The following is a 72,089-nucleotide window of genomic DNA, read 5'->3' as shown; positions in this document are numbered from 1 at the left end:
TCAACAGAGTGGAAGTGGTCTGGAGGGTGGAACTCAACGTTCAGGTCTTGGAGTAAAGTCCAGCTAAACCAAACTGTTGTCAACCAGGACTGTGTCAGTGTGAAGCAGGGTGAGATGGCTGCTGGGCTGTGCAATCAAATAAACGTTTTCGCGTGCTTTGATCTGAACGTGGTCCTGGTGCAGGAGAACAAGACATGGGAGGAGGCTCTGGAGCACTGCAGGGAGAACTACACTGACCTCACCAGCCTGCTGTCTGAGAATGAGCAGCTCCAGGTCCAGAGAATGATGAATTCAAAGGGGGCCCAGACGGACCATGTGTGGACCGGTCTACGCTTTTTCAGTGGCTTCTGGCTGTGGGTGAACGGGGATCCCCTGGAGTACCAGGCCTGGTCCGGGGGGAGGCTGCCCCACTGCCCCGCCCAACGCCTCCGCTGTGGGACCCTGGGCAGAGAGGGAGAGCTTTGGGGAACCAGGGACTGTGAGGAGAGGAGGAACTTCCTCTGTTACGAGTGATTCGGTAATTCACTATCATTGATAAGTAAAATTATTTTCGATGGAATAGGATGGAAAGCTTTACTGCTAATTAAATAATGTATTGTTTTAAATAAATTGTCAAATTTTTAATAACATTTAAAATGTCATTTTTATTTCCAATTTCAATAATAAAGTTGAAAGTGTTTGTTTGTTAGGATCTCTTTTAACACATCATAACACAATCTTCCAAGAGTCAGTTAAAGACTAAACATACCAAGAAGGATTGGGGTCAATTCAAATTGAAGTCACTCAATTCAGGAAGTGATTTGAGTAAAAAAAGATCTAATGGAAAAACTTTTGAAATTAATATATTTTCTTTTTCAGTTTATTGAGAAATCTTTGAAAATAGCTATTGAATTCGAATTTCAGTTTATTTAATGAATGAACAGACTTCAATTCGAATTGACCCAACCCTGATACCAAGCATACAAACACTGTCAGTGGAGGATATAAAATGCTTGAGAGGAAGGGAATGTTGATTGTTATTATAGCATGGATTTATTGGTGAGAGAGGAGGAGTGGTGTGATATTCATATTCATATTTTAACAACCTCTACACATTTTGAGGTCTCATTTTAAGTGTGATGTGATGTTATAGTCTATATAATCAAATCTTTAACTAATGTATTTGCAGTTCATAATCTGTGTGTTTTTGTAGTTTCCACAATATTATCTTACATTTACATTTACATTTACGTCATTTAGCAGACGCTCTTATCCAGAGCGACTTACACATTGGTGCATTCACCTTATAGCCAGTGGGATAACCACTTTACAATGTTTTTATTATTTTTTATTTTTTTATTTTTTATTTTTTTTGCTTTGGAAGCTACAGTATGTCTGTATTTACTGGTATGATAATAAAACAGAAAGGTAACAACCAAAGTACTTATTCTCATGGGTTTCTGTGACAAAAAAAAAGTGTTGTTTTTACTGTTGCTGACTGAACTAATAATTCTTCACAGTCTTACAGGCACAAGGAGGGTAAATGGTACCGTAGGTCTGTCATCAGGCTGTGGGACGTAGGTCTGTCATCTATGGAGGACTAAAAGTGCCACAATTAAATAAATAAATACACCATTAAATAATTACTTAAATGTGTCATTAATTAATTAAAATTAGAATTAAATACATAAATGTGTAATTAAATGTATCATTAATTAATTCAAATACCGATTCATTTTATGTAAAATACATATATAATTATTTCACTATTTACATTTACATTTCATGATCCTGCATTGCAGTGATTCATGAATTACTTAAAACTGTCAAACTGACCCATCAAAGTCAGTGGGCGGGGCTAACGCGAATCTAGTCTGATCCATTGCTTTGGTCTGAAGTAGAGTAGGCCAACCTGGATAGAGACAATGGAGGATCTCCGTGAACTTTCCAGGGAGTTGGTTAGAGACATTTTAAACTTAGCAGAGGATGTAGAAGCAGGACCTGCTGACATTATCCGGAATTGATTTGTCTTGGCTTGATGCAGAGGGTAACCAATCAGGCGTTAGGTTCCGCCTACCAACTTTTGATGGGTCAGTTTGACAGTTTTAAGTAATTCAGGAAGCACTCCAACGCAGGACCATGAAATGTAAATGTAAATAGTGAAATTATTATATATGTATTTTACATAAAATGAATCGGTATTTGAATTAATTAATGACACATTTAATAACACATTTATGTATTTAATTCTAATTTTAATTAATTAATGACACATTTAAGTAATTATTTAATGGTGTATTTATTTATTTAATTGTGGCACTTTTAGTCCTCCATAGTCATCAGGCTGTGGGACGTGTGCGATAATCAGCAGCATTAGTTCCAGTGTTTTGGTTTTCCTCACTGGTTATTTGGACGAATCAGGATTGGGCAAAGGCGGTGCTTAAACTGGGGGCGGGGATTTCCAGCCCATGTGTGATAAACACATGTAAAATTATCGGAAGTGGGGGGGCTTTGCCTGAGCGTTTCCTTTTGCGGAAATCTCAATTTCTAACACGTTTGTTACCAGAACTTAATCGAGCATCCGACCAAATTATGTACGATTTTAGTTCTTGGTGAACCGAAATTAAGGTTAAGGTAAAGTAATGGTGGGTTGTAATGCTCTCCTCCCACCCCTAGATGTCTCTGGTGGTGATGGCGCCATACTGTATGGCTGCTGTCGTGCGTGCTCCAACCCAACTACCATAAGTATTTATATATTCCTGTTATCAGTCACTTTTCAGCCCTTTTCCGTTTATCATGCCTACACTGACACTTGCACACACACACACACACACACACAAACACACACACACGCACGCACGCACGCACACACACATACACACACACACACACACACACACACACACACACATACATACATACATACATACACACACACACACACACAAACACACAGACACATACACATTCATACACACACTCACCACCACACACCCACCACTTATGCTGCTGCCATACTGTCTACTATTATTATTATTATTATTATTATTATTATTATTATTTATTCTGCTACCGGTCACTTTCTCCTAATCCCTGCCTACATGTCCTCATCTAGCTCAATCCTCCCTGCACATTGGAAATGTGGTACTGGCCCTGACTATGACTAGCCCTGACTAGCGTCCTCTCTTATTTCTCCTGTTTTTATTGGACTATTTTGATATTGAATACTGCTGTTGGGTAGGGCTGGCAAGTTAAGCATTTCACTGTAGGCCCTACTGGTGAATGTGACAAACACTTGAACCTGGTATAAAGGGTAAGGTTTAGGGCCAGATCCAGGGTTAGGCTTAGGGTTAGGTTTAGGGTTAGGGTCAGGGTCAGGGTCAGGGTCAGAGCCAGGGGTTGGGGCCAGAGCCAGAGCCAGAGCCAGGGTCAGGGTTAGGGCCAGAGCCAGAGCCAGGGTTAGGGCCTGAGCCAGGGTTAGGGCCAGAGCCAGAGCCAGGGTTAGGGCCAGAGCCAGGGTTAGGGTTAGTGTCAGGGTTAGGGTTAGGGCCAGAGCCAGGGTTAGGGTTAGTGTCAGGGTTAGGGTTAGGGCCAGAGCCAGGGTTAGGGTTAGTGTCAGGTTTAGGTTTAGGGTTAGGGTTAGGTTAATCTTGTTTCCAGACACTTCCTCCCAAATGCGCCAAGAGTCTGATGTACCAACGGGTCAGACTTGGCCTTCGTTAGCCAATACCGAAATCAATCTACCAACCAATCATCTCCCACAACACCTTCCCCTTAACCTAACATAGCAAGCATAAAAGAAACGCCTGAGCGGAGTTCCCACATCCGGTTTTCAGAGGTAGAGGAAGCTAGGTTGAAGATAGCTGTAAACCTGAAAACCAGATGCATCCGGTTGTTAGCTGTATCCCTGAAAACCGGATGCATCCGGTTGTTGGTAAGTCTGCTAAGGGTGCCTCCCCACTAAAGGCACCACATACAGTACCACAGTATGAGTCATAATACCTATTAAACCTAGCGGTCAAACAGGGAAACGGTTCAAATCGTTTTCCCACCATTCATTTTTCACATAGGGGATTTTAGAAACACTTAAAATAAGGGCTGTGTTTCGTGTAGGTTTACCCTGACGTGACGATTTGATAACCATGGATAACCTCTCTAGGAAAAGGGGACTTTTATCAATGAAAATGAAATGCTAATTACTGCTGATGTGGGTATCGTAAAGAACTACCAATGCCATGATGATGTGGATGAGACTGCTGAATCAAGGCAAAGGTAAGAATCTCTGGATGAACTATCTAATGTTAGCTAAATGTAGTAATGAATCAATAGGCTACATTTACTTAAATGGACAATTCTGTGAACTGTCTTGTGTTTTAAATTAACACAACCTGTTAGCAATTGTATCAACTAGAGATGACGATCAGCTAGATCTGTGATTTGTAGTTTTGCATGATGTCTACTTTGACGCTAATCGAATCTGAGAGTAAATAGAGCCAAATATATTGATAAAAGTCACCTTGTCTGAGAGAGATTTACATGGTTATCAAAACGCCAACCCAGGGTAAGCCTACACGAAACACAGCCCTTATTTTAAGTGTTTCTAAAAACCCTATGAGAAAAATGAATTGTGGAAAAAACGATTGGAACCATTTACCTGTTTGACCGATAGGTTTTATGGGTATTATGACACCTCCGCTGGGTTCAGTTTGCTCCTATCAGAACTTGGCTAGGCAAAGCAAACCTCTGTGCCTCACATACTCCCTTAAAAGACCTTTGCATGAAAAACAAGAAAAAAGTGTCAATATTACTGTTTGCCCTTCTTGAGATGCCATAGCAACAACATAGCCAGTATAAACTTCTGCAAAATAGTCGTAAATGAATAAACAAAGATAAGATAAATAAACAAATCAGCAGTTAATTTAGAAATGTTTGCCGTGGTCTTAGTCGCACAATTTTACATCTAACTAAGATGTTTGATGCAGTATTTCTCAAGTGAAAAAATGTGCATGAAAACTAGTCGTCTCTTATTGAATGACAACAAACACTTCACTGAAGAATCTCGGCCATAGTTCCCACTCCTACTAGGAGTGGTACTGTTGACCAATCACCGATGAAGGGGCAGAGACTTCGGCTACCGAACTTCAATTTGCCTCAAGAAAAAATGTTGTGTGCAATAACAGCTGAACCCAACACCAAAACGATCAAAAACGTCACAAAATTCAGTCATAATATATGCGCAAAAGTTTATTTATTTATTTGTATTTATATTGTCTGCATAATTTCTAAACCCCCCATATTTTTTGGTAAATATATACACTACCAGTCAAAAGTTTGGACACACCTACTCATTCAAGGGTTTTTCTTTATTTGTAAAAAAAAAAATTTACATTGTAGAATAATAGTGAAGACATCAAAACTATGAAATAACACATATGGAATCGTGTAGTAACCAATTTTTTTTTAAACAAATCAAAATATATGTTATATTTGAGATTCTTCAAATAGCCACCCTTTGCCTTGATGAGAGCTTTGCACTCACACAGTGCATTCGGAAAGTACTTTACTTTTTCCACATGTTGTTAAGTTACAGCCTGATTCTAAAATGGATTCAATTGTTGTTGTTTTCCTCACCAATCTACACACAATACCCCATAATGACAAAGCAAAAACAGGTTTTTAGAAATGTTTGCAAACCCCCCCCCCCCCCCCCAAAAAAAACTGCAATATCACATTTACTGTACATAAGTATTCAGACCCTCTACTCAGTACTTTGTTGAAGCACCTTAGGCAGCGATTACAGCCTCCAGTCTTCCGCTGTTTATGCTGCAGGCTTTAGGGTTATGAAGAGTGACGCTGTGTTGTAATGCTCTCCTTCCACCACTAGATGTCTCTGGTGGACCTGGGATAAAGGGTCAGGTTTTGGGCCAGAGCCAGCGCCAGAGCCAGGGTTAGGGTTAGGCAGTGATGATGACGTGTGCTGTGCAGTGTGTTGTAATGCTCTCCCCCCACCACTAGATGTCTCTGGTGGATCTGTGGAGGAAGCTAGTGGAAGCAGCCAGGTCTGGACCGGACGAGGTCGGGATCCTCATGGCAAACGGAGCTCCCTTCACCAGGGCCCCTATTCATAAAGGCTGCCTCCCAAATGTCACCCTATTCCCTATTTAGTGCACTACTTTTGACCAGGGCCATTTGGTGCGCAGCAAAGCATCTCAGATTAAAAGTGCTGATCTTGGATCAGTTGGACCTTTTAGATCATTAGTATTGAGATTACATGGGCAGGCGGGCTGGGTTAGTATTGAGATTACGTGGGCAGGCGGGCTGGGTTAGTATTGAGATTACATGGGCAGGCGGGCTGGGTTAGTATTGAGATTACATGGGCAGGCGGGCTGGGTTAGTATTGAGATTACATGGGCAGGCGGGCTGGGTTACTGGACAAACTTTTACATTTGATTGATTAACTGATTGATTGATTGCCTGACTGAATGACTGATTATTTGACTGACTGACTGACTGATCGATTGACTGAGTGAATGACTGATTATTTGACTGACTGACTGACTGATTGATTGATCGATTGACTGATTGAATGACTGATTATTTGACTGACTGACTGACTGACTGACTGACTGACTGACTGATTGATCGATTGACTGAGTGAATGACTGATTATTTGACTGACTGACTGACTGATTGATTGATCGATTGACTGATTGAATGACTGATTATTTGACTGACTGACTGACTGACTGACTGACTGACTGACTGACTGACTGATTGATCGATTGACTGACTGACTGACTGATTGATTGATTTATTGCCTGACTGAATGACTGATTATTTGACTGACTGACTGACTGACTGATTGATCGATTGACTGAGTGTCTGACTGAGATCTCTCTACTCTACCTGTGTGTGTAGCTGGGGATGTCCCCCTCCACCTGTCTGCCCAGTACGGTCAGTACTCCACCACGGAGGCCAGGAGTCAGCCATGACGACACATGCATCGTAGAGGTCCTGATCAAGGTACTCCCTCCGCAGGGTTAACTATCTCTTTAACCAGGTGAGTCCCATTTAGATTTGAATCTATTTTTTCCAAGGGAGCAAACAATTACACAGTAGTTTATAATGCTCTTAATTAATATGTTCAACTTTACACATGAAATGTCACAAATGACAAAGTTGTTTCATTCATTCATAAAACAACAAGACATTCAAAATAAATTGATGATGTTATGAATGAAAGAAAGGACCGTGAGATGTGACGATTCAGATCCACCTGGACGACTTTGATGTCTGTCCAAAACTCACGGCTCTGTTCAGACCTCCATTAGAGAAGATCAGTAGTCCTTCTTCTACCATCACAGCCCCAAGCCTTCCCCTGTGATCTCCTGCCATCAGCAACACTCATCCACTGTCATAGGGCCACCGGGATAACGCCGTTATTAACTACACACTCATCCACTGTCATAGGGGATGCGTTCGTAATGCCACCCTTCCCCCTATATAGTGCACTACTTTTTAACCAAGGGTAGAATACTAGAATGACTACTCTCTAATAGGGCCCCTGGGCAAAAGTAGTGCACTAAATAGGGAATAGGGTGCCATTTGGGACAGACCCAGGGACTGTAGGGCCCCTGTAGGGAACAGAGAACAGGGAACACAGGACAATGGCCCCATTGATCTCCCTGCTCTGCTGTAGCATGTAGCATGGGACCCACTGACGTCATTGACCAGGCCTGCTGTACAGGGGAAATTCCTTATTGCATAATGAATGTCCCAACTGTCTGAGACAGTAATGCTAGATGTTGATGTTGTTTAATAGATTGGTTAATTGTTTATATTGATAAATTAATGAGTGGGTGATTGATAAGACGTCTGCTCCTTCGATCGAACAATTGATTGGTTGATCGAAATCAATTGATCAAGTTCGATTCGATTGATCGAGATCAATTCGATAGATCGATAGATTGACTGACAAACCCCCGCCCTGATATTGAAACTTGCTCAATTACGATAATAATTTTTTTGATGAGAGCGCAGGACGGTGTAAAGTTTTTTACAGGGGCAGCACTTTGACCTGAAATTGTACTTACAGAATGCACCTTTAATCCATAACCTTCTGAAATATGTCTTCCTGCCTTTAAATAGTGATCTGTGATTTGTGGTCCCTAGGGAAATGATTGGTTTCTGTCCAATCAATCGCCTCCTGAGAGAAATGATTGGTTTCTGTCCCATCAATAACCTCCCTAGAGAAATGATTGGTTTCTGTCCCATCAATGACCTCCCTAGAGAAATGATTGGTTGCTGTCCAATCAATGACCTCCCGAGAGAAATGATTGGTTTCTGTCCAATCAATGACCTCCCTAGAGAAATGATTGGTTTCTGTCCCTTCAATGACCTCCCTAGAGAAATGATTGGTTGCTGTCCAATCAATGACCTCCCTAGATAAATGATTGGTTTCTAACCAATCAATAACCTCCTGAGAGAAATGATTGGATTCTGTCCCATCAATGACCTCCCTAGAGAAATGATGGGTTTCTGTCCAATCCACGAGCTCCCAAGAGAAATGATTGGTTTCTGTCTAATCAATGACCTCCATAGAGAAATTATTGGATTCTGTCCAATCAATGACCTCCCTAGAGAAATGATTGGTTTCTGTCCAATCAATGACCTCCCTAGAGGAATGATTGGTTTCTGTCCAATCAATGACCTCCCTAGAGAAATAATTGGTTTCTGTCCCATCAATGACCTCCCTAGAGAAATGATTGGTTTCTGTCCAATCAATGACCTCCCTAGAGAAAAGATTGGTTTCTGTCCCTTCAATGACCTCCCTAGAGAAATGATTGGTTGCTGTCCAATCAATGACCTCCCTAGAGAAATGATTGGTTTCTGTCCAATCAATAACCTCCTGAGAGAAATGATTGGATTCTGTCCCATCAATGACCTCCCTATAGAAATTATTGTTTTCTGTCCAATCAATGTCGTCCCTAGGGAAATGATTGGTTTCTGTCCAATCAATCGCCTCCTGAGAGAAATGATTGGTTTCTGTCCCATCAATAACCTCCCTAGAGAAATGATTGGTTTCTGTCCCATCAATGACCTCCCTAGAGAAATGATTGGTTGCTGTCCAATCAATGACCTCCCGAGAGAAATGATTGGTTTCTGTCCAATCAATGACCTCCCTAGAGAAATGATTGGTTTCTGTCCCTTCAATGACCTCCCTAGAGAAATGATTGGTTGCTGTCCAATCAATGACCTCCCTAGATAAATGATTGGTTTCTAACCAATCAATAACCTCCTGAGAGAAATGATTGGATTCTGTCCTATCAATGACCTCCCTAGAGAAATGATGGGTTTCTGTCCAATCCACGACCTCCCAAGAGAAATGATTGGTTTCTGTCTAATCAATGACCTCCATAGAGAAATGATTGGATTCTGTCCAATCAATGACCTCCCTAGAGAAATGATTGGTTTCTGTCCAATCAATCACCTCCTGAGAGAAATGATTGGTTTCTGTCCCATCAATGACCTCCAGAGATAAATTATTGGTTTCTGTCCCATCACTGACCTCCCTAGAGAAATGATTGGTTTCTGTCCAATCAATGTCCTCCCTAGGGAAATGATTGGTTTCTGTCCCAATCAATCGCCTCCCTAGAGAAATGATTGGTTTCTGTCCCATCAATGAACTCACTAGAGAAATGATTGGTTTCTGTCCCTTCAATGACCTCCCTAGAGAAATCATTGGTTTCTGTCCAATCTGTGACCTCCTGAGAGAAATGATTGGTTTCTGTCCAATCCACGACCTCCCAAGAGAAATGAGTGGTTTCTGTCCAATCTATGACCTCCTGAGAGAAATGATTGGATTCTGTCCAATCAATGACCTCCCTATAGAAATGATTGGTTTCTGTCCAATCAATCGCCTCCTGAGAGAAATGATTGGTTTCTGTCCTATCAATAACCTCCCTAGAGAAATGATTGGTTTCTGTCCCGTCAATGACCTCCCTAGAGAAATGATTGGTTTCTGTCCCATCAATGAACTCCCTAGAGAAATGATTGGTTTCTGTCCCTTCAATGACCTCCCTAGAGAAATCATTGGTTTCTGTCCAATCTGTGACCTCCTGAGAGAAATGATTGGTTTCTGTCCAATCCACGACCTCCCAAGAGAAATGAGGGGTTTCTGTCCAATCTATGACCTCCTGAGAGAAATGATTGGTTTCTGTCCAATCAATGACCTCCCTAGGGAAATGATTGGTTTCTGTCCAATCAGTGACCTCCCTAGAGAAATGATTGGTTTCTGTCCCATCAATGACCTCCCTAGAGAAATGATTGGTTTCTGTCCAATCAATGACCTCCCTTGTGAAATGATTGGTTTCTGTCCAATCAATCACCTCCTGAGAGAAATGATTGGTTACTGTCTAATCAATAACCTCCCTAGAGAAATGGTTGGTTTCTGTCCAATCAGTGACCTCCCTAGAGAAATTATTGGTTTCTGTCCCATCAATGACCTCCCTTGTGAAATGATTGGTTTCTGTCCAATCAATCACCTCCTGAGAGAAATGATTGGTTACTGTCCCATCAATGACCTCCCTAGAGAAATGATTGGTTTCTGTCCAATCAATGACCTCCATAGAGAAATGATTGGTTTCTGTCCCATCAATGACCTCCCTAGAGAAATGGTTGGTTTCTGTCCAATCAATGACCTCCCTAGAGAAATTATTGGTTTCTGTCCCATCAATGATCTCCCTAGAGAAATGGTTGGTTTCTGTCCCATCAATGACCTCCCTTGTGAAATGATTGGTTTCTGTCCCTTCAATGACCTCCCTAGAGAAATGATTGGTTTCTGTCCAATCAGTGACCTCCCTAGAGAAATTATTGGTTTCTGTCCCTTCAATGACCTCCTTAGAGAAATGATTGGTTTCTGTCCAATCAGTGACCTCCCAAGATAAATGATTGGTTTCTGTCCCACCAATGACCTCCCTAGAGAAATGATTGGTTTCTGTCCAAGCAATGACCTCCCTAGAGAAATGGTTGGTTTCTGTCCAATCAGTGACCTCCCTAGAGAAATGAATGAGCGGGGGTGTTTTTTTCACAGTGTTTAAATGTCAGGGGATGGGAATGGTGGGAACAGTGCAGCTGGTGCCTGGGCTTGTGGCAGTGTTATACGTATGGACGGTGTCCCAAATGGCACCCTATTCCCTATATAGTGCACTACTTTAGACCAGGGCCCATAGTGAATAGGGTTCCATTTGGAATTGGTCCATGGTATCTTCAGCCAGTGACATAGACAGGTATGACAAAGACCTTTGATTCACTGTTTGGTCTCCATTCTGTTATATTTCACCTTGTTTGTTTTGAAACCCTCATACAACTCAAACATCACAGAAATGATTGGTTTCTGTCTAATCAATGACCTCCCGAGAGAAATGATTGGTTTCTGTCCAATCAATCGCCTCCTGAGAGAAATTATTGGTTTCTGTCCCATCAATGACCTCCCTAGAGAAATGATTGGTTTCTTTCCCATCAATGACCTCCCTAGAGAAATGATTGGTTTCTGTCCCATCAATGACCTCCCTAGAGAAATGATTGGTTTCTGTAAAATCAATGACCTCCCTAGAGAAATGGTTGGTTTCTGTCCAATCAATGACCACCCTAGAGAAATGATTGGTTTCTGTCCAATCTATGACCTCCTGAGAGAAATGATTGGTTTCTGTCCAATCCACGACCTCCCAAGATAAATTATTGATTACTGTCTAATCAATGACCTCCTGAGAGAAATGATTGGTTTCTGTAAAATCAATTACCTCCCTAGGGAAATGGTTGGTTTCTGTCCAATCGATGACCTCCCTAGAGAAATGATTGGTTTCTGTAAAATCAATGACCTCCCTAGAGAAATGGTTGGTTTCTGTCCAATCAATGACCTCCCTAGAGAAATGATTGGTTTCTGTAAAATTAATGACCTCCCTATAGAAATGGTTGGTTTCCGTCCAATCAATGACCTCCCTAGAGAAATGATTGGTTTCTGTCCAATCTTTGACCTCCTGAGAGAAATTATTGGTTTCTGTCCAATCCACGACCTCCCAAGAGAAATGATTGGTTTCTGTCTAATAAATGACCTCCCTAGAGAAATGATTGGATTCTGTCCAATCAATGACCTCCCTATAGCAATGATTGGTTTCTGTCCAATCAATAACCTTTTTAGGGAAATGATTGGATTCTGTCCAATCAGTGATCTCCCTAGAGAAATGATTGGTTTCGGTCCCATCAATAACCTCCCTAGAGAAATGATTGGTTTCTGTCCCATCAATGACCTCCCTAGGGAAATGATTGGTTTCTGTCCCTTCAATGATCTCCCTAGAGAAATGATTGGTTTCTGTAAAATCAATGACCTCCCTAGAGAATTGGTTGGTTTCTGTCCAATCAATGACCTCCCTAGAGAAATGATCGGTTTCTGTCCAATCTATGACCTCCTGAGAGAAATCATTGGTTTCTGTCCAATCAATGACCTCCTTAGAGAAATGATTGGTTTCTGTAAAATCAATGACCTCCCTAGGGAAATGGTTGGTTTCTGTCCAATCAATGACCTCCCTAGAGAAATGATTGGTTTCTGTCCCATCAATGACCTCCCTAGAGAAATGGTTGGTTTCTGTCCAATCAATTACCTCCCAAGATAAATGGTTGGTTTCTGTCCAATCAATGACCTCCCTAGAGAAATGATTGGTTTCTGTCCAATCAATGACCTCCCAAGAGAAATGGTTGGTTTCTGTCCAATCAATGACCTCCCAAGAGAAATGGTTGGTTTCTGTCCAATCCACCACCTCCCAAGAGAAATGATTGGTTACTGTCTAATCAATGACCTCCCTAGAGAAATGATTGGTTTCTGTCCCATCAATGACCTCCTTAAAGAAATGATTATTTTCCTGTCCCATCAATGACCTCCCTAGAGAAATGGTTGGTTTCTGTCCAATCAATGACCTCCCTAGAGAAATGAATGAGCGGGGGTGTTTGTCATGAGCCTCTCACTCCACCGGGTTACCACCTTAAATTTCTTCCACTCTGCTCACCACTCTCTCTACTCAGCCTAACTAGCTCCACCTGTCCCTGCTCTGCTCTGCTCTAATTACTCTGCCAGCTGCGCTGCATTAACCACTACCTCTCCCAGTATTTAAGGCCCTGTCTTTCAGCTCTCCGGTGTCAGATCGTCTGCAAAGCTCACACCCGGAACCTGTTTGCTCGCGCTTCTGGCTCTCCCTGGTTTTGTGACCCCGGACCTGCCTGATTTTTGGATACTCTTCTGCCCCAGGAGATCCAGACCTGCTTCTGCCATTACGACTCCTGACTACTCTTCAATCCCGGTAACTCTGACCAGCCTTCTGCCTTGCTACTACGTATTTTGGATTTCCCTTGAACTGTACTGCTGCCTTGTTTCATTCCGCCCTGTTGTGTCTGTGTCTCCCCCCCCCAGGACTTCTGGACCACCCACCACCGGCTTCATAGGACGCATCGCTGCCACTGGGGGGGGCACAGACCCAGCACATTGGACGGGATCCCTGTTACCCCTGGAGCCTTCATTCACTCCCTACTTCCCTTTTCCCTTAAGTTTTAATAAACTTTCTGGTGTGACGCAATTGTGGTCCTCTGGTCGTCTGTCTGAACCGTGACAGTACGATCTGACCATTATGGACTCAGCGCACACTTTCCCCGACATGGAAACCGATGAGCATGAGCAGCAGTTCCAGCAGCAGCAACAACAACTCGCCATGATCATTCAACTCCTCACCAACCTTACCCCAGCCAGTCTGCCCACCAGCCCTGCCCCCGAGTTACCTGCCCCGGTCATTGCAGCCGCTGCTCCGGAACCCAAGATTGGAAACCCCGAGCGGTTCAACGGCGACTCAACCCAGGTCCGGCCATTCCTGACTAGCTGCCGACTTCAGTTCTCCTTGCAGCCAAGGACCTTCGCCACGGAGGGGGCTAAAGTTGGGTATGCCATCACTCACCTGACGGGCCGAGCTCGACTCTGGGGAACAGCAGAGTTCGAACGTCAAACCCCCGCATGTGCAACCTTCGACCTGTTTGCTGAGGAGATGCTGAAGGTGTTTGACCTGGATTCACCAACCGCAGAGGCGTCTCGTGAACTGTTCAGTATTCGACAAGGCAGACGTACAGTCGCAGACCATTCCATCGACTTCCGAACCCTGGCTAGACGAAGTTCTTGGAACACACCATCGTTGGTGGACGCGTTCTTCCATAGTTTGGCTGACTATATCAAGGACGAGTTGGTCTCCCATGAACTGCCTTCCACTCTTGATGAAGCCATCGCACTGACTGTCAGGATCGACAGAAGGATACAGACCCGTCGTCGTGAGAGGGGGCGCCAAGGTCCACCTACTACCGGCATTCGGAGAGATCCGACTGGGCTCCTGTCATCTACTGCCACTCACCCAGGTCAGTTTGATCAGTCTGAGCCTATGGAGATTGGGCGAGCCTCTCTCACTCCTGCAGAGCGCCAGCGCCGCTTCACCTCAAACCTCTGCCTCTATTGTGGAGGTGATGGACATCGTGTGGTAACCTGCCCTTTAAAGGGCCGAAGCTCACCGGGCATAGGGGGAGTCCGGTTGAGTTCAATGACCATCCAGTCCTCCGACCGCAAACCCCTGCTGCAAGTTCACCTCCGCCTCTCTGACTCAACTCACACCCTGGCTGCTCTGGTGGATTCTGGTGCCGAAGCCAACATAATGGACATCAAGCTGGCACGCCAACTGGGACTGGAGAACCTCCGTTTGACACCTCCTATTCCTGCCCGGGCACTGGACGGACACTTACTCGGATCGGTCACTCATGTCACGGCCCCGGTCTCGATGGGTCTGTCCGGAAACCATCAAGAAACTATCCAGTTTCACCTGCTCCCCTCTCCAGGCCAACCCCTCATCCTGGGTTACCCATGGCTCCGCCGGCACAACCCTCAGCTCGACTGGGTGACCGGGGTGATCAGGGAGTGGGGTGAGGACTGCCACCGAACCTGCCTGCTTGCTGCCGCACTACCCCCTCGGCCAGTACCTACTAACTCCGCTCCTGACCTCTCCAATGTCCCAGAATGCTACCATGGTCTCAGAGAGGTGTTTAACAAAGCAAGAGCCACATCTCTGCCCCCTCACCGACCGTACGACTGTGCCATCGACCTCCTCCCTGGAACAGCCCCTCCAAAGGGTCGTCTTTATTCATTGTCTGCTCCTGAAAGAAAGTCCATGGAGGACTACATCAATGGCTCTCTGTCCGCAGGATTAATCCGTTCATCTTCATCTCCTGCTGGTGCTGGCTTCTTCTTTGTGGGGAAGAAGGACGGATCTCTTCGCCCCTGCATCGACTACAGGGGACTCAACGACATCACAGTGAAAAACCGTTACCCTCTGCCTCTGCTCACCTCTGCTTTTGAGTTGCTCCAGGGAGCCACTGTTTTTACCAAGTTGGATCTCAGAAACGCTTACCACCTAGTGCGGATCCGGGAGGGAGATGAATGGAAAACCGCATTCAATACACCAACAGGCCACTACGAGTATCTGGTTATGCCTTTTGGCCTCACCAATGCTCCTGCTGTGTTCCAGGCTCTAGTGAATGATGTACTGCGGGACATGTTAAACAAGTTTGTCTTCGTTTACCTGGATGACATCTTAATCTACTCCAGAAACCTGTCTGAACACACCCGCCATGTCCAGCAAGTCCTTCATCGTCTTCTGGAGAATTCCCTCTACGCCAAGGCAGAGAAATGTGAGTTTCACGTCAAGACAGTGGCCTTCCTGGGGTACATAGTGGCAGAGGGAAGTATCCAAATGGATCCTGCCAAAGTATCAGCAGTCACTTCATGGCCAGTTCCGGAGAACAGAAAGAAGCTGCAACAGTTTCTGGGGTTTGCTAACTTCTACAGAAAGTTTATCCGGAACTACAGTACCGTTGCTGCCCCTCTCACTGCTCTAACCAGCACCAAGCAACCCTTCACCTGGACCCCAGCAGCCGACAAAGCCTTCAGTACCCTCAAGGTGAGGTTCACCTCCGCTCCCATCCTCCAGATGCCTGATGTGGACCGGCAATTCATTGTGGAGGTGGACGCCTCGGATGTGGGAGTTGGTGCTGTGATTTCTCAGTGGGCTGCGGAGGATAGGAAGCTCCATCCCTGTGCCTTTTTCTCACGTCGGTTGTCCCCCTCTGAGTGCAATTACGACATAGGGAACCGTGAGCTGCTGGCTGTGAAGCTTGCCTTGGAGGAGTGGCGTCACTGGCTGGAGGGGTCCACCATTCCATTTCTCGTTTGGACCGATCATAAGAACTTGGAGTACATCCGCACGGCCAAACGGTTGAACTCCAGGCAGTCCCGCTGGGCCCTGTTCTTCACCAGGTTTAATTTCACTCTGTCATACCGGCCTGGATCACGCAACACCAAGCCAGACGCCCTCTCCCGTCAATTCCAGAAGGATGACACCCCCTCCAAGGACCCTGTGTCGATTCTGCCAAGTCCCTGCATCGTTGCAGCTCTGACCTGGGCTGTTGAGGAACAGGTGCTGGAGGCTCTCCGTAACCAGCCAGGTCCCAGCACTTGCCCAGCTGACCGCCTTTTTGTCCCCGAAGACCTGAGGTCCCAGGTCGTTCAGTGGGGACATGACTCCCGCCTAGCTTGTCACCCTGGCTCCACCCGCACTTACAACCTGCTCGCCCAGAGGTTCTGGTGGCCCTCTCTGAGAAGGGATGTACGGGAATTCGTCCAAGCCTGCCCCATCTGCAACCAACACAAGTCGTCCTGCCAGCCCCCAGCCGGATTGCTGCAGCCCCTGCCTGTGCCCAGACGTCCCTGGTCTCACATCGCCCTTGACTTTGTCACGGGGCTGCCCCCTTCAAGTGGCATGACCGTCATTCTCACCATAGTTGACCGTTTCAGCAAGATGGCACACTTCATTCCCCTCCCCAAGCTCCCAACCGCCAAGGAGACCGCCCAGGTGGTCCTGGAACACGTCTTCCGGATCCACGGACTGCCAAAGGATGTAGTTTCTGACCGTGGTCCACAATTCTCCTCCGCTTTTTGGAAGGAGTTCTGTCACCTGCTGGGAGCCACAGTCAGTCTGACTTCCGGATTCCATCCCCAATCCAATGGGCAGTCAGAGCGGGCTAATCAGGAGCTCGAGAAGGCACTGCGATGCATGACTTCACGCAACCCCCACTCCTGGTCGCAGCAATTGACATGGGTGGAGTACGCACACAATTCTCTGACCTGCTCTGCCATCGGTATGTCCCCTTTCCAATGTGTTTATGGATACCAGCCTCCTCTATTTGCCAGCCAGGAAGAGGAGGTTACTTGCCCATCTGCACTTGCTTTTGCCCGTCGATGTCGCCGCACCTGGTCACAAGCCCGAGCCACACTCCTCAGATCCGTTGCCAGCTACACTACCGGGGCCAACCGTCGGAGAATTCCTGCTCCCACCTACCATGTTGGTCAAAGGGTGTGGTTGTCATCGAAGAACCTGCCACTCAGGGTGGAGTCGCAGAAGCTGGCACCTCGGTTCATTGGCCCATTCCCTATCATAAGAGTGATTAGCCCAACTGCTGTCCGGCTCCAACTGCCTAATTCCCTGAGGGTGCACCCCACTTTCCATGTGTCTAAGATTAAGCCCATCCATGAGAGTCCGCTGGTCCCTGCTGCGCCTTGTCCTCCTCCTCCACGGCTCGTCGATGGTGGTCTGGTTTACACCGTCCGCCGCCTGCTTCGGTCCAGACGGAGGGGTAGGGGTCTCCAGTACCTCATTGACTGGGAGGGCTATGGACCTGAGGAAAGGACCTGGGTGCCAGCTAGTCGGATTGTGGATAGGACTCTCATCACCGCTTTCCACCAACGGCATCCTGATCAACCTGCAATCCGTAGGGGCCGCCCCAGAGGGGTCCCTAACCGTCCTGCCCGCTCGGCTTCCTGTCCTGTGCCTGATCCTGTCTCGGGACCTGTCCCATCTCCCGACCACGGCCCTCCGGCTTCCTCCGAGGATGAGGACGTTCACTCGGAACGTTCGGAGGAGTTCTAGCCCTCCTCCGGCTCCCCTCCTCCCGCCCGGCGTGGTGTTGCTCTTGGGACTTCTGGGGCCGTCCCTTGGGGGGGGGGTTCTGTCATGAGCCTCTCACTCCACCGGGTTACCACCTTAAATTTCTTCCACTCTGCTCACCACTCTCTCTACTCAGCCTAACTAGCTCCACCTGTCCCTGCTCTGCTCTGCTCTAATTACTCTGCCAGCTGCGCTGCATTAACCACTACCTCTCCCAGTATTTAAGGCCCTGTCTTTCAGCTCTCCGGTGTCAGATCGTCTGCAAAGCTCACACCCGGAACCTGTTTGCTCGCGCTTCTGGCTCTCCCTGGTTTTGTGACCCCGGACCTGCCTGATTTTTGGATACTCTTCTGCCCCAGGAGATCCAGACCTGCTTCTGCCATTACGACTCCTGACTACTCTTCAATCCCGGTAACTCTGACCAGCCTTCTGCCTTGCTACTACGTATTTTGGATTTCCCTTGAACTGTACTGCTGCCTTGTTTCATTCCGCCCTGTTGTGTCTGTGTCTCCCCCCCCCAGGACTTCTGGACCACCCACCACCGGCTTCATAGGACGCATCGCTGCCACTGGGGGGGGCACAGACCCAGCACATTGGACGGGATCCCTGTTACCCCTGGAGCCTTCATTCACTCCCTACTTCCCTTTTCCCTTAAGTTTTAATAAACTTTCTGGTGTGACGCAATTGTGGTCCTCTGGTCGTCTGTCTGAACCGTGACAGTGTTTTTTTCACAGTGTTTAAATGTCAGAGGATGGGAATGGTGGGAACAGTGCAGCTGGTGCCTGGGCTTGTGGCAGTGTTATACGTATGGACGGTGTCCCAAATGGCACCCTATTCCCTATATAGTGCACTACTTTAGACCAGGGCCCATAGTGAATAGGGTTCCATTTGGAATTGGTCCATGGTATCTTCAGCCAGTGACATAGACAGGTATGACAAAGACCTTTGATTCACTGTTTGGTCTCCATTCTGTTATATTTCACCTTGTTTGTTTTGAAACCCTCATACAACTCAAACATCACAGAAATGATTGGTTTCTGTCTAATCAATGACCTCCCGAGAGAAATGATTGGTTTCTGTCCAATCAATCGCCTCCTGAGAGAAATTATTGGTTTCTGTCCCATCAATGACCTCCCTAGAGAAATGATTGGTTTCTTTCCCATCAATGACCTCCCTAGAGAAATGATTGGTTTCTGTCCCATCAATGACCTCCTGAGAGAAATGATTGGTTTCTGTAAAATCAATTACCTCCCTAGAGAAATGGTTGGTTTCTGTCCAATCAATGACCTCCCTAGAGAAATGATTGGTTTCTGTAAAATTAATGACCTCCCTATAGAAATGGTTGGTTTCCGTCCAATCAATGACCTCCCTAGAGAAATGATTGGTTTCTGTCCAATCTTTGACCTCCTGAGAGAAATTATTGGTTTCTGTCCAATCCACGACCTCCCAAGAGAAATGATTGGTTTCTGTCTAATAAATGACCTCCCTAGAGAAATGATTGGATTCTGTCCAATCAATGACCTCCCTATAGCAATGATTGGTTTCTGTCCAATCAATAACCTTTTTAGGGAAATGATTGGATTCTGTCCAATCAGTGATCTCCCTAGAGAAATGATTGGTTTCGGTCCCATCAATAACCTCCCTAGAGAAATGATTGGTTTCTGTCCCATCAATGACCTCCCTAGGGAAATGATTGGTTTCTGTCCCTTCAATGATCTCCCTAGAGAAATGATTGGTTTCTGTAAAATCAATGACCTCCCTAGAGAATTGATTGGTTTCTGTCCAATCAATGACCTCCCTAGAGAAATGATCGGTTTCTGTCCAATCTATGACCTCCTGAGAGAAATCATTGGTTTCTGTCCAATCAATGACCTCCTTAGAGAAATGATTGGTTTCTGTAAAATCAATGACCTCCCTAGGGAAATGGTTGGTTTCTGTCCAATCAATGACCTCCCTAGAGAAATGATTGGTTTCTGTCCCATCAATGACCTCCCTAGAGAAATGGTTGGTTTCTGTCCAATCAATTACCTCCCAAGATAAATGGTTGGTTTCTGTCCAATCAATGACCTCCCTAGAGAAATGGTTGGTTTCTGTCCAATCAATGACCTCCCAAGAAAAATGGTTGGTTTCTGTCCAATCAATGACCTCCCAAGAGAAATGGTTGGTTTCTGTCCAATCAATGACCTCCCTAGAGAAATGGTTGGTTTCTGTCCAATCCACCACCTCCCAAGAGAAATGATTGGTTACTGTCTAATCAATGACCTCCCTAGAGAAATGATTGGTTTCTGTCCCATCAATGACCTCCTTAAAGAAATGATTATTTTCCTGTCCCATCAATGACCTCCCTAGAGAAATGGTTGGTTTCTGTCCAATCAGTGACCTCCCTAGAGAAATGAATGAGCGGGGGTGTTTTTTTCACAGTGTTTAAATGTCAGGGGATGGGAATGGTGGGAACAGTGCAGCTGGTGCCTGGGCTTGTGGCAGTGTTATACGTATGGACGGTGTCCCAAATGGCACCCTATTCCCTATATAGTGCACTACTTTAGACCAGGGCCCATAGTGAATAGGGTTCCATTTGGAATTGGTCCATGGTATCTTCAGCCAGTGACATAGACAGGTATGACAAAGACCTTTGATTCACTGTTTGGTCTCCATTCTGTAATATTTCACCTTGTTTGTTTTGAAACCCTCATACAACTCAAACATCACAGAAATGATTGGTTTCTGTCTAATCAATGACCTCCCGAGAGAAATGATTGGTTTCTGTCCAATCAATCGCCTCCTGAGAGAAATTATTGGTTTCTGTCCCATCAATGACCTCCCTAGAGAAATGATTGGTTTCTTTCCCATCAATGACCTCCCTAGAGAAATGATTGGTTTCTGTCCCATCAATGACCTCCCTAGAGAAATGATTGGTTTCTGTAAAATCAATGACCTCCCTAGAGAAATGGTTGGTTTCTGTCCAATCAATGACCACCCTAGAGAAATGATTGGTTTCTGTCCAATCTATGACCTCCTGAGAGAAATGATTGGTTTCTGTCCAATCCACGACCTCCCAAGATAAATTATTGATTACTGTCTAATCAATGACCTCCTGAGAGAAATGATTGGTTTCTGTAAAATCAATTACCTCCCTAGAGAAATGGTTGGTTTCTGTCCAATCAATGACCTCCCTAGAGAAATGATTGGTTTCTGTAAAATTAATGACCTCCCTATAGAAATGGTTGGTTTCCGTCCAATCAATGACCTCCCTAGAGAAATGATTGGTTTCTGTCCAATCTTTGACCTCCTGAGAGAAATTATTGGTTTCTGTCCAATCCACGACCTCCCAAGAGAAATGATTGGTTTCTGTCTAATAAATGACCTCCCTAGAGAAATGATTGGATTCTGTCCAATCAATGACCTCCCTATAGCAATGATTGGTTTCTGTCCAATCAATAACCTTTTTAGGGAAATGATTGGATTCTGTCCAATCAGTGATCTCCCTAGAGAAATGATTGGTTTCGGTCCCATCAATAACCTCCCTAGAGAAATGATTGGTTTCTGTCCCATCAATGACCTCCCTAGGGAAATGATTGGTTTCTATCCCTTCAATGATCTCCCTAGAGAAATGATTGGTTTCTGTAAAATCAATGACCTCCCTAGAGAATTGATTGGTTTCTGTCCAATCAATGACCTCCCTAGAGAAATGATCGGTTTCTGTCCAATCTATGACCTCCTGAGAGAAATCATTGGTTTCTGTCCAATCAATGACCTCCTTAGAGAAATGATTGGTTTCTGTAAAATCAATGACCTCCCTAGGGAAATGGTTGGTTTCTGTCCAATCAATGACCTCCCTAGAGAAATGATTGGTTTCTGTCCCATCAATGACCTCCCTAGAGAAATGGTTGGTTTCTGTCCAATCAATTACCTCCCAAGATAAATGGTTGGTTTCTGTCCAATCAATGACCTCCCTAGAGAAATGGTTGGTTTCTGTCCAATCAATGACCTCCCAAGAGAAATGGTTGGTTTCTGTCCAATCAATGACCTCCCAAGAGAAATGGTTGGTTTCTGTCCAATCAATGACCTCCCTAGAGAAATGGTTGGTTTCTGTCCAATCCACCACCTCCCAAGAGAAATGATTGGTTACTGTCTAATCAATGACCTCCCTAGAGAAATGATTGGTTTCTGTCCCATCAATGACCTCCTTAAAGAAATGATTATTTTCCTGTCCCATCAATGACCTCCCTAGAGAAATGGTTGGTTTCTGTCCAATCAATGACCTCCCTAGAGAAATGAATGAGCGGGGGTGTTTTTTTCACAGTGTTTAAATGTCAGGGGATGGGAATGGTGGGAACAGTGCAGCTGGTGCCTGGGCTTGTGGCAGTGTTATACGTATGGACGGTGTCCCAAATGGCACCCTATTCCCTATATAGTGCACTACTTTAGACCAGGGCCCATAGTGAATAGGGTTCCATTTGGAATTGGTCCATGGTATCTTCAGCCAGTGACATAGACAGGTATGACAAAGACCTTTGATTCACTGTTTGGTCTCCATTCTGTTATATTTCACCTTGTTTGTTTTGAAACCCTCATACAACTCAAACATCACAGAAATGATTGGTTTCTGTCTAATCAATGACCTCCCGAGAGAAATGATTGGTTTCTGTCCAATCAATCGCCTCCTGAGAGAAATTATTGGTTTCTGTCCCATCAATGACCTCCCTAGAGAAATGATTGGTTTCTTTCCCATCAATGACCTCCCTAGAGAAATGATTGGTTTCTGTCCCATCAATGACCTCCCTAGAGAAATGATTGGTTTCTGTAAAATCAATGACCTCCCTAGAGAAATGGTTGGTTTCTGTCCAATCAATGACCACCCTAGAGAAATGATTGGTTTCTGTCCAATCTATGACCTCCTGAGAGAAATGATTGGTTTCTGTCCAATCCACGACCTCCCAAGATAAATTATTGATTACTGTCTAATCAATGACCTCCTGAGAGAAATGATTGGTTTCTGTAAAATCAATTACCTCCCTAGAGAAATGGTTGGTTTCTGTCCAATCAATGACCTCCCTAGAGAAATGATTGGTTTCTGTAAAATTAATGACCTCCCTATAGAAATGGTTGGTTTCCGTCCAATCAATGACCTCCCTAGAGAAATGATTGGTTTCTGTCCAATCTTTGACCTCCTGAGAGAAATTATTGGTTTCTGTCCAATCCACGACCTCCCAAGAGAAATGATTGGTTTCTGTCTAATAAATGACCTCCCTAGAGAAATGATTGGATTCTGTCCAATCAATGACCTCCCTATAGCAATGATTGGTTTCTGTCCAATCAATGACCTTTTTAGGGAAATGATTGGATTCTGTCCACTCAGTGATCTCCCTAGAGAAATGATTGGTTTCGGTCCCATCAATAACCTCCCTAGAGAAATGATTGGTTTCTGTCCCATCAATGACCTCCCTAGGGAAATGATTGGTTTCTGTCCCATCAGTGAAATCTTGAGAGAAATTATTGGTTTCTGTACCATCAATGACCTCCCTAGAGAAATTATTGGTTTCTGTCCCATCAATGACCTTCCTAGAGAAATGATTGGTTTCTGTAAAATCAATGACCTCCCTAGAGAAATGGTTGGTTTCTGTCCAATCAATGACCTCCCTAGAGAAATGATTGGTTTCTGTCCAATCTATGACCTCCTGGGAGAAATCATTGGTTTCTGTCCAATCCACGACCTCCCAAGAGAAATGATTGGTTTCTGTCTAATAAATGACCTCCCTAGAGAAATGATTGGATTCTGTCCAATCAATGACCTCCCTATAGAAATGATTGGTTTCTGTCCAATCAATGACCTCACTAGGGAAATGATTGTTCTTTTCCAATCAGTGACCTCCTGAGAGAAATCATTGGTTTCTGTCCAATCGACGACCTCCCAAGAGAAATTATTGGTTTCTGTCTAATAAATGACCTCCCTAGAGAAATGATTGGTTTCTGTCCCATCAATGACCTCCCTAGAGAAATGATTGGTTTCTGTCCAATCAATGACCTCCCTAGAGAAATGATTGGTTTCTGTCCCATCAATGACCTCCTTAGAGAAATGATTGGTTTCTGTCCAATCAATGACCTCCTTAGAGAAATGATTGGTTTCTGTCCCATCAATGTCCTCCCTAAAGAAATGATTGTTTTCTGTCCCATCAATGACCTCCCAAGAGAAATGATTAGTTTCTGTCCCATCAATGACCTCCCGAGAGAAATTATATGTGTCTGTCCAATCAATCGCCTCCTGAGAGAAATGATTGGTTTCGGTCCCATCAATAACCTCCCTAGAGAAATGATTGGTTTCTGTCCTATCAATGACCTCCCAAGAGAAATGATTGGTTTCTGTCCCATCAATGACCTCCCTAGAGAAAAAATTGGTTTCTGTCCCATCAATCGCCTCCTGAGAGAAATGGTTGGTTTCTGTCCAATCAATCGCCTCCTGAGAGAAATGATTGGTTTCTGTCCCATCAATGAACTCCCGAGACAAATGATTGGTTTCTGTCCCATCAATGACCTCCCTAGAGAAATGATTGGTTTCTGTCCCATCAATGACCTCCCGAGAGAAATGGTTGGTTTCTGTCCAATCAATCGCCTCCTGAGAGAAATGATTGGTTTCTGTCCCATCAATGACCTCCAGAGAGAAATGATTGGTTTCTGTCCCATCAATGATGTCCCTAGGGAAATGATTGGTTTCTGTCCCATCAATGAAATCTTGAGAGAAATTATTGGTTTCTGTACCATCAATGACCTCCCTAGAGAAATTATTGGTTTCTGTCCCATCAATGACCTTCCTAGAGAAATGATTGGTTTCTGTAAAATCAATGACCTCCCTAGAGAAATGGTTGGTTTCTGTCCAATCAATGACCTCCCTAGAGAAATGATTGGTTTCTGTCCAATCTATGACCTCCTGGGAGAAATCATTGGTTTCTGTCCAATCCACGACCTCCCAAGAGAAATGATTGGTTTCTGTCTAATAAATGACCTCCCTAGAGAAATGATTGGATTCTGTCCAATCAATGACCTCCCTATAGAAATGATTGGTTTCTGTCCAATCAATGACCTCCCTAGGGAAATGATTGTTCTTTTCCAATCAGTGACCTCCTGAGAGAAATCATTGGTTTCTGTCCAATCGACGACCTCCCAAGAGAAATTATTGGTTTCTGTCTAATAAATGACCTCCCTAGAGAAATGATTGGTTTCTGTCCCATCAATGACCTCCCTAGAGAAATGATTGGTTTCTGTCCAATCAATGACCTCCCTAGAGAAATGATTGGTTTCTGTCCCATCAATGACCTCCTTAGAGAAATGATTGGTTTCTGTCCAATCAATGACCTCCTTAGAGAAATGATTGGTTTCTGTCCCATCAATGTCCTCCCTAAAGAAATGATTGTTTTCTGTCCCATCAATGACCTCCCAAGAGAAATGATTAGTTTCTGTCCCATCAATGACCTCCCGAGAGAAATTATATGTGTCTGTCCAATCAATCGCCTCCTGAGAGAAATGATTGGTTTCGGTCCCATCAATAACCTCCCTAGAGAAATGATTGGTTTCTGTCCCGTCAATGACCTCCCTAGAGAAATGATTGGTTTCTGTAAAATCAATGACCTCCCTAGAGAAATGGTTGGTTTCTGTCCAATCAATGACCTCCCTAGAGAAATGATCGGTTTCTGTCCAATCTATGACCTCCTGAGAGAAATCATTGGTTTCTGTCCCATCAATGACCTCCTTAGAGAAATGATTGGTTTCTGTAAAATCAATGACCTCCCTAGGGAAATGGTTGGTTTCTGTCCAATCAATGACCTCCCTAGATAAATGATTGGTTTCTCTCCCATCAATGACCTCCCTAGAGAAATGGTTGGTTTCTGTCCAATCAATTACCTCCCAAGAGAAATGGTTGGTTTCTGTCCCGTCAATGACCTCCCTAGAGAAATGGTTGGTTTCTGTCCAATCAATGACCTTCCAAGAGAAATGGTTGGTTTCTGTCCAATCAATGACCTCCCTAGAGAAATGATCGGTTTCTGTCCAATCTATGACCTCCTGAGAGAAATCATTGGTTTCTGTCCAATCAATGACCTCCTTAGAGAAATGATTGGTTTCTGTAAAATCAATGACCTCCCTAGGGAAATGGTTGGTTTCTGTCCAATCAATGACCTCCCTAGAGAAATGATTGGTTTCTGTCCCATCAATGACCTCCCTAGAGAAATGGTTGGTTTCTGTCCAATCAATTACCTCCCAAGATAAATGGTTGGTTTCTGTCCAATCAATGACCTCCCTAGAGAAATGGTTGGTTTCTGTCCAATCAATGACCTCCCAAGAGAAATGGTTGGTTTCTGTCCAATCAATGACCTCCCAAGAGAAATGGTTGGTTTCTGTCCAATCAATGACCTCCCTAGAGAAATGGTTGGTTTCTGTCCAATCCACCACCTCCCAAGAGAAATGATTGGTTACTGTCTAATCAATGACCTCCCTAGAGAAATGATTGGTTTCTGTCCCATCAATGACCTCCTTAAAGAAATGATTATTTTCCTGTCCCATCAATGACCTCCCTAGAGAAATGGTTGGTTTCTGTCCAATCAATGACCTCCCTAGAGAAATGAATGAGCGGGGGTGTTTTTTTCACAGTGTTTAAATGTCAGGGGATGGGAATGGTGGGAACAGTGCAGCTGGTGCCTGGGCTTGTGGCAGTGTTATACGTATGGACGGTGTCCCAAATGGCACCCTATTCCCTATATAGTGCACTACTTTAGACCAGGGCCCATAGTGAATAGGGTTCCATTTGGCATTGGTCCATGGTATCTTCAGCCAGTGACATAGACAGGTATGACAAAGACCTTTGATTCACTGTTTGGTCTCCATTCTGTTATATTTCACCTTGTTTGTTTTGAAACCCTCATACAACTCAAACATCACAGAAATGATTGGTTTCTGTCTAATCAATGACCTCCCGAGAGAAATGATTGGTTTCTGTCCAATCAATCGCCTCCTGAGAGAAATTATTGGTTTCTGTCCCATCAATGACCTCCCTAGAGAAATGATTGGTTTCTTTCCCATCAATGACCTCCCTAGAGAAATGATTGGTTTCTGTCCCATCAATGACCTCCCTAGAGAAATGATTGGTTTCTGTAAAATCAATGACCTCCCTAGAGAAATGGTTGGTTTCTGTCCAATCAATGACCACCCTAGAGAAATGATTGGTTTCTGTCCAATCTATGACCTCCTGAGAGAAATGATTGGTTTCTGTCCAATCCACGACCTCCCAAGATAAATTATTGATTACTGTCTAATCAATGACCTCCTGAGAGAAATGATTGGTTTCTGTAAAATCAATTACCTCCCTAGAGAAATGGTTGGTTTCTGTCCAATCAATGACCTCCCTAGAGAAATGATTGGTTTCTGTAAAATTAATGACCTCCCTATAGAAATGGTTGGTTTCCGTCCAATCAATGACCTCCCTAGAGAAATGATTGGTTTCTGTCCAATCTTTGACCTCCTGAGAGAAATTATTGGTTTCTGTCCAATCCACGACCTCCCAAGAGAAATGATTGGTTTCTGTCTAATAAATGACCTCCCTAGAGAAATGATTGGATTCTGTCCAATCAATGACCTCCCTATAGCAATGATTGGTTTCTGTCCAATCAATGACCTTTTTAGGGAAATGATTGGATTCTGTCCACTCAGTGATCTCCCTAGAGAAATGATTGGTTTCGGTCCCATCAATAACCTCCCTAGAGAAATGATTGGTTTCTGTCCCATCAATGACCTCCCTAGGGAAATGATTGGTTTCTGTCCCATCAGTGAAATCTTGAGAGAAATTATTGGTTTCTGTACCATCAATGACCTCCCTAGAGAAATTATTGGTTTCTGTCCCATCAATGACCTTCCTAGAGAAATGATTGGTTTCTGTAAAATCAATGACCTCCCTAGAGAAATGGTTGGTTTCTGTCCAATCAATGACCTCCCTAGAGAAATGATTGGTTTCTGTCCAATCTATGACCTCCTGGGAGAAATCATTGGTTTCTGTCCAATCCACGACCTCCCAAGAGAAATGATTGGTTTCTGTCTAATAAATGACCTCCCTAGAGAAATGATTGGATTCTGTCCAATCAATGACCTCCCTATAGAAATGATTGGTTTCTGTCCAATCAATGACCTCACTAGGGAAATGATTGTTCTTTTCCAATCAGTGACCTCCTGAGAGAAATCATTGGTTTCTGTCCAATCGACGACCTCCCAAGAGAAATTATTGGTTTCTGTCTAATAAATGACCTCCCTAGAGAAATGATTGGTTTCTGTCCCATCAATGACCTCCCTAGAGAAATGATTGGTTTCTGTCCAATCAATGACCTCCCTAGAGAAATGATTGGTTTCTGTCCCATCAATGACCTCCTTAGAGAAATGATTGGTTTCTGTCCAATCAATGACCTCCTTAGAGAAATGATTGGTTTCTGTCCCATCAATGTCCTCCCTAAAGAAATGATTGTTTTCTGTCCCATCAATGACCTCCCAAGAGAAATGATTAGTTTCTGTCCCATCAATGACCTCCCGAGAGAAATTATATGTGTCTGTCCAATCAATCGCCTCCTGAGAGAAATGATTGGTTTCGGTCCCATCAATAACCTCCCTAGAGAAATGATTGGTTTCTGTCCTATCAATGACCTCCCAAGAGAAATGATTGGTTTCTGTCCCATCAATGACCTCCCTAGAGAAAAAATTGGTTTCTGTCCCATCAATCGCCTCCTGAGAGAAATGGTTGGTTTCTGTCCAATCAATCGCCTCCTGAGAGAAATGATTGGTTTCTGTCCCATCAATGAACTCCCGAGACAAATGATTGGTTTCTGTCCCATCAATGACCTCCCTAGAGAAATGATTGGTTTCTGTCCCATCAATGACCTCCCGAGAGAAATGGTTGGTTTCTGTCCAATCAATCGCCTCCTGAGAGAAATGATTGGTTTCTGTCCCATCAATGACCTCCAGAGAGAAATGATTGGTTTCTGTCCCATCAATGATGTCCCTAGGGAAATGATTGGTTTCTGTCCCATCAATGAAATCTTGAGAGAAATTATTGGTTTCTGTACCATCAATGACCTCCCTAGAGAAATTATTGGTTTCTGTCCCATCAATGACCTTCCTAGAGAAATGATTGGTTTCTGTAAAATCAATGACCTCCCTAGAGAAATGGTTGGTTTCTGTCCAATCAATGACCTCCCTAGAGAAATGATTGGTTTCTGTCCAATCTATGACCTCCTGGGAGAAATCATTGGTTTCTGTCCAATCCACGACCTCCCAAGAGAAATGATTGGTTTCTGTCTAATAAATGACCTCCCTAGAGAAATGATTGGATTCTGTCCAATCAATGACCTCCCTATAGAAATGATTGGTTTCTGTCCAATCAATGACCTCCCTAGGGAAATGATTGTTCTTTTCCAATCAGTGACCTCCTGAGAGAAATCATTGGTTTCTGTCCAATCGACGACCTCCCAAGAGAAATTATTGGTTTCTGTCTAATAAATGACCTCCCTAGAGAAATGATTGGTTTCTGTCCCATCAATGACCTCCCTAGAGAAATGATTGGTTTCTGTCCAATCAATGACCTCCCTAGAGAAATGATTGGTTTCTGTCCCATCAATGACCTCCTTAGAGAAATGATTGGTTTCTGTCCAATCAATGACCTCCTTAGAGAAATGATTGGTTTCTGTCCCATCAATGTCCTCCCTAAAGAAATGATTGTTTTCTGTCCCATCAATGACCTCCCAAGAGAAATGATTAGTTTCTGTCCCATCAATGACCTCCCGAGAGAAATTATATGTGTCTGTCCAATCAATCGCCTCCTGAGAGAAATGATTGGTTTCGGTCCCATCAATAACCTCCCTAGAGAAATGATTGGTTTCTGTCCCGTCAATGACCTCCCTAGAGAAATGATTGGTTTCTGTAAAATCAATGACCTCCCTAGAGAAATGGTTGGTTTCTGTCCAATCAATGACCTCCCTAGAGAAATGATCGGTTTCTGTCCAATCTATGACCTCCTGAGAGAAATCATTGGTTTCTGTCCCATCAATGACCTCCTTAGAGAAATGATTGGTTTCTGTAAAATCAATGACCTCCCTAGGGAAATGGTTGGTTTCTGTCCAATCAATGACCTCCCTAGATAAATGATTGGTTTCTCTCCCATCAATGACCTCCCTAGAGAAATGGTTGGTTTCTGTCCAATCAATTACCTCCCAAGAGAAATGGTTGGTTTCTGTCCCGTCAATGACCTCCCTAGAGAAATGGTTGGTTTCTGTCCAATCAATGACCTTCCAAGAGAAATGGTTGGTTTCTGTCCAATCAATGACCTCCCAAGAGAAATGGTTGGTTTCTGTCCAATCAATGACCTCCCTAGAGAAATGGTTGGTTTCTGTCCAATCCACCACCTCCCAAGAGAAATGATTGGTTACTGTCTAATCAATGACCTCCCTAGAGAAATGATTGGTTTCTGTCCCATCAATGACCTCCTTAAAGAAATGATTATTTTCCTGTCCCATCAATGACCTCCCTAGAGAAATGGTTGGTTTCTGTCCAATCAATGACCTCCCTAGAGAAATGGTTGGTTTCTGTCCAATCAATGACCTCCCTAGAGAAATGGTTGGTTTCTGTCCAATCCACCACCTCCCAAGAGAAATGATTGGTTACTGTCTAATCAATGACCTCCCTAGAGAAATGATTGGTTTCTGTCCCATCAATGACCTCCTTAAAGAAATGATTATTTTCCTGTCCCATCAATGACCTCCCTAGAGAAATGGTTGGTTTCTGTCCAATCAGTGACCTCCCTAGAGAAATGAATGAGCGGGGGTGTTTTTTTCACAGTGTTTAAATGTCAGGGGATGGGAATGGTGGGAACAGTGCAGCTGGTGCCTGGGCTTGTGGCAGTGTTATACGTATGGACGGTGTCCCAAATGGCACCCTATTCCCTATATAGTGCACTACTTTAGACCAGGGCCCATAGTGAATAGGGTTCCATTTGGAATTGGTCCATGGTATCTTCAGCCAGTGACATAGACAGGTATGACAAAGACCTTTGATTCACTGTTTGGTCTCCATTCTGTAATATTTCACCTTGTTTGTTTTGAAACCCTCATACAACTCAAACATCACAGAAACCACCAATCTAACGTCAATACATTCAGCTTGTCAGACAGGAAGCCAACGTCAATACATTGAGCTAGTCAGAGAGGAGAGGGAACAATATACTTTCACAGAATAGGTTTTGTGTGTGTGTGTATATGTGTGTGTGTGTATGGTGTGTGTGTATGGTGTGTGTGTGTGTGAATGGTGTATGTGTGTGTGTATGGTGTGTGTGTGTGTGTGTATGGTGTGTGTGTGTATGGTGTGTGTGTGTATGGTGTGTGTGTATGGTGTATGGTGTGTGTGTGTGGTGTGTGTGTATGGTGTGTGTGTATGGTGTGTGTGTGTATGGTGTGTGTGTGTATGGTGTGTGTGTATGGTGTGTGTGTATGGTGTGTGTGTATGGTGTGTGTGTATGGTGTGTGTGTATGGTGTGTGTGTATGGTGTGTGTGTGTATGGTGTGTGTGTGTGTGTGGTGTGTGTGTATGGTGTGTGTGTGTGTATGGTGTGTGTGTATGGTGTGTGTGGTGTGTGTGTATGGTGTGTGTGTGTGTGTGTATGGTGTGTGTGTGTGTATGGTGTGTGTGTGTGTGTGTGTGTGTGTGTGTGTGTGTGTGTATGGTGTGTGTGTGTGTGTGTGTGTATGGTGTGTGTGTGTGTGTGTGTATGGTGTGTGTGTGTGTGTGTGTATGGTGTGTGTGTATGGTGTGTGTGTGTGTGTGTGTGTGTATGGTGTGTGTGTGTGTGTGTGTGTGTATGGTGTGTGTGTGTATGGTGTGTGTGTATGGTGTGTGTGTGTGTGGTGTGTGTGTGTATGGTGTGTGTGTATGGTGTGTGTGTGTGTGGTGTGTGTGTGTATGGTGTGTGTGTATGGTGTGTGTGTGTGTATGGTGTGTGTGTGTGTGGTGTGTGTGTGTGTGGTGTGTGTGTGTATGGTGTGTGTGTATGGTGTGTGTGTGTGTATGGTGTGTGTGTATGGTGTGTGTGTATGGTGTGTGTGTGTGTGTGTGTATGGTGTGTGTGTGTGTGTGTGTGTGTATGGTGTGTGTGTGTGTGTGTGTATGGTGTGTGTGTGTGTGTGTGTGTGTGTGTGTGTGTATGGTGTGTGTGTGTGTGTGTGTGTGTGTGTATGGTGTGTGTGTGTGTGTGTGTATGGTGTGTGTGTGTGTGTGTGTGTGTGTATGGTGTGTGTGTGTGTGTGTGTATGGTGTGTGTGTGTGTGTGTGTGTGTGTGTGTATGGTGTGTGTGTGTGTGTGTGTGTGTGTGTGTGTGTGTGTGTGTGTGTGTGTGTGTGTGTGTGTGTGTGTGTGTGTGTGTGTATCTACAGGGACGTCTGGTGGGCCTGATGGCTGGTATTATTCCAGACAGTCATTGATCTCCCCATAGCCAGGAGTAGAGACATATAATGATGGGGGGGGGGGGTTCTCAAAATGTGTGTGTGTGTGTTGTATTGGCATTATCAAGTCATTTAACAGGAAAAGCCTCCGTCAGATGAAAGCATTGGGTCTGCATCATCAACCTCTCTTTGACCAACACTCCACTGGAGAGCTTTCTGCATCATCAAAGCTGTATGTCACAGTGATCAGAATCCAGTTTAATAGATACTTAGATTCATAGCTCTATGAACCGATGAGCCAGTGGTTCTTCTATGGGGCTGATTCGTTGACGAACAATGAACTCCAGAGAGCATACACAGCTTTGTTCATTGTTTTCACGGATGCATCGTGTACGTAAAAGTTGTAATGAGTTAAACTTTATTTATTTCATTTTTTTAACCCCCTTTTTCTCCCCAGTTTCGATCTTGTCTCATCGCTGCAAGTCCCCAACGGGCTCGGGAGGCAATGGTCGAGTCATGCGTCCTTCGTAACACTCGCCCGCTTAACTCGGAAGCCAGCCACACCAATGTGTCGGAGGAAACACTGTTCACCTGACGACCGAGGTCAGCCTGCAGGCACCCGGTCCGCCACAAGGAGTCGCTAGAGTGCTATGAGCCAAGTAAAGCCCCCCAGTCAAACCCTCCCCTAACCTGGACGACGCTGGGCCAATTGTGCGCTGCCCTATGGGACTCCCGATCACGGCCGGTTATCATAAAGCCCGGGATCGAACCCGGGTCTGTAGTGACGCCTTAGACCGCTGCGCCACTCGGGAGGCCCTAATGAGTTGAACTTTTGACAGGCAATCACAGACAGTGACGAATGCATATGCTTTTTTCATCAGTCTCTGTGTGACCTTTCTGTGACCTTTCTATGACCTTTGCAGAGGAGGTGTTTGCGGCGGACTCTGTGGACGGTGCCATCCAACAGATGGTCAGCTCCGGAGGTCATCCAGCTCAGCAACCTGCAGACGGCCAGCGGCCTCGGCCAGTCAATCTTACTGACCATGCCGGACGGACAACAAGGTGAGAGAACGCTACACACACACACACTGAATTAAAAACAAAGTCTCCCATCTCAAGTGGTTAAGTAAAAAAATAAGTAAAAAATGACTACAGCCTATTAAGTGCCAAAAAAAGTAACAGGGTTGACCGTAACAGGGTTGACCGTAACAGGGTTGACAGTAACGTGGTTGACTGTAACGTGGTTGACTGTAACGTGGTTGACCGTAACAGGGTTGACTGTAACATGGTTGACCGCAACATGGTTGACTGTAACATGGTTGACCGTAACAGGGTTGACCGTAACAGGGTTGACTTTATCAGGGTTGACCGTAACATGGTTGACTGATGTGGGGGGACGTGTTGGATAACAGAGTTGACGTGTTGGGTAACAGGGTTGACGTGGGGGGACGTGTTGGGTAACAGAGTTGACGTGTTGGGTAACAGGGTTGACGTGGGGGGACGTGTTGGGTAACAGGGTTGACATGTTGGGTAACAGGATTGACATGTTGGGTAACATGGTTGACGTGTTGGGTAACAGGGTTGTCGTGTTGGGTAACAGGGTTGACGTGTTGGGTGACAGGGTTGACGTGTTGGGTAACAGGGTTGACGTGGGGGATAACAGGGTTGACGTAGGGGGACGTGTTGGGTAACAGGGTTGACGTGTTGGGTAACAGGGTTGACGTGGGGGGACGTGTTGGGTAACAGGGTTGATGTGTTGGGTAACAGGGTTGACGTGTTGGGTAACAGGGTTGACTTGGGGGGACGTGTTGGGTAACAGGGTTGACGTGTTGGGTAACAGGGTTGACGTGTTGGGTAACAGGGTTGACGTGTTGGGTAACAGGGTTGACGTGTTGGGTAACAGGGTTGACGTGTTGGGTAACAGGGTTGACTGTTGCTAACAGGGTTGACGTGTTGTGCTCGACCCGCTCAGGTTTCCACCAAAAGATGGCCAAAAAGCAGCTCATCTCTTTTACACTGTGATTTGACTATTAGATGTTCAATGTTTCTTTATAAAAAAATATTTTAAAAGGAATAGTTTCACCATTTTAAAACGAGAGTTCAGTTCACGTAAGAGGGTTAACCTTAAAAGGAGGGACAGTTTATTTTAAAAAAAATCTTACAATGAATCACTAATCACATGAAATAAATAATAATCTTCAGAAATGATTTTGTCAAAGCAACAAAATAACTAGGGCTACTCGCTCTCACAATGAAACAATCACTCACAAAGACAAGGGGAACAGAGGGAACACTTATACACATACTAATTAGGGGAATGAGCACCAGGTGTGTGTGTGATTGACAAGACAAGACATGACAAGTAGAGTGATGAGAATGGGATCGGCAGTAGCTAGTAAGCCGGTGACGACGAACGCCGAAACCTGCCCGAACAAGGAGGGGAGGCAGCCTTGGCGGAAGTCGTGACACATTCTTTATGTTTTATGGATGGATACATGTCGTAAGAGTTATTCCCCTTCATTCATCTGTCATTGGGAGGTTTACCGTACGGCGATAGTTTGACTCTGCAGGACATCCTGCATATGATAACAACGCATGACTGTAAGTCGCTTTGGATAAAAGCGTCTGCTAAATGGCATATTATTATTATTATTATCTGCTTCTTCACTCAGACATTGGCTGAGCCGAGTGAGACATCCTGGACCTGGGTGCGTCCCAAATGACACCCTATTTCCTTTATGGTGCACTACTTTTGACCAGGGCCTATATGGCTATATAAGGGTAAAGGGTGCCATGTGGGATACATCCCTAGGCCTACAGAAATCAGATGTACTCAAAACGCAAGCCACATCCGGTGTGATGTGTGATTGGAAGCATTTAAGTCAGCGATTCCATGAAATAGCCCCAAGTGTTCTGAGTGAAACATGTAACACCAGGTTGTTTACAGAGATGACATGATTCTCTTCAAACAACATTAGTGGATCATATTAGGTCATAGAGGGAAAATGAGGAGTGAACAAAAGATTCATTCACTTTCAACACGTGTGTGTGTGTGTGTGTGTGTGTGTGTGTGTGTGTGTGGTGTGTGTGTGTGTGTGTGTGTGTGTGTGAGAGAGAGAGAGAGAGCGTGTGTGTGTGTGTGTGTGTGTGTGTGTGTGTGTGTGTGTGTGAGAGAGAGAGAGAGAGCGTGTGTGTGCGTGCGTGCACGACCATCACATTGACCTATTCATCCCAGACAGATAGACCCATGAAGGGGAGAGGCAGAGTGCACCGCACCAGGGCAGGTGGAGAGAGGACAACTATCGTGAAATTAGTTGCAGCCCTTGATGTTTATTTAACTGTGGGTGGAAAGGTAGAGAAAACAGCCTTAGTTTCTATCAGTCTACGTCAGGACCTTCAGGGCGGTCTCCCTTGGTGGCCCTGTATATATGTCTGTACCTCTGTCTCTGAGCTAAACCTACAACACAACACCAGCAGAGAGAAACACTGATCTATTATCCTACTGTACCTCTGTCAGCTGACACAACTCTATTATTACAAGGATGCAGGCAGAGGAATACAACCACAGAGGTAAGCTTGGCTTCTTCTTTATATAGTGTAGAGTAAAGCTTATACCATGTATTTAGATTGTAGGTAGGTATTGTAGCTAGGTAGATGGTTGGTATTGTAGCTAGGTAGAAGGTAGATGGTTGGTATTGTAGGTAGTTATTGTAGGTGGGTAGATGGTTGGTATTGTAGGTGGGTAGATGGTTGGTATTGTAGGTAGTTATTGTAGGTGGGTAGATGGTTGGTATTGTAGGTAGTTATTGTAGGTGGGTAGATGGTTGGTATTGTAGGTGGGTAGATGGTTGGTATTGTAGGTAGTTATTGTAGCTAGGTAGATGGTTGGTATTGTAGGTAGTTATTGTAGCTAGGTAGATGGTTGGTATTGTAGGTAGTTATTGTAGGTAGGTAGATGGTTGGTATTGTAGGTAGTTATTGTAGGTAGGTAGATGGTTGGTATTGTAGATAGTTATTGTAGGTGTTGTAATTGTTATTACTACCACAACTGCTACTAATATAGTGAGACAGGTGGGGTTTTATTTGCTTGTGGGTTAGAGAGCAGGTGTAGAGGGCGGCAGGTAGCCTAGCGGTTAAGAGCGTTGGGCCAGTAACTGAAAGGTCGCTGGATTGAATCCCCGAGCCGACTAGGTGAAATAATCTGTTGATGTGCCCTTGAGCAAGACACTTAACCCAAATTGCTCCTGTAAATTGCTCTGGATAAGAGTGTCTGCTAAATGACTAAAATGTAAATGAGTGGTAGGGTGGATCACCAGTCTCTCAAAAGGGATTGAAAGAGGGAGACAGCACAGTTAAAGCACAACTTTGACAGAAAGAGGGCTGGTTTCCTAGATTAGTCCTAGACTATAACACACTTTCTATGGGGAATCACCATTGAGAATGATTTTAGTCCAGGAGCAGCCTAATCTTAATTAATCTGTACCAGAGAGTGTAACGGTAACCTGTCTGTTGTGTTTTATACCCTGAAAAAGGCATCATGCCAAAACACAGTGATTTAAATAATCCGAAATCTATTTCCATTGATCTCAAACAGTGGCTGAACATGGTTTGTGATTGACATCCTATATAATATAATATGATATCTAATATCGTGTAATCTGACTGTTGTGTGTTATTCCTCGTCCAGGTAAGGAGATGGTGGATTACATCACTAGGTACCTGACCACCATCAGAGAGAGGAGGGTGACCCCGGGCCCTGAGGTGAAGCCTGGCTATATGAGAGAGCTGCTGCCAGACAGCGCCCCCACTGACCCGGAGGACTGGGACTGTATCTTCAGGGACATAGAGAAGGTCATCATGCCTGGGGTACGTTACGTTCACACATGACATGTCAAGGACCTCAATAGCCGAGTGACTATGAGACGTTACCAGGACCATTGTGGGTCAAACATTAATTGTTCACTGTATCACTGTAACTTGTTGTAAGGATATTGGTGTGTGTGTGTGTGTGCGTGTGTGTGTGTGTGTGTGTGTGTGTGCGTGCGTGTGTGTGTGTGTGTGTGTGTGGATGTGTGTGTGTGTGTGTGTGTGTGTGTGCATGTGTGTGTGTTGGTCAGGTGGTCCACTGGCAGAGCCCCCACATGCATGCGTACTACCCAGCCTTGACCTCCTGGCCCTCCATGTTAGGAGACATGCTGGCTGATGCCATTAACAACATCGGATTCACCTGGGTAATTATCTTATCACGTCAAACGTTATTTACACTTTGTGTGGAACTACACAAAATTAACTCACTTAATTATCCCCCTAAAGTTTTGGTTTAAAGACATGAATATCATGTTTTTTTAAAGATATTTCCAGGGAGCACATTAACTGTGACATGAAGTTTGTGAGTTTGTTTCCCACATGAGCCGTGGGTTACTTTGGATACAAGCATCTGCTACAGAAAACTCCTGGAGGAAATCCTATAGTAGTGTGATATTCTAATCTAATGATGAATTATTTATGATAGAATAACATGATGTTGTTGTGTCGTTTCCAGGCCTCCAGCCCGGCGTGTACAGAGCTGGAGATGAACGTGATGGACTGGTTGTGTAAAGCCCTGGGTCTTCCCTCCTTCTTCCTCCACCACCACCCAGACAGCACCGGGGGAGGCATACTGCAGGTAGGAAAGATACACCTGACCATACTCACCTTTACAATACCAACTAGACAGCACCGGAGGAGGCAGGTAGACATGTACTCTCACAGCACCACCTAGTGGTGAATGGGAATACCATCCTCTACGCTCCTCTCTGACCACCGTGAATTAGAGAACCCTGGTGTTTAATTTCACATGAACACAACATATTAACATATTCATCTTTCTCTCTTTCTTCCTCCCTCTCTCCCCTCATCCCTCTCTCCCATCATCCCTCTCTCCTCTCATAGCACAGTAAATAATTTCAATTTACCTCAATGTAATGCCTTTCTCTCTCCCTCCCTCTCTCCTCCCTTCCCCTCCTCCCTCCCTCCTCTCTCCCCGCATCCCTCTCTCCCCGCATCCCTCTCTCCTCCCTTTCTTCCCTCCCTCCCGCATCCCTCTCTCCCGCATCCCTCTCTCCTCCCTTCCTTCCCTCCCCTCTCTCCCGCATCCCTCTCTCCTCCCTTCCTTCCTCACCCCTCTCTCCCCGCATCCCTCTCTCCTCCCTTTCTTCCCTCCCTCCCTCCCCTCTCCCCGCATCCCTCTCTCCTCCATTTCTTCCCTCCCTCCCTCCCCTCTCCCCGCATCCCTCTCTCCCCGCATCCCTCTCTCCTCCCTTTCTTCCCTCCCTCCCTCCCCTCTCTCCCCGCATCCCTCTCTCCTCCCTTTCTTCCCTCCCTACCTCCCCTCTCCCTACCTCCCTCTCTCCCCGCATCCCTCTCTCCTCCCTTTCTTCCCTCCCTCCCTCCCCTCTCCCCCCGCATCCCTTTCTCCTCCCTTTCTTCTCTCCCTCCCTCCCCTCTCTCCCCGCATCCCTCTCTCCCCGTAACCCTCTTTCTTCCCTCCCTCCCTCCCCTCTCCCCGCATCCCTCTCTCCCGCATCCCTCTCTCCCCGCATCCCCCTCTCCCCGCATCCCTCGCTCCTCCCTTCCTTCCCTCCCTTCCTTCCCTCCCTCCCTCCCTCCCCTCTCTCCCCGCATCCCTCTCTCCCCGCATCCCTCTCTCCTCTCAGAGCACAGTGAGTGAGAGTAGTCTGGTAGCTCTGCTGGCTGCCAGGAAGGCCAGGATCCAGCAGCTGAAGAGGACAGAGGTAGCAGACAGAGACCTGGACGACTCAGTGGTCAACTCCAGACTGGTGGCCTATGCATCAGACCAGGTCAAGATGGGATGGGTTAGGGACCCACACACACACACACATATGCAACGTTTGCAAACATTTACTGTACGCATGCACCTGCACACGCACAAACAAACAGTGAGTACTGCATAATGAGAGATTGACTCTCCGTCTGTCTGTCCGTCTGTCTGTCTGTCTGTCTGCCCACCTATATGTCTGTCCGTCCGTCCGTCCGTTTGTCCGTCCATCTGTCTGTCTACTCTCGGCCTCCATCAGGCTCACTCCTCAGTGGAGAAGGCAGGTCAGATCTCCCTGGTGAAGATCAGGTTCCTCCCTACAGATGACCACTTCTCCCTGAGAGGAGACACTCTGAAACAGGCCATCCAGGAGGACAGGAGGAGAGGACTAGTACCTGTCATGGTAGGTCATGGTAGGGTATATTAGGGGGTGGTAGGTCATGGTAGGGTATATTAGGGGGTGGTAGGTCATGGTAGGGTATATTAGGGTATGGTAGGTCATTGTAGGGTATACTAGGGGATGGTAGGTCATGGTAGGGTATATTAGGGAGTGGTAGGTCATGGTAGGGTATATTAGGGTATGGTAGGTCATGGTAGGGTATATTAGGAGGTGGTAGGTCATGGTAGGGTATATTAGGGGATGGTAGGTCATTGTAGGGTATACTAGGGGATGGTAGGTCATGGTAGGGTATATTAGGGAGTGGTAGGTCATGGTAGGGTATATTAGGGTATGGTAGGTCATGGTAGGGTATATTAGGAGGTGGTAGGTCATGGTAGGGTATATTAGGGGATGGTAGGTCATGGTAGGGTATATTAGGGAGTGGTAGGTCATGGTAGGGTATATTAGGGTATGGTAGGTCATGGTAGGGTATATTAGGGAGTGGTAGGTCATGGTAGAGTATATTAGTGTATGGTAGGTCATGGTAGGGTATATTAGGAGGTGGTAGGTCATGGTAGGGTATATTAGGGTATGGTAGGTCATGGTAGGGTATATTAGGGGATGGTAGGTCATTGTAGGGTATACTAGGGGATGGTAGGTCATGGTAGGGTATATTAGGGGGTGGTAGGTCATGGTAGAGTATATAATGGGGTGGTAGGTTATGGTAGGGTATATTAGGGGGTGGTAGGTTATGGTAGGGTATATTAGGAGACAGTAGGTCATGGTAGGGTTTATAAGGGGGTGGTAGGTCATGGTAGGGTACATTACAGGGTGGTAGGTTATGGTAGGGTATATTAGGGGGTGGTAGGTCATGATAGGGTATATAATGGGGTGGTAGGTTATGGTAGGGTATATTAGGGGGTGGTAGGTCATGGTAGGGTATATTAGGGGGTGGTAGGTTATGGTAGGGTATATTAGGAGACAGTAGGTCATGGTAGGGTTCATAAGGGGGTGGTAGGTCATGGTAGGGTACATTACAGGGTGGTAGGTTATGGTAGGGTATATTAGGAGATATTAGGTCAATGTTAGGGTATATAAGGGGTTGGTAGGTCATTGTAGAGTATATAAGGGGGTGGTAGGTCATGGTAGGGTATATTAGGGGGTTGTAGGTCATGGTAGGGTATATTTGGGGGTGGTAGGTCATTCATGGTAGGAGACACTCTGAGACAGGAGGACAGGAGGAGAGGAGGACAGGAAGACAGGAGGACAGGAGGACAGGAGGACAGGAGGAGAGGACTGGTGGCTGTAAGGGTAGGGGACACGACATTAGAATGCTGTAATACTGAGATATTGTAAGGTTTTACTGACAGTAGAGCTCATAGGTTGTTTTAGCCTCCTAATTTGAATGACCTCTGAACGTGAACAGTTGTAACCAAGATTGTAACCAAGGCTGTAACCAAGGCTGTAACCAAACAAATGATCATGTTTGTTTGGGTGCCTTTGACAACCTGTCAGAGCTGGGACCAGTGTGTACGTCTGCATCTCTAACCTCTCATTATTATACACACCTGTATGACACACAACATGCATGACACATAACATGTATGACATATAACATGTATGACATATTACCTATGTATGACCTTGGAGAATCTCAGGGTTCTGGGTCCATATTCATAAAGTGTCTCAGAGTAAAGAGCACTGGTCTAGGATCAGTTTGACCTTTTAGATCATAATGAATAATATTTAATGAACAGGGGGGACCTGATCCGAGATCAGTACTCCAACTCTGAGACGTTACTCCCGCAAGGCTACTTTATACTTAGTCTGAGACGTTGTATGAATACAGATAAGGGTCGCAGGTTCAAGTTCCACTCGGACTCCCACCGCCCCCAGATTCTCTGCAAAACTTGTTTGTATTCCTCCCCCTGCCTGGCCTAGGTGCAGAGGAAGGTCTGTGGCTGCATGTGGACGCGGCGTACGCTGGCTCAGCGTTCTTCTGCCCTGAGCTGAGAGGTCCTCTGGAGGGCATAGAGTACGCCGACTCCTTCGTGTTCAACCCCTCCAAATGGATGATGGTCCACTTCGACTGCACCGCCTTCTGGTGAGAGAGAGGGGAGGGGAGGGAGGGGAGGGAGGGAGGGAGGGAGGGAGGGGAGGGAGGGAGGGAGGGAGGGAGGGAGAGAGGAAGGGGAGGGAGGGAGGGAGAGAGAGAGGAAGGGGAGAGAGAGAGAGGAAGGGGAGGGAGGGAGGGAGAGAGGGGAGGGAGGGAGGGAGAGAGGGGAGGGAGGGAGGGAGGGAGGGAGGGAGGGAGGGAGAGAGAGAGAGAGAGAGAGAGAGAGAGAGAGAGAGAGAGAGAGAGAGAGGAAGGGGAGGGAGGGAGGGAGAGAGAGAGAGAGAGGAAGGGGAGGGAGGGAGGGAGGGAGGGAGGGAGGGAGGGAGGGAGGGAGGGAGGGAGGGAGGGAGGGAGGAATATTAAAAATAATTTCTTAATTAATAAACATTATTTCAAAGACCGCCGAAAATCCAGTGTTTCTATGTCCAACGGTTTTGTTATATTGGGATGCAAACTCAAAATGTAATACATTTCAACTCTATATCTGACATGGTACAGGTGTCTTCTTTTTTTAAGCCCATAACCATGTCTGTGAGGTGTATAGTTTGGTTTTAGAGTGGATTTGTTTAAGACTACCAAGAAACACTCTGTGTGACCCTGATTTAGCCCACTGCAGTAAAAGGTTTTAAAAAGAGAGAGGGGGGTAGAGAGGAGCTATGACCACCCTTAAGGGCTTTCCAGACACGAAGCGGCGGTGGAGTTGCCCATTCATTTTCAATGGAGCTATCCAGGCAGAGCGATCAGCGGTGCTCGTGCACGTGAAAGCCGCTCAGCCGAGGCAGAGAAAATAGGAATCTGCCCTACTTTGGCAAACTCCGCTCCACTCAGGACGAGCTGGGGACAGAGAGAGATAGTAACGTGTTGTTTTTCTACGGCGGTCCCAACAGGGTGAAGGACGAGCTGGGGACAGAGAGAGATAGTAACGTGTTGTTTTTCTACGGCGGTCCTAACAGGGTGAAGGACGAGCTGGGGACAGAGAGAGATAGTAACGTGTTGTTTTTCTACGGCGGTCCCAACAGGGTGAAGGACGAGCTGGGGACAGAGAGAGATAGTAACGTGTTGTTTTTCTACGGCGGTTCCAACAGGGTGAAGGACGAGCTGGGGACAGAGAGAGATAGTAACGTGTTGTTTTAATACGGCGGTCCCAACAGGGTGAAGGACGAGCTGGGGACAGAGAGAGATAGTAACGTGTTGTTTTTCTACGGCGGTCCTAACAGGGTGAAGGATGAGCTGGGGACAGAGAGAGATAGTAACGTGTTGTTTTTCTACGGCGGTCCCAACAGGGTGAAGGACGAGCTGGGGACAGAGAGAGATAGTAACGTGTTGTTTTTCTACGGCGGTCCCAACAGGGTGAAGGACGAGCTGGGGACAGAGAGAGATAGTAACGTGTTGTTTTTCTACGGCGGTCCCAACAGGGTGAAGGACGAGCTGGGGACAGAGAGAGATAGTAACGTGTTGTTTTAATACGGTGGTCCCAACAGGGTGAAGGACGAGCTGGGGACAGAGAGAGATAGTAACGTGTTGTTTTTCTACGGCGGTCCCAACAGGGTGAAGGACGAGCTGGGGACAGAGAGAGATAGTAACGTGTTGTTTTAATACGGCGGTCCCAACAGGGTGAAGGACGAGCTGGGGACAGAGAGAGATAGTAATGTGTTGTTTTTCTACGGCGGTCCCAACAGGGTGAAGGACGAGCTGGGGACAGAGAGAAATAGTAACGTGTTGTTTTTCTACGGCGGTCCTAACAGGGTGAAGGACGAGCTGGGGACAGAGAGAGATAGTAACGTGTTGTTTTTCTACGGCGGTCCTAACAGGGTGAAGGACGAGCTGGGGACAGAGAGAGATAGTAACGTGTTGTTTTTCTACGGCGGTCCTAACAGGGTGAAGGACGAGCTGGGGACAGAGAGAGATAGTAACGTGTTGTTTTTCTACGGCGGTCCCAACAGGGTGAAGGACGAGCTGGGGACAGAGAGAGATAGTAACGTGTTGTTTTTCTACGGCGGTCCCAACAGGGTGAAGGACGAGCTGGGGACAGAGAGAGATAGTAACGTGTTGTTTTTCTACGGCGGTCCCAACAGGGTGAAGGACGAGCTGGGGACAGAGAGAGATAGTAACGTGTTGTTTTTCTACGGCGGTCCCAACAGGGTGAAGGACGAGCTGGGGACAGAGAGAGATAGTAACGTGTTGTTTTTCTACGGCGGTCCCAACAGGGTGAAGGACGAGCTGGGGACAGAGAGAGATAGTAACGTGTTGTTTTTCTACGGCGGTCCTAACAGGGTGAAGGACGAGCTGGGGACAGAGAGAGATAGTAACGTGTTGTTTTTCTACGGCGGTCCCAACAGGGTGAAGGACGAGCTGGGGACAGAGAGAGATAGTAACGTGTTGTTTTTCTACGGCGGTCCTAACAGGGTGAAGGACGAGCTGGGGACAGAGAGAGATAGTAACGTGTTGTTTTTCTACGGCGGTCCTAACAGGGTGAAGGACGAGCTGGGGACAGAGAGAGATAGTAACGTGTTGTTTTTCTACGGCGGTCCTAACAGGGTGAAGGACGAGCTGGGGACAGAGAGAGATAGTAACGTGTTGTTTTTCTACGGCGGTCCCAACAGGGTGAAGGACGAGCTGGGGACAGAGAGAGATAGTAACGTGTTGTTTTTCTACGGCGGTCCTAACAGGGTGAAGGACAAGTACAAGCTCCAGCAGACTTTCAGTGTCGACCCCGTCTACCTCAGACACGAAAACTCAGACGAAGCCACCGACTTCATGGTACAAACTACCTACATTTGAGTCATTTAGAAGACGCTCTTATAATAATATGCCATTTAGCAGACGCTTTTATCCAAAGCGACTTACAGTCATGTGTGCATACATTTTTACGTATGGGTGGTCCCGGGGATCGAACCCACTACCCTGGCGTTACAAGCGCCATGCTCTACCAATTGAGCTACAGAGGACCACTTATCCAGAGTGCATACATTTTCGTAGTTTCTTCATGCTGGTTTCCCTTGGGAATCGAACCCACAACCCTGGCATTGCAAGCTCTATCATCTATACCTACCTACCAACTTGCAGACTTTATTTTTGAACAGTTACTTCACGGTCCACACTACATACTGTTTTTCTACTCCTGCCTTTAAACACAGATCTGGGACCAGCTTTACCCAAGTCCTAGCATTAGCCACTGCCGGGAAAGCATGCAACTCTTGAAACGGATCTTGATCTTGATTTTGAAACTGATCTTGATCTTAATATTACTATAGATCTTAATGTTGATCCTGATCCACTGTGTCTGTCAGCATTGGCAGATCCCCCTGAGTCGACGGTTCCGCTCTCTGAAGCTGTGGTTCGTGATGCGCTCCTTCGGACTGAAGAACCTTCAGGGACACATCAGACACGTATGTAACCTGTCTGTCTGTCTGTCTGTCTGTCTGTCGAATGAATAAATAAATGAATGAATTACATTTTATTTTTGTGTCAAATCGCCAGTTGGCAACCCATCCCTTATGGGATGGATTGCCTGCCTGCCTGCCTGCCTGCCTGCCTGCCTGCCTGTCTGTCTGCCTGTCTGTCTGCCTGCCTGTCTGTCTGTCTGTCTGTCTGTCTGTCTGTCTGCCTGCCTGTCTGTCTCTCTGCCTGTCTCTCTGCCTGTCTGTTTGTCTGTCTGTCTGTCTGTCTGTCTGTCTGTCTGTCTGTCTGTCTGTCTGTCTGTCTCTCTGCCTGTCTGTCTGCCTGCCTGCCTGCCTGCCTGCCTGTCTGTCTGTCTGTCTGTCTGCCTGTCTGTCTCTCTGCCTGCCTGTTTCTTTCTCCCTCTGTAATTTGAGATGCTGCATTCCAGTGACTGACCCCTGCTCTGTAATGTGAGATGCTGCATTCCAGTGACTGACCCCTGCTCTGTAATGTGAGATGCTGCATTCCAGTGACTGACCCCTGCTCTGTAATGTGAGATGCTGCATTCCAGTGACTGACCCCTGCTCTGTAATGTGAGATGCTGCATTACAGTGACTGACCCCTACTCTGTAATGTGAGATGCTGCATTCCAGTGACTGACCCCTGCTCTGTAATGTGAGATGCTGCATTCCAGTGACTGACCCCTGCTCTGTAATGTGAGATGCTGCATTCCAGTGACTGACCCCTGCTCTGTAATGTGAGATGCTGCATTCCAGTGACTGACCCCTGCTCTGTAATGTGAGATGCTGCATTCCAGTGAATGACCCCTGCTCTGTAATGTGAGATGCTGCATTCCAGTGACTGACCCCTGCTCTGTAATGTGAGATGCTGCATTCCAGTGACTGACCCCTGCTCTGTAATGTGAGATGCTGCATTCCAGTGACTGACCCCTGCTCTGTAATGTGAGATGCTGCATTACAGTGACTGACCCCTACTCTGTAATGTGAGATGCTGCATTCCAGTGACTGACCCCTGCTCTGTAATGTGAGATGCTGCATTCCAGTGACTGACCCCTGCTCTGTAATGTGAGATGCTGCATTCCAGTGACTGACCCCTGCTCTGTAATGTGAGATGCTGCATTCCAGTGACTGACCCCTACTCTGTAATGTGAGATGCTGCATTCCAGTGACTGACCCCTGCTCTGTAATGTGAGATGCTGCATTCCAGTGACTGACCCCTGCTCTGTAATGTGAGATGCTGCATTCCAGTGACTGACCCCTGCTCTGTAATGTGAGATGCTGCATTCCAGTGACTGACCCCTACTCTGTAATGTGAGATGCTGCATTCCAGTGACTGACCCCTGCTCTGTAATGTGAGATGCTGCATTCCAGTGACTGACCCCTGCTCTGTAATGTGAGATGCTGCATTCCAGTGACTGACCCCTGCTCTGTAATGTGAGATGCTGCATTCCAGTGACTGACCCCTGCTCTGTAATGTGAGATGCTGCATTCCAGTGACTGACCCCTGCTCTGTAATGTGAGATGCTGCATTCCAGTGACTGACCCCTGCTCTGTAATGTGAGATGCTGCATTACAGTGACTGACCCCTGCTCTGTAATGTGAGATGCTGTATTACAGTGACTGACCCCTGCTCTGTAATGTGAGATGCTGCATTCCAGTGACTGAACCCTGCTCTGTGTTTTCAGGGTGTAGAGATGGCTAAGCTACTGGAGTCCCTGGTTAGATGTGACCCTAACTTTGACCTGCCTGCTGAGAGACACCTTGGCTTGGTGGTGTTCTGTCTCAAGGTATATGGCCTATAGTTGTATTGTAAAGTTGTATTGTGTTGTATTGTATTGTGTTGTATTGTATTGTAAAGTTGTATTGTATTGTATTGTATTGTATTGTATTGTATTGTGTTGTGTTGTGTTGTGTTGTGTTGTGTTGTGTTGTGTTGTGTTGTGTTGTGTTGTGTTGTGTTGTAAAGTTGTGTTGTGTTGTGTTCTGTTGTATTGTGTTGTGTTATATTGTGTTATTTTGTGTTGTGTTGTATTGTAAAGTTGTGTTGTATTGTGTTGTGTTGTATTGTGTTGTATTGTATAGTAGTATTGTGTTGTGTTGTATTGTAAAGTTGTGTTGTGTTGTATTGTGTTGTGTTGTATTGTAAAGTTGTGTTGTATTATGTTTTATTGTGTTGTGTTGTATTGTAAAGTTGTGTTGTGTTGTGTTGTATTATGTTGTGTTGTATTGTAAAGTTGTGTTGTATTGTAAAGTTGTGTTGTATTGTGTTGTATTGTATTGTATTGTGTTGTATTGTATTGTGTTGTGTCATATACTGTACATCTCCCATTGAGGAACATGTGAACAGGATTCACCATCCCACACAGAAAACAGTATAGAGATAGGTTTCTACAACATCCACATACAGTGAGGGAAAAAAGTATTTGATCCCCTGCTGATTTTGTACGTTTGCCCACTGACAAAGACATGATCAGTCTATAATTTTAATGGTAGGTTTATTTGAACAGTGAGAGACAGAATAACAACAACAAAATCCAGAAAAATGCATGTAAAAAATGTTATGAATTGATTAGCATTTTAATGAGGGAAATAAGTATTTGACCCCTCTGCAAAACATGATTTAGTATTTGGTGGCAAAACCCTTGTTGGCAATCACAGAGGTCAGACGTTTCTTGTAGTTGGCCACCAGGTTTGCACACATCTCAGGAGGGATTTTGTTCCACTCCTCTTTGCAGATCTTCTCCAAGTCAGTAAGGTTTCGAGGCTGACATTAACATTCAGCTCCCTCCACAGATTTTCTATGGGATTAAGGTCTGGAGACTGGCTAGGCCACTCCAGGACCTTAATGTGCTTCTTCTTGAGCCACTCCTTTGTTGCCTTGGCCGTGTGTTTTGGGTCATTGTCATGCTGGAATACCCATCCACGACCCATTTTCAATGCCCTGGCTGAGGGAAGGAGGTTCTCACCCAAGATTTGACGGTACATGGCCCCGTCCATCGTCCCTTTGATGCTGTGAAGTTGTCCTGTCCCCTTAGCAGAAAAACACCCCCAAAGCATAATGTTTCCACCTCCATGTTTGACGGTGGGGATGGTGTTCTTGGGGTCATAGGCAGCATTCCTCCTCCTCCAAACACGGCGAGTTGAGTTGATGCCAAAGAGCTCGATTTTGGTCTCATCTGACCACAACACTTTCACCCAGTTCTCCTCTGAATCATTCAGATGTTCATTGGCAAACTTCAGAAGGCCCTGTATATGTGCTTTCTTGAGCAGGGGGACCTTCCGGGCGCTACAGGATTTCAGTCCTTCACGGCGTAGTGTGTTACCAATTGTTTTCTTGGTGACTATGGTCCCAGCTGCCTTGAGATCATTGACAAGATCCTCCCGTGTAGTTCTGGGCTGATTCATCACCGTTCTCATGATCATTGCAACTCCACAAGGTGAGATCTTGCATGGAGCCCCAGGCTGAGGGAGATTGACAGTTATTTTGTGTTTCTTCCATTTGCGAATAATCGCACCAACTGTTGTCATCTTCTCACCAAGCTGCTTGGCGATGGTCTTGTAGCCCATTCCAGCCTTGTGTAGGTCTACAATCTTGTCCCTGACATCCTTGGAGAGCTCTTTGGTCTTGGCCATTGTGGAGAGTTGGGAATCTGATTGATTGATTGCTTCTGTGGACAGGTGTCTTTTATACAGGTAACAAACTGAGATTAGGAGCACTCTCTTTAAGAGTGTGCTCCTAATCTCAGCTCATTACCTGTATAAAAGACACCTGGGAGCCAGAAATCTTTCTGATTGAGAGGGGGTCAAATACTTATTTCCCTCATTAAAATGCAAATCGATTTATAACATTTTTGACATGCGTTTTTCTGGATTTTGTTGTTGTTATTCTGTCTCTCACTGTTCGAATAAACCTACCATTAAAATTATATACTGATAATTTCTTTGTCAGTGGACAAACATACAAAATCAGCAGGGGATCAAATACTTTCTTCCCTCACTGTAGCTGGTTCTTATGTCATGGTTACCTGTCAACATACTGTATAGGTCAGACGCCAGTCTATTGCTCTGAGCTGGGTAATGATTGACAGGTTATTCTTGTTCATGGCAATATACAGCTTAGAGATCAACCGCTATCACAGCCAGGAGTTCGAAGGTCAAAGGTCAGCCATTGTCTGTGTGAGCCTGTGAGGTAACAGGTATGTGTGTGACTCCTTCACGTGGAAAACCCAACTCTAAGGCTGGGATTCAATCTGATCACGCTCTTTCGACAATGCTCCATTTAAAGGTAATTTCCGATTGAGCCTACATATGCAGCGTTTACCGTGAATGAGGTCTCCGCTAATGCGGGAACATTGCCTTTAAAAGCAGCATTGTCTCCAACCTGATTGGATTGAATCCCGGCCTAAGTATTGAACCCAACTCTAACCTGATTGGATTGAATCCTGGCCAAAGAATTGAATCCAACTCTAACCTGATTGGATTGAATCCCGGCCTAAGTATTGAACCCAACTCCAACCTGGTTGGTTTGAATCCCGGCCTAAGTATTGAACACAACTCCAACATGATTGGATTGAATCCCGGCCTATGTATTGAACACAACTCCAACATGATTGGATTGAATCCCGGCCTATGTATTGAACCCAACTCCAACCTGATTGGATTGAATCCCAGCCTAAGTATTGAGTCCAACTCCAACCTGTCTAGATTGAATCCCGGCCTAAGTATTGAACCAAACTCTAAACATTCAACAGAAGTTAAGGGTGTATTCAAAACTCACCTTTTATTGACTTCTACAGAGTAAATCCATAGCAGAACAACGTTGAGTCCTGTTACCTTCCTCAGGCTACATTCAGGGAACCATTTTATTTTTTCCTTCCTTACACACTAAGTCTCAGGGTCTCTTGTCATTGTCGAAATGTCGAGAGCTTGTTGAGAGGTTCTCGAGAGACAATAGTGTTGTGTAAACTGTAGGTCGCACATGACACTCACCCGACAGTTCCACCCGTCCAAGCAGGACGGTGTAAACAGAATTGTCTCGTTCAGCCCGACACTCCTACAGTATAAATGGTAATCGCAGAGCAATGTTTTTAAATGTATAGACATTTTCCTAATATTTGAGACTTGTTTTATTGAGTTTTTAACTGAAATTGCAGTAACAGCCTGTTACATTCTGAAATTGTCGGAGTAGCTAACAGCTACACTGAGGCACGTAGAACTATGGAAGCCCAACCCCCCGTCATCAAACATGTAAAATGGTTTGAGATAGTAGATCAGACAAATAGGATATGTTTTTTCATTTGTAACAATGTGTGGAGATTTCAGAGGTTGCTCCACAGATCCCAGATTGTTGGGGGGGGGGATTGTTTTCCTGATCTGGTAGGCTAACCTAACCAACTCAGGACCTTAGTTGTAGCGTATGACATAGCAATAAATCAGCTGTAAAGACATTTTTTTAAATGGTTTTGGGAGCAGATTATTTTTCTAATCAGGTCCAGTGATGTAGTGGTAAAGAAAATGGGTGGGTAAACTGATCGCCGGTCTGCTATCTGATCAATGTAAACTGATCGCCGGTCAGCTATCTGATCAATGTAAACTGATCGCCGGTCAGCTATCTGATCAATGTAAACTGATCGCCGGTCAGCTATCTGATCAATGTAAACTGATCGCCGGTCAGCTATCTGATCAATGTAAACTGATCGCCGGTCACAGTGAAAAAACATAATGCTCCCTATACTTTTAATGCATTTTTCCGCAAAAGGTGGGTAAACTGTTGGGCAACTAAGGTAGACTGCATTTACTTGCGTGTTGTACCCTCCACTACACCACTGGTCAGGTCATGTGTTGTTTTACCTCCTGGAAAAACTCCTGGCCCGAGGTAGGATGAAAACATTAAAGCCCTGTCAAACTGCAGAGACCTTGTACCTGTTCATATGGATTCTATTTGAAAACTAAACTAACAGGGGGTGGTCCTTTACGCAGAAAAAGAGACAGCAACTGCGATTGGACAATAGAACTAACAGGGCGGAGCTTGCTGTATGCAGGGTTGCATCGTTAGGCCTTTGCATCTGTAATTAAAGGTATACTCATACAGTATGTCATCACTATTATGTTGATTGATTAATTCCAGTCAATCATTTTGGATTAAAAAGGCCTAGGTAGCCTAGCAACATGAAGTCTGAATATAAACCAAATTTGATTACATTCACATTTTCTCAGAACACGAATAAATGGGCCTATTTTATGTTATACATACAGAGCTTATTTACATATTGTGTCAATTTAAATATTGTCGCACTGCCTCTCCTTAAACTTCCGTCAATGAGAAAAGGGCCAAACACAGGTGTCCCTCAACTGTCAAATCTATCTCTCTCTGCCTTCCCCCCCTCTCTCTGTTTCAGAAAGGGAATGCCCTGACTCAGGAGTTGCTACAGCGACTGACGCGGTCCGGCACCATGTACCTTGTCCCCGCCGACATCGACAGGAAACGCATCATCCGCTTCACCGTGACGTCACAGCTGACCACCTCAGATGACATCATCAGGGACTGGAATATCATTCGCAAAATGGCCGCCGACCTTCTGTCCGAGGAGGCCGAGAAACAGGCGGTCAGTAAAATGGAGGAGCAGCAGTCTCCAGTCAGAAGAACTGTTAAGAATCTGTCAGAGACACACAGTGACTCAGGGTATCACACAACGGCAGCAGCGGAGGGCTTGGCTGCCTCTCTCATGACTAGGGAACCAAACGAGATTGAAAAGGCCATCAGTGACACAGAAGATAATCCACTGAAAACACCCAAAGAGCTAGAGGCCGGCCAGACACATACCAGCCCCAGGACAGGACCCAGAGAGCTAGAGGCCGGCCAGACACAGACCAGCCCCAGGACAGGACCCAGAGAGCTAGAGGCCGGACAGACACAGACCAGCCCCAGGACAGGACCCAGAGAGCTAGAGGCCGGCCAGACACAGACCAGCCCCAGGACAGGACCCAGAGAGCTAGAGGCCGGCCAGACACAGACCAGCCCCAGGACAGGACCCAGAGAGCTAGAGGCCGGCCAGACACATACCAGCCCCAGGACAGGACCCAGAGAGCTAGAGGCCGGACAGACACAGACCAGCCCCAGGACAGGACCCAGAGAGCTAGAGGCCGGCCAGATACAGACCAGCCAGGACCCAGAGACAGGACCCAGAGACGGCCCTGAGGAGATCCCCTGTCCTCCTGCCTTCAGAGTTCAGAGGGTCCAACCACAGTTCTGGATGGATAAAGCAAAGGGCGGGTCTGAGAACAGGCCGAGGAGGACAGTACGCTCTCTGAGCTGCAGCAGTGAGCCCTTACCTGGCCCCATTGGGCCCCTGTTTGGCCATAACACTGACCCCCTCGCTAAGCCTCTCTCTAGCTCTATCACTGACTCCCAGCCTGGACAGAAAGACCCAGACCTCATCCACCCCCTAAAGGACACCCAGCTCAGGCCTCTCTCCTCCAGCCCCAGCACCTCAGGCCTCTTTCAGATCCCAGAGAGGCCTTCTCCAACCAGTTCGAACCAGCGGGTCCTGAGGAAGCTCACCAAGTTCTACAGCTTGCCCAGTTTCTGCCACCTGTGGGTGCAGTGTGGGCGCTACCAGGTGTGCTGCCCTGTCAGGGGACTTCAGATTGCCCCAAAGCCCTGGTCCTCCTCTGGGTGTAGGAGACTCAGCTGTTGGTCTTGTTCCTCTGTGACTAAAGCAGCTGCCACTAACTTTCCTGCTCTACTGTAGCCCGGGCTAGCTCCTGGGTCGTATTCATTAGGACACACCGTAGCAAAATGTTTTGCAATGGAAAATGAAAATGAATGTTTCTTATTGTAGAAGTTCAGGTAGTCCCACCTTGGTCCAATACGTTTTCTTCCATTTGGTGCCAGATAAATACGACCCTGTAGTCTCCCTACCAAATATTTACCACAAACGCCTTTGTGATTTCAGGGTGTAGAGATGGCAGCGCTCTGAGGACTTTTATTTTGAAAGAGGGACTTCAAATTAAAACAATTATTTCAGATTTAATTTTTAAAGTGACACAGCCACACATCTCAGATAGATATATCTTTAGTATTTATTACAAAATCAATATATATTTATGAATTTACAAACATTCCATAACATTTTCAGTTTTCATTTTCAAATGTTTCTCTCTAGTCATAAAATGCACAACATTTTAAAAGTTGGTCCTTGACGTAAGCATTTGTCTCCCTTTCATTTAAACACAACCCTTTTTTTGGGGGGGGGGGGGGTTCAAAGTATCACAATAAAATGTACATCAGATTAATAATTTGACAGTTCATTTCAAAATAAAAGATTAACAGTTAGAAAAAAAAAAACGAAAAAAAATCATAACCGTATCTTTCCATCAGAAATAGAGTCATAAATCTCCTGTGTCATGGGGATGTAGCCCTTACTGTCCTCCAGGTAGTATAATCGATCCTGTATCACGGATGGGTTGAATCCCTCTTCGGCTAGCTTTGCCTTCATCTGCTTGAATGTTCCAGTCACAGCCAGGGAATTCTGGGATTTGAAAATTAAATAAATGATGTTCAAATGTGTGTTTTATGAATCTTAAGCGTTTTGAGCAAATCTTTAAAGGTACAATCTGGGATCAGGGAATCTCTTCAACATATCCCAGATCGTAGCTTTAAGTGCTTTGCAAATGAAAGGTATCATGATGATCATTGTAATTTGGGACATTATTCCCATAGGATTACCTGTATGCGTATGAAGCGTGGTCTAGCGTAGCTGGGCAGGGACGTCTTGACGTTCTGGAACGTGGCTTTGCTGTCAAACTCCACGTCAGCTTTCAGTTTGACAGCTGCCATCCCGATCCTCCCCTCGTGTCCTGTGGGGTCACAAAGCAGGATCACCAAGATAGCCAGCTAACCTTGAGAAACTTTCAGACATTACTATTGATTTGGGATTCTCCCCTAATGTCCTGGTGATTCACACCCAACATGAGGAGAACCCTCTGGGATAATAAATACACAATGATGTGACTTTGTGTGTTGTGTGTGTGTTGTGTGTGTGTTGTGTGTATTGTTCTATGTAACTATATATAGTATGTCAATTGTGTGTAGTGTATATTAAGAAAATTCAATGAATAAAATAATTATATAAAAAAGATAGATGTTTAATGAGGTGACTGTAAGTCGCTCTAGATAAGAATGTCTGCTATATATATATTTTTTAAAAATTTTAGGGGGTAGATCAGCTTTAATATTGCAGATAGATTGTAACTTCCATCAATGTAATTGTCTGCATCACTTCCAATCCCCCATATGTTTTTTTCCCCTCGCATTTATATATATATATTGAAATTGCAACCAACTTTCTATGGCTTGTTTTAGAAATAGTGATATTTGGGAGATTATTTCCTTTTCAAATAACTGAAAGTGTGAGGTTGTAATCTGAATAAAGGGAAAAAGGCCATTCTTGAACATTGGGTGAGACAATCTTACTAATTTGCTAGAGAACCAGTTCGGATTTAAGTATAACTTTTGTATGACTGAAGCTTTTAGTGATAGGTCTAATGCTTTAATATTAATAATTTCTGTCCTCCGAATTCATATTCATTATATAAATAGGGCCGCTTAATTTTGTCTGGCTTGCCATTCCAAATAAAATGGAATATATTTTTCTCATATAATTTAAAAAACTGTTCGCTAGGCGTAGGCAAGACCATAAGCAAATAGGTAAACTGGGATAATACTAAAGAGTTATTCAAGGTGATTTTTCCACAAATTGACAGGTATTTACCTTTCCATGGTAGCAAGATCTTATCTATTTTTGCTAACTTTCTATTAAAATGTATTGGAGTGAGATCATTTATTTCATTTGGGATATGTATTCCGAGTATATCCACATCACCATCAGACCATTTTATTGGTAAACTACATGGTAATGTAAAATATTAATTTTTTAGTGATCCAATACGTAATATAGTACATTTATCTTAATTTGGTTGTACCAGAGAGGTTAGAAAATGTATCTAGATCCTCTATGAGGCTGTGGAGGGATTCAAGTTGTGGAATTAAAAGAAAACATGAATCATCAGCGTACAATGACACTTTTGTTTTTAAGCCCTGGATTTCTAATCCTTTGATATTATTGTTGGATCTGATTTTAATAGGTAACATCTCGATGGCCATAATAAATAGATATGCCGATAGTGGACAACCTTGTTTCACTCCTCTTGACAGTTTAAAACTTTGTGAGAAATAGCTATTATTTACTATTTTACACCTAGGGTTACTATACATGATTTTAACCCATTTTATAAGAGATTCTCCAAAATTGAAATGCTCCAGGCATTTATATATAAACCCCAGTCGTACTTTATCAAATGCCTTTTCGAAGTCTGCTATGAATAGCAGGCCTGGTTTCCCAGATTTTTCATAGTGTTCTATTGTTTCCAGTACTTGCCTTATATTATCTCCAATGTATCTTCCATGTAAAAAACATGTCTGATTAGAATGAAAATAAATGGAGAAACTTATTCAAGAAAGATCAAGTGTAATATATTATAAAAAATAAAGCAAACTGGATGGATAAATAAAAAATAAATAATGTCCAACAATACCTTATTAATTCTATGAGCTATACATTTTGCTAGAATTTTTGCATCACAACACTGAAGTGTAAGGGGCCGCCAATTTTTTAAATGGACTGGATCTTTGTATATTCCACTTGTATCCTGTTTCAGTAATAATGAAATCAGACCTTCTTCTTGAGTGTCTGATAATCTACCATTTACATAGGAGTGGTTAAAACATGCTAATAACAATCCTCTGAGTATATCAAAAAAGGTTTGATATACCTCGACTGGTATGCCATCCAACCCTGGAGTTTTCCCGGACATAAAGTCTTTAATTGCATCCAGAAGTTCCTCCTCTGTAATTTCACCTTCACATGAGTCTTTCTGCATGGCTGTTAATTTTACATTATCAATAGAAAAAAAAATCTCTACAATTAGCTTCAGTTAGAGGAGATGGAGGCGACTGAAATTAAAACATATGCTTAAAGTACTTAGTTTCCGCCTTCAAAATATCATTCAGTGAATCATGGGTGACTCCGTCATTTGTAACCAGTTTCAGTAAATTATTTTTGGTAGCATTCCTATGCTGAAGATTAAAAAAAGAATTTGGTGCATTTTTCCCCATAATCCATCCAGTTTGCTTTATTTTTTATAATATATTACACTTGATCTTTCTTGAATAAGTTTCTCCATTTATTTTTGTTTTTCCTCTAATTTATTCTGAGCCTCTATGTTACAGTTTTTATTGCTATCTATCTATTCTTTTAGACCTTCTATTTCCTTTGTTAGTATGGACTCTTTTGACCTAAATTGCTTTTGTTTTCGAGATGAGTACTGAATTGCATGGCCTCTAAAGGCACATTTAAAGGTGTCCCATACAATAAGGGGATTTTCTGTACCTATGTTATGTCGGAAAAAATCAGTTATGAATTCCTCTGTCCTAGTTAAGAACAAGTTATCATCCAATAGGCTTTGATTAAATTTCCAATATCCTCGCCCACGTGGAAATTCAGTAAGAATAATGTATATGCCAATTATATGATGGTCCGACCGCATTCTGTCCCCTATCAACACTTTTAAAACTTTTGGTGCCAACAAGAATGACATAAGAAAGAAGTCAAGACGACTAGCTTGATTGAGTCTCCGCCATGTATATCTCACTAGATCAGGATATTTAAGCCTCCATATATCCACTAGTTCTAATGTATCCAAGACATTCATGATTTCCTTAAGAGCATGAGGGTGATTGTTTGTAGTGTGATTTCCTTTACGGTCCATTGAGCTATTTAAAACGGTATTATAATCTCCCACCATAATAATAGAGTATTGAATTGCTTGCAGGGTTGATAATTTATTATATATATTGTCAAAGAAGTGTGGATCATCATTATTTGGTCCGTAAAGGTTAATGAGCCATATCTGTTTATGGTCCAATAACATATTTAAAATAATCCATCTACCTTGCGTATCTGTTTGGACAATTTGCACATTCGGATCGAAATTACTGTTAATTAATATCATCACCACTTTTGAGTTTCTTTGCCTATGGGAGAAGTATATTTAGCCCCCCCATTCCTTTTTCCAAGCAAATTCATCTAGAATTGTTGAATGAGTTTCCTGTAAACAATAGATATTATATTCCTTCTCTTTGAGCCATGTAAATATTGTTATTCTTTTGTTATTATCTGCTAAGCCATTACAATTATAACTGGCTATACTTATTTCACCATACACCATAATGAGATACAAGTTTCAAAACTATTTATCATTATATATGTTTGTACATTTACCAATAAAAAGTACCATAGTGATTGAGTGTCCATATAGCTGTACCATGATATTTGCATTGCTACTAAGTAACCCTCCAATTGTTCTCCACTAATTCCCCCGCTAAAGCCCCTCCCCGTCCCAAGTTGGGCCGTCATCCCAGTGATCGGTATACCACCCACGTCCCGCCGGATCCCTAGGGCCCCGAGAGGCCAGGACCTATCCATCGAAAAGAGCACACAGTGCCACCCACAAAACAGAAGCAGGTCAACCGCCAAAAGCATTTCCAATGCTCTCACCTCAATATATATTCAGCTTTTTCTTAAATCAGCATCTCTACATGTATGACAGCCATTCCATTCCAGTGTCTGTTGAATTCCAACACAGGCACACCTCATTCTACTGAATTAGGTACTGATTAGGTGATCACCTGAACCAAATATTTTTTAATGAGGAAAAGTAGAAAAACCACTGCTGTGGTCATCACTATCCTCTTGCAATAGGACCAGCTTGATGGTAAAAACAGTGCTAATAGTACCTCAAAAGTAATATTAATACAAAAATAACTATTGACCATGACAAAAGAGTTGAAAAGGAAAGTTTTGAGTGAGGAAAAGAAGAGTTCAATTCTGGCTTTACTGGCAGAGGGATACAGTGAGCGTCAGGTTGCTTCCATCCTTAAAATTTCAAAGACGGCGGTTCATAAGAACAAGGTCAAGCAGCAGACATTGGGGACAACAAAGCTACAGACCGGCAGAGGGCGAAAACGACTCTCTACTGACCGGGATGACCGCCAACTCATTCGAATGTCACTCAACAACCGTAGGATGACATCAAGTGACCTACAAAAAGAATGGCAAACGGCAGCTGGGGTGAAGTGCACGGCGAGGACGGTTCGAAACAGGCTCCTATGGGGCAGGGCTGAAGTCGTGCAAAGCTAGAAAAAAAGCCCTTCATCAATGAGAAGCAAAGAAGAGCCAGGCTGAGGTTTGCAAAATACCATGAGGATTGGACCGTAGAGGACTGGAGTAAGTTCATCTTCTCTGATGAGTCCAATTTTCAGCTTTGACCAACACCTGGTCGTCTAATGGTTAGACAGAGACCTGGAGAGGCCTACAAGCCACAGCATCTCGCACCCACTGTGAAATTTGGTGGAGGATCGGTGATGATCTGGGGGTGCTTCAGCAAGGCTGGAATCGGGCAGATTTGTTTTTGTGAAGGACGCATGAATCAAGCCACGTACAAAGTTGTCCTGGAAGAAAACTTGCTTCCTTTTGCTCTGACATTGTTCCCCAACTCTGAGGATTGGTTTTTCCAGAAGGACAATGCGCCATGCCACACAGCCAGGTCAATCAAGGTGTGGATGGAGGACCACCAGATCAAGACCCTGTCATGGCCAGCCCAATCTCCAGACCTGAACCCCATTGAAAACTTCTGGAATGTGATCAAGAGGAAGCTGGATGGTCACAAGCCATCAAACAAAGCCGAGCTGCTTGAATTTTTGCGCCAGGAGTGGCATAAAGTCACCCAACATCAATGTGAAAGACTGGTGGAGAGCATGCCAAGACGCATGAAAGCTGTGATTGAAAATCAGGGTTATTCCACCAAATATTGATTTCTGAACTCTTCCTTAGTTAAAACATTAGTATTGTGTTGTTTAAAAATGAACATGAACTTATTTTCTTTGCATTATTCGAGGTCTGACAACACTGCATATTTGTTGTTATTTTGACCAGTTGTCATTTTCTGAAAATAAATGTAAATAAATAAAATAAATGCTCTAAATGACAATATTTTTATTTGGAATTTGGGAGAAATGTTGTCAGTAGTTTATAGAATAAAACAAAAATTTTATTTTTACCCAAACACATACCTATAACTAGTAAAACCAGAGAAACAGATAATTTTGCAGTGGTCTCTTAATTTTTTCCACAGCTGTATATATAGCTATTTAAAAATATATGTCTATTCAAATATCTTGCATATCTATATTACTCAAATGCAAAATCACCTGGAACCTTGACACCGTAGACGTTGGCTTCTTCGATACATTCCACCATGATCAGGTGCTCAGTCACCTCTGTGGTGGCCACGTTCTCTCCTTTCCACCTGGACGTCAACTCATATCAGATTAATTCAGTAAGTAACCTGGCCTAGAACCCAAAGAGCAAGCAGAAGCAGAGGCAGACTGGAAACACTTCCAAGAAGCAAGAAACCAAGAGAAACCAAGCTCATAACTCAACCGGTAGGTGATTCACAGGACAGGACAACACATCGTATTAAACCCAGCTCATTATTAAACATTTTGTTTGACAACTACTAAACTAAAACAGCATTCTGACCTGAAGGTGTCTCCGATGCGGTCCATGAAGTAAACAAATCCCTGGTGGTCGATCCTCAGCAGGTCTCCACTGTTGAAGTACAGATCTCCCTTAACAAACACATCTGTCAGCTTCTTCCTGTCTGTCTGCTGCTGGTTATTAGCATAGCCATTGAACGGAGCCCGCGCGCTAATCTTGGAAACCAGTAGACCAGTTTCTCCTGAGGACCAAAACAACAAGTAATTGTGTGTGTGTGTGTATGTGTGTGTGTGTGTGTGTGTGTGAATATGTGTGTGTGAATATGTGTGTGTGTGTTCTCACCTTTAGGGACTTTGATACAGAAACCTCTAGAGTCTTTGACAGGTTCCTCTCTCTCTGTGTCATACTGAATCAGAGCGTATGAGAAGCTTGCCTGCAAGCACACATAAACAAACAAACAGACAGACAACAACAAACAGACAGACAGACAACAAACAGACAAACAATAACAAACAGACAGACAACAACAAACAGACAGACAACAACAAACAGACAGAAACAAACAGACAGACAACAACAAACAGACAGACAACAACAAACAGACAGACAGACAGACAGACAGACAGACAGACAGACAGACAGACAGACAGACAGACAGACAGACAGACAGACAGACAGACAGACAGACAGACAGACAGACAGACAGACAGACAGACAGACAGACAGACAGAACATCAGAAAACAATGACACACAGTATCTATGTGGTGTAATGTTTGTATGTAGTATAATTTACATTTACAGTGTAATGTATGTATGTAGTGTAATGTATGTATGTAAGTAGTGTAATGTATGTATGTAGTGTAATGTATGTATGTAGTGTAATGTATGTAGTGTAATGTATGTATGTAAGTAGTGTAATGTATGTATGTAGTGTAATGTATGTATGTAGTGTAATGTATGTAGTGTAATGTATGTATGTAAGTAGTGTAATGTATGTATGTAGTGTAATGTATGTATTTTAGAACACCTACTCATTCAAGGGTTTTTCTATATTTGTACTATTTTTTACAATGTAGAATAATAGCGAAGACATCAAAACTATGAAATAACACATATGGAATCATGTAGTAACCAAAAAAAGTGTTAAACAAATCAACATATATTTTACAGTCTTTAAGGAGTTCCCACATATGCTGAGCACTTGAGTTTCTTTATATTTGAGTTTCTTCAAATCGCCACACTTTGCCTTGATGACAGCTTTGCACACTCTTGGCATTCTCTCAACCAGCTTCATGAGGTAGTCACCTGGAATGCATTTCATTTAACAGGTGTGCCTTCTTAAAAGTTAATTTGTGGAATTTATTTCCTTCTTAATGCGTTTGAGCCAATCAGTTGTGTTGTGACAAGGTGGGGGGGGGGGGGGGGTATACAGAAGATAGCCCTATTTGGTAAAAGACCAAGTCCATATTATGGCAAGAACAGCTCAAATAAGCAAAGAGAAACGACAGTCCATCATTACTTTAAGACATGAAGGTCAGTCAATCCGGAACATTTCAAGAACTTTAAAAGTTTCTTCAAGTGCAGTCGCAAAAACCATCAAGCGCTATGATGAAACTGGCTCTCATGAGGTCCGCCACAGGAATGGAAGACCCAGAGTTACCTCTGCTGCAGAGGATAAGTTCATTAGACTTACCAGCCTCAGAAATTGCAGGCCAAATAAATGCTTCACAGAGTTCAAGTAACAGACACATCTCAACATCAACTGTTCAGAGGAGACTGTGTGAATCAGGCCTTCATGGTCGAATTGCTACAAAGAAACCACTACTAAAGGACACCAATAAGAAGAAGAGACTTGCTTCGCCAAGAAACACGAGCAATGGACATTAGACTGGTGGAAATGTGTCTGGAGTCCAAATTTGAGATTTTTGGTTCCAACAGCCGTGTCTTTGTGAGACGCGGTGTGGGTGAACGGATGATCTCCGCATGTGTAGTTCCCACCGAAAAGCATGGAGGAGGAGGTGGTATGGTGTGGGGGTGCTTTGCTGGTGACACTGTCTGTGATTTATTTAGAATTCAAGGCACACTTAACCCGCATGGCTACCACAGCATTCTGCAGTGATACGCCATCCCATCTGCTTTGAGCTTAGTGGGACTATCATTTGTTTTTCAACAGGACAATGACCCAACACACCTCCAGGCTGTGTAAAGGCTATTTTACCAAGAAGGAGAGTGATGGAGTGCTGCATCAGATGACCTGGCCTCCACAATCCCCCGACCTCAACCCAATTGAGATGGTTTGGGATGAGTCGGACCACAGAGTGAAGGAAAAGGAGCCGACAAGTGCTCAGCATATGTGGGAACTCCTTCAAGACTGTAAAATATATGTTGATTTGGTTACTACATGTTTGGTTACTACATACCACTTTTTTGGTTACTACATGTTTCCATATGTGTTATTTCATAGTTTTAATGTCTTCACTATTATTCTACAATATAAAAAAGAGTAGAAATATAGTGTAGACATTGTTAATGTTGTAAATGGCTATTGTAGCTGGAAACGGCTGATTTTTTATGGAATATCTACATAGGCGTACAGAGGCCCATTATCAGCAACCATCAGTCCTGTGTTCCAATGGCACGTTGTGTTTGCTAATCCAAGTTCATCATTTTAAAAGGCTAATTGATCATTAGAAAACCCTTTTGCAATTATGTTAGCACAGCTGAAAACTGTTGTGCTGATTAAAGAAGCAATAAAACTGGCCTTCTTGAGACTAGTTGAGTATCTGGAGCATCAGCAATTGTGTGTTCGATTACAGGCTCAAAATGGCCAGAAACAAATAACTTTCTTCTGAAACTCGTCAGTCTATTCTTGTTCTGAGAAATGAAGGCTATTCCATGCGAGAAATTGCCAAGAAACTGAAGATCTCGTACAACGCTGTGTACTACTCCCTTCACAGAACAGCGCAAACTGGCTCTAACCAGAATAGAAAGAGGAGTGGGAGGCCCCGGTGCACAGCTGAGCAAAGGACAAATACATTAGAGTGTCTAGTTTGAGAAACAGACACCTCACAGGTCCTCAAATGGCAGCTTCATTAAATAGTACCCGCAAAACACCAGTCTCAATGTCAACAGTGAAGAGGCGACTCTGGGATGCTGACCTTCTAGGCAGAGTTGCAAAGAAAAAGCCATATCTCAGACTGGCCAATAAAAATAAAAGATTGGTCAGTCTGAGATATGGCTTTTTCTTTGCAACTCTGCCTAGAAGGTCAGCATCCCGGAGTCGCCTCTTCACTGTTGACGTTGAGACTGGTGTTTTGTGAGTACTATTTAATGAAGCTGCCAATTGAGGACCTGTAAGGCGCCTGTTTCTCAAACTATTATTCTGACATTTCACCATTCTTAAAATAAAGTGGTGATCCTAACTGACCTAAGACAGGGAATTTTTACTAGGATTAAATGTCAGGAATTGTGAAAAACCGAGTTTAAATGTATTTGGCTAAGGTGTATGTAAACTTCAGACTTCAACTGTATGTAGTATAATGTATGTATGTAGTATAATGTATGTATGTAGTGTAATGTTTGTATGTAGTGTAATTAGTACGTAACACCTATGTAATACGAGTATCTAATAACAATGATGTCATAGTGCCACCAGAAAAGATGTTCTACTTCTTCTTGTGTTTCCATACAGAACAGTGTCCTGACACTTCATCACACCGACCTAATACATCTCACATAGACTGTCAGGAATAGAAAATATAATAGTCTTTCTCATAAGCTCAGTGGTTGCATCCCAATGGCACCCTATTCCCTATATCGTGCACTACATTTAATCAGAGCCCTATGGGCCCTAGTCAAAAGTAGTGCACTATATAGGGAATAGGGTGCCATTTGGGACACTGCAGCCATTATTGTCCCAGACAGTAGTCTCACTTTGTGAAGGAAGTGCTCTTTGCCGATCGCGCCGACTTTCCCGATGTAGTTGATGAAGCCGCCATTTCCCTCGGTGGCGCCGTAGCATTCACAGACACGGATGTCACCGAAACGCTGCAGGAACTCTGACCAGGTGTCTGCTCTAAGCCCGTTACCCAGGGCCAGACGTACCTTGTGATGCCTGTCATTATCTTTCTGAGGAGGAGAGGAGAGGAGAGGAGAGGAGAGGATAGGAGAGGAGAGGAGAGGAGAGGAGAGGAGAGGAGAGGAGAGGAGAGGAGAGGAGAGGAGAGGAGAGGAGAGGAGAGGAGAGGAGAGGAGAGGAGAGGAGAGGAGAGGAAAAGTGAGGAGAGGGGAGAGGAGAGGTGAGGAGAGGGGAGAGGTGAGGAGAGAGGAGAGGGGAGAGGGGAGAAGTGAGGAGAGGGGAGAGGTGAGGAGAAGTGAGGAGAACGGAGAGGTGAGGAGAGGGGAGAGGTTGAGGAGAGAAGAGGAGAGGTGAGAGGATGTACAGGTATTTGGTTTACATTCATTAATGATAGAATGACAATACTAAATCCGACCATTTCTATTTGGTCTTTAATCCTCTGAATGATCAAACTAACAGGAGGCATGTGTTGCAGTACCTTGGGTGCATTACAGAGGTACCTCATGATCTCTCCTATGTACTGGATCACTGTCACGTTGTATTTCCTGCAGTCATCCCAGAAATTAGAGGCAGAGAATTTACGCCTCAGGACAATGGTGTTGCCTGAGAGGAGAAGGTAAAGCACCAACATTCAACAGAGCTCACAACCTCATGGACAAACAAACTAACTAACTGACTGACTGCTAATGATTACCTAACTAACTCACTGATTGACTGACTAAATGATTACCTAACTAACTCTCTGACTGACTGACTAAATGATTACGTAACTAACTAACTCACTGACTGACTAAATGGTTACCTAACTAACTAACTCACTGACTGACTAAATTATTACCTAATTAACTAACGCACAGTCCCGTCTGAATGGTTCTGGTTAGGGCCAGGAGTTGTTCCTGACCATGTGACTGAACCAGGAAGGAATAACTCTGGGCCCTAGTTAAAGGCTACAGCACCACTAAGGCCTAGGAGTTTTCCTGGTTGATTTTATCGTCTAAGGAAATTATTGACATAAACAGCTTTGAACTCTGGGGGTAGTATCCCAAATGGCGCCCTATTCCCTATAAAGTGCACTACTTTTAACCAGAGCCCCATAGAGAAGACACTCTGGCCGCGTCCCAAATGACACCCTATTTCCCCATAGGGCTCTGGTCAAAAGTAGTGCACTATATAGGGAATAGGGTGCAATTTTGAATAATTGGGCCATGGACAAAAAAAACATTAGTGCACTATAAAGGTAATAGCATGTAATTTGGAAGGCGCCCAGGGACTTTGGTTTGAAACACTAGAAATCCACTCAGAGCCAAGTCACCTCTCGTCCAATGCCCCGAGTAAAGAGACATTACACTAAACAACCCTTAGTAAACCCTGGTCAACATCATAACAACTTTATTACACGTGACGGCGCTGAAATAATATGTAACGTGTAATAATATGTAACGTGTAATAATATGTAACGTGTAATAATATGTAACGTGTAATAATATGTAACATGTAATAATATGTAACGTGTATTAATATGTAACGTGTATTAATATGTAATAATATGTAACGTGTAATAATATGTAACGTGTATTAATATGTAACATGTAATAATATGTAACGTGTATTAATATGTAACGTGTAATAATATGTAATAATGTAACGTGTAATAATATGTAACGTGTAATAATATGTAACGTGTAATAATAAGTAACGTGTAATAATATGTAATATGTAACATGTAATAATATGTAACGTGTAATAATATGTAATAATGTAATGTGTATTAATATGTAACGTGTAATAATATGTAACGTGTAATAATATGTAACGTGTGATAATATGTAATAATGTAACGTGTAATAATATGTAACAAGTAATAATATGTAATAATGTAATGTGTAATAATATGTAACGTGTAATAATATGTAACGTGTAATAGTATGTACCGTGTAATAGTATGTAACGTGTAATAGTATGTAACATGTATTAATATGTAACGTGTAATAAAGTGTAATAATACGTAACGTGTAATAATATGTAACATGTAATAATATGTAACGTGTAATAATATGTAATAATGTAACGTGTAATAATATGTAACGTGTAATAATATGTAATAATGTAATGTGTAATAATATGTAATAATATGTAACATGTATTAATATGTAACGTGTAATAATATGTAATAATATGTAAAGTGTAATAATATGTCACGTGTAATAATATGTAATAATGTAACGTGTAATAATATGTAATAATATGTCATGTGTAATAATATATAACGTGTATTAATATGTAACGTGTAATAATATGTAACTTGTAATAATATGTAACGTGTAATAATATGTCATGTGTAATAATATGTGACGTGTAATAATATGTAACGTGTATTAATATGTAATAATATGTAACGTGTAATAATATGTAACGTGTATTAATATGTAACATGTAATAATATGTAACGTGTATTAATATGTAACATGTAATAATATGTAATAATGTAACGTGTAATAATATGTAATGTGTAATAATATGTAACGTGTAATAATATGTAACGTGTAATAATATGTAATATGTAACATGTAATAATATGTAACGTGTAATAATATGTAATAATGTAACGTGTAATAATATGTAACGTGTAATAATATATAATGTGTATTAATATGTAACGTGTAATAATATGTAACGTGTATTAATATGTAACGTGTAATAATATGTAACGTGTAATAATATGTAACGTGTGATAATATGTAATAATGTAACGTGTAATAATATGTAACATGTAATAATATGTAATAATGTAATGTGTAATAATATGTAACGTGTAATAATATGTAACAGTATGTACCGTGTAATCGTATGTAACGTGTAATAGTATGTAACATTTATTAATATATAACGTGTAATAATGTGTAATAATACGTAACGTGTAATAATATGTAACATGTAATAATATGTAACGTGTAATAATATGTAATAATGTAACGTGTAATAACATGTAACGTGTAATAATATGTAATAATGTAATGTGTAATAATATGTAATAATATGTAACATGTAATAATATGTAATAATGTAATGTGTAATAATATGTAATAATATGTAACGTGTAATAATATGTAACGTGTAATAGTATGTAACGTGTAATAATATGTACCGTGTAATAGTATGTAACGTGTAATAGTATGTAACATGTATTAATATGTAACGTGTAATAATATGTAATAATATGTAACGTGTAATAATATGTCACGTGTAATAATATGTAATAATGTAACGTGTAATAATATGTAATAATATGTAACGTGTAATAATATGTAACGTGTAATAATATGTAACGTGTAATAATATGTAATGTGTAATAATATGTAATAATGTAACATGTAATAATATGTAACGTGTAATAATATGTAACGTGTAATAATATGTAACGTGTAATAATATGTAATAATATGTAACGTGTAATAATATGTAATGTGTAATTATATGTAATAATGTAACGTGTAATAATATGTAATAATATGTAACGTATAATAATATGTAACGTATAATAATATGTAACGTGTAATAGTATGTAACGTGTAATTTTACATTTTTACATTTTAGTCATTTAGCAGACGCTCTTATCCAGAGCGACTTACAGTTAGTGAGTGCATACATTATTTATTTTTATACTGGCCCCCCGTGGGAATCGAACCCACAACCCTTCCGTTGCAAACGCCATGCTCTACCAACTGAGCTACATCCCTGCCGGCCATTCCCTCCCCTACCCTGGACGACGCTGGGCCAATTGTGCCCCGCCCCATGGGTCTCCCGGTCACGGCCGGCTACGACAGAGCCTGGATTCGAACCAGGATCTCTAGTGGCACAGCTAGCACTGCGTAATGTGTAACAATATGTAATAATATGTAATAATATGTAATAATATGTAATATGTAATGTGTAATAATATGTAACAATTTGTAATAATATGTAATAATATGTAACGTGTAATAATTTGTAATATGTAATGTGTAATAATATGTAATAATATGTAATGTGTAATAATATGCAATGTGTAATAATATGTAATAATATGTAACGTGTAATAATATGTAATAATATGTAACGTGTAATAATATGTAATAATATGTAACGTGTAATAATATGTAATAATATGTAACGCGTAATAATATGTAATAATATGTAACGTGTAATAATATGTAACGTGTAATAATATGTAACGTGTAATAATATGTAACGTGTAATAATATGTAATAATATGTAACGTGTAATAATATGTAATAACGTGTAACGTGTAATAATAATAACTTCTTTCTCCCCTCTCTCTCCAGATAAAATCTTGCGACTTGTGACAGCAGGCCGCCCAACAACCTGCCCGCTTGACCCTATCCCCTCCTCTCTTCTCCAGACCATCTCCGGTGACCTTCTCCCTTACCTCACCTCGCTGATCAACTCATCCTTGACCGCTGGCTATGTCCCTTCCGTCTTCAAGAGAGCGAGAGTTGCACCCCTTCTCAAAAAACCAACACTCGATCCCTCTGATGTCAACAACTACAGACCAGTATCCCTTCTTTCTTTTCTCTCCAAAACTATTGAGCGTGCCGTCTTTAGCCAACTCTTTTGCTATCTCTCTCAGAATGACCTTCTTGATCCAAACCAGTCAGGTTTCAAGACTGGTCATTCAACTGAGACTGCTCTTCTCTGTGTCACGGAGGCTCTCCGCACTGCTAAAGCTAACTCTCTCTCCTCTGCTCTTGTCCTTCTAGACCTGTCTGCTGCCTTTGATACTGTGAACCATCAGATCCTCCTCTCCACCCTCTCCGAGCTGGGCATCTCCGGCGCGGCTCACTCTTGGATTGCGTCCTACCTGACCGGTCGCTCCTACCAAGTGGCGTGGCGAGAAGCTGTCTCCGCACCACGTGCTCTCACCACTGGTGTCCCCCAGGGCTCAGTTCTAGGCCCTCTCCTATTCTCGCTATACACCAAGTCACTTGGCTCTGTCATATCCTCACATGGCCTCTCCTATCATTGCTACGCTGACGACACACAACTAATCTTCTCCTTTCCCCCTTCTGATAACCAGGTGGCGAATCGCATCTCTGCATGTCTGGCAGACATATCAGTATGGATGACGGATCACCACCTCAAGCTGAACCTTGGCAAGACGGAGCTGCTCTTCCTCCCGGGGAAGGACTGCCTGTTCCATGATCTCGCCATCACGGTTGACAACTCCGTTGTGTCCTCCTCCCAGAGTGTGAAGAGCCTTGGCGTGACCCTGGACAACACCCTGTCGTTCTCCGCTAACATCAAGGCGGTGACCCGATCCTGTAGGTTCATGCTCTACAACATTCGGAGAGTACGACCCTGCCTTACACAGGAAGCGGCACAGGTCCTAATCCAGGCACTTGTCATCTCCCGTCTGGATTACTGCAACTCGCTGTTGGCTGGGCTCCCTGCCTGTGCCATTAAACCCCTACAACTCATCCAGAATGCCGCAGCCCGTCTGGTGTTCAACCTTCCCAAGTTCTCTCACGTCACCCCGCTCCTCCGCACACTCCACTGGCTTCCAGTTGAAGCTCGCATCTGCTACAAGACCATGGTGCTTGCCTACGGAGCTGTGAGGGGAACGGCACCTCCGTACCTTCAGGCTCTGATCAGTCCCTACACCCAAACGAGGGCATTGCGTTCATCCACCTCTGGCCTGCTGGCTCCCCTATCTCTGTGGAAGCATAGTTCCCGCTCAGCCCAGTCAAAACTGTTCGCTGCTCTGGCACCCCAATGGTGGAACAAGCTCCCTCACGACGCCAGGACAGCGGAGTCACTCACCACCTTCCGGAGACATTTGAAACCCCACCTCTTTAAGGAATACCTGGGATAGGATAAAGTAATCCTTCTACCCCCCCCCCTTTACCCCCCCCCCAAAAAAATTAACATTGTAAAGTGGTTATCCCACTGGCTATAAGGTGAATGCACCTATTTGTAAGTCGCTCTGGATAAGAGCGTCTGCTAAATGACGTAAATGTAAATGTAAATGTAATAATATGTAATAATATGTAATAATATGTAACGTGTAATAATATGTAATAATATGTAATAATATGTAACGTGTAATAATATGTAGTAATATGTAATAATATGTAACGTGTAATAATATGTAATAATATGTAATGTGTAATAATATGTAATAATATGTAACGTGTAATAATATGTAATAATATGTAACGTGTAATAATATGTAATAATATGTAACGTGTAATAATATGTAATAATATGTAACGTGTAATAATATGTAATAATATGTAACATGTAATAATATGTAACATGTAATAATATGTAATAATATGTAACGTGTAATAATATGTAATAATATGTAACGTGTAATAATATGTAATAATATGTAATAATATGTAACGTGTAATAATATGTAATAATATGTAATAATATGTAACGTGTAATAATATGTAATAATATGTAACGTGTAATAATATGTAATAATATGTAATAATATGTAATAATATTCAGATACATTTGTATTTTTTTATCTTCATCATCAGTACAAAGTCAGGGGGCTTTCAGAGGAATTTTTATACAGAATCAAAATTATTACTTTCTTTCTCTCCATTTGAATGTAGTTATTGTAATTGCTAGAGATGACATGGAACCAATTCTGAAGCAGTTCTGAAGCAGTTCTGAAGAAGTTCTGAAGCAGTTCTGAACCAGTTCTGAAGCAGTTCTGAACCAGTTCTGAAGCAGTTCTGAAGCAGTTCAGCTCTTCACACCTCTTTACCTCTTTATCCCATATACTGCACTACTATCAGGTTAATGTTATCCATGCAGGAATTGAACACACGACCTGGCCGCTGCCAGAACAACACTCTTACCAACTGTGCCGTACAGTACAGTACCTCTCTCTATGGCTCCAGTCAGGCCCATCATGAAGCCGGCGGTGTGGTAGAGGGGCAGGTAGATGTAGATGACGTCATCAGAGGCCACACCTGAGATGGCCTGCAGAGAGGAGGCCATGGACAGCCTCTCCTGGGTGATCACTGCAGCCTTCGGCAGACCTGAGGACGAGACACCAGGAAGGGCAGGAAACAGAGGATCAGGCCTGATGTGAATCTAAAATGGTATCTTATTCTTTGACCAATCAGAGTCGTGCTATCTAAGATAATTTACCTGTCTGGCATAAACATCAGTAGTCTTCTGTCTAATTCACACTACAGGGCTGACCAGAGCAATACCGTATTGGTCTGGACATTTTATTTTAAAAATTGTTCTTTCTAGCACGGTTCCAGCAACAATGGTGGATGCATAACCAGGCCAGTCCAGTGCATCTTGGTTTGGCTCGGCTTACCTGTAGTTCCGGAGGTATAGATGTAGAGGGCGGGGCTCTTTAAGGTGACCTTTGACCTGAGCTGTGGGTCCAGAGGTTGATCTGAGGCCTGCTGTATCCTGCTGCTGCTCAGAGTCTTCATGCCCTCCATCACACACTCTGCCTCCTCCACACCCTGACCCAGCACGAACACACTTACACTCTGCTCCCTCAGGGTGGGGAGCACCTCATCTACCTCTCCACGCAACTCTGGGGGTGGGTTGGGCATAGAGAGGGTAAGAGAGGGAGGGACACAGAGAGGGAGAGAGAGGGAGGGTCAGGAAAGAGGGTGACAGCGAGAGAGACAGAGGGAGAGCGTACATTTCCTCAGTGAAAACAATGTACTGAGCAAATGTCAAATTGGCTTTTTACCAAATTACCGTACGACAGACCACGTATTCACCCTGCACACCCTAATTGACAAACATACAAACCAAAACAAAGGCAAAGTCTTCTCATGCTTTGTTGATTTCAAAAAAGCTTTTGACTCAATTTGGCATGACGGTCTGCTATACAAATTGATGGAAAGTGGTGTTGGGGGAAAAACATACATTATAAAATCCATGTACACAAACAACAAGTGTGCGTTAAAAATTGGCAAAGAACACACACACTTCTTTCCACAGGGCCATGGGGTGAGACAGGGATGCAGTTTAAGCCCCACCCTCTTCAACATATATATCAACGAATTGGCGAGGGCACTAGAACAGTCTGCAGCACCCGGCCTCACCTTACTGAGGTCCTCTGTACCTCAATTGGTAGAGCATGGCGCTTGTAACGCCAGGGTAGTGGGTACGATCCCC

At 43.8% G+C, this 72,089-nt stretch overlaps 2 protein-coding genes across 2 annotated transcripts; one reads left to right on the top strand and one right to left on the bottom strand.

Annotated features, from left to right (window-relative positions):
• Positions 1 to 35,847: 35,847 nt before the first annotated feature.
• Positions 35,848 to 52,977, top strand: LOC311121361 (histidine decarboxylase-like; the record flags this gene model as incomplete). The annotated part of the gene is made up of 12 exons (XM_084195857.1): positions 35,848 to 36,083; positions 37,201 to 37,379; positions 37,631 to 37,744; positions 38,056 to 38,178; positions 39,209 to 39,352; positions 39,590 to 39,743; positions 41,171 to 41,239; positions 41,651 to 41,813; positions 44,495 to 44,585; positions 45,116 to 45,214; positions 46,912 to 47,013; positions 51,625 to 52,977. Exons 1-12 carry the CDS (start codon positions 36,056 to 36,058, stop codon positions 52,975 to 52,977), a joined length of 2,619 nt encoding a protein of 872 aa, XP_084051983.1. The 5' UTR covers positions 35,848 to 36,055.
• Positions 52,978 to 53,285: 308 nt separating this feature from the next.
• On the bottom strand, positions 53,286 to 71,533 carry LOC311121362 (long-chain fatty acid transport protein 2-like). Its single transcript, XM_084195858.1, has 9 exons — positions 71,269 to 71,533; positions 70,820 to 70,978; positions 64,402 to 64,526; positions 63,779 to 63,973; positions 60,187 to 60,277; positions 59,887 to 60,085; positions 59,556 to 59,653; positions 53,955 to 54,085; positions 53,286 to 53,757 (listed from the first exon to the last, which is right to left on the bottom strand). Exons 1-9 carry the CDS (start codon positions 71,513 to 71,515, stop codon positions 53,584 to 53,586), a joined length of 1,419 nt encoding a protein of 472 aa, XP_084051984.1. The 5' UTR covers positions 71,516 to 71,533; the 3' UTR covers positions 53,286 to 53,583.
• Positions 71,534 to 72,089: the final 556 nt, after the last annotated feature.

This window comes from Coregonus lavaretus, assembly GCF_964263955.1.
Source record: "Coregonus lavaretus genome assembly, contig: HAP1_SCAFFOLD_2860, whole genome shotgun sequence".
In the NCBI taxonomy this organism is placed as follows: Eukaryota; Metazoa; Chordata; class Actinopteri; order Salmoniformes; family Salmonidae; genus Coregonus; species Coregonus lavaretus.
This window is presented reverse-complemented; position numbering and strand designations above follow the sequence as displayed.

What these genes read in the sequence shown, in the direction of transcription:
- LOC311121362 (XM_084195858.1), bottom strand. Translation starts at nt 71,515, where the DNA reads ATGCCCAACCCACCCCCAGAGTTGCGTGGAGAGGTAGATGAGGTGCTC. An exon ending in GACTGGAGCCATAGAGAGAG is followed by an intron (nt 64,527 to 70,819) that starts GTACTGTACTGT and finishes TTCTCCTCTCAG; the next exon opens with GCAACACCATTGTCCTGAGG. An exon ending in CTACGGTGTCAAGGTTCCAG is followed by an intron (nt 54,086 to 59,555) that starts GTGATTTTGCAT and finishes GTGACCCCACAG; the next exon opens with GACACGAGGGGAGGATCGGG.